This window comes from Artibeus jamaicensis, unplaced genomic scaffold, assembly GCF_021234435.1.
Source record: "Artibeus jamaicensis isolate MK-2021 breed Jamaican fruit bat unplaced genomic scaffold, CSHL_Jam_final scaffold_804, whole genome shotgun sequence".
NCBI lineage: Eukaryota > Metazoa > Chordata > Mammalia > Chiroptera > Phyllostomidae > Artibeus > Artibeus jamaicensis.
Window position 1 is genome coordinate 2505245 of NW_026522055.1, and position 54617 is coordinate 2559861.

A 54617-nucleotide genomic window follows, 5' to 3' on the forward strand; every position below is an offset into this window, starting at 1 on the left:
TGCCAAGAGACCCAGAGGGGAGCAGAGGAGATTTCAGCCTGCACACAGTTCTGGGTCCAGCGCGCGGCTTGGTGCTGCTCCATCTTTAGGGTTTTTTTGGCAGAGGTTGGCCAGGGGACCCAGACAAACACAGGAGCAGAAGGGATACACACCACGCAGCATGCCATGACGTGCACACAGAGTTTCTAGGTCGGCGCCCAGTCCTCAGATCGGCTCCGGCTTCCAGTCCACCCTCCTCAGACTATCTGGAAGCCCCAGCCGCTTAGGGGCCCTGGGAAAGGAGCTGAGACCCTCACCCCCCTCCCTTTCTGGCCAAGCAAGGTAGGATGCCAGGAGAGACTTGTTTGATAGAGTTTGCGGAGAGGGTGTGGAGGACAAAGGGCCCCAACCAAGGACTCTGTGGTTGCCAGCGCAGGAGAACTCAGAGGTACAGCATGGGGCACTGAATCCAATAGACACAACAGCCTGGTCTGCTTCACACCCAGCTTGGAAGCAAACCCGAGATTGGGCAGAGGGTCTAGAGCTTCCCCAAAGAACAGGGGCAGGTCTATGCTCAATCCCGAGTAAACCAGGCAACTAGGCTGGTGCAGGTACCTGCAAACACAGCAAATCAGCCCATGGCGGTAACCCCTGGGAGGGGAGTGCTGTGAGGAAGTCCTAGTTCCCCATTGTAGGGAGCTGGGGAGAGGCGCCAAGTGTCTGGATCCTGAGAGAGGCTGGCTGAAAAAATCACAACAATCGACCCTCAGCCAACTGCAACCAGAAAAACCGGTTCAGCTAGTTTGAAGCCAACAAGTGACATTTCCTTTTCTGATGTTGTTTTGGGGGGATGATTTTTGTTTGTGTGTTTTTTGTTTTTTGTTTCTTGTTTTGTTTACTTTATTTCATTTTTATTCTTTCTTTTTTTTACTTTTCTTCCTTCTCCATTCCTTTTCTTTATCTTTTTGCTTTTTTAAAGTAATCTGTTATTTCTTTTAAATTTTACTACTGTTTCATCTTTCCATACTTTTGTCCTCTTTTCCCGAATTTTCTGTTTTATTTCTTCTTTTTTCTTTCTAAACTTATTGCTCTTTCTTCCATTCCCTACCATTTTTTCTTCCTTTTATTTCTTTCCTTGTCATTTCTTTCTTTTACCCACAAGAGTCACAATCAACTTGAAAATATGAAAAGACCAAAGCTGGACCCATAGAAGAGGCCTCCCAATAGTAGAGTCAGAGAGACAAATCGCACATTGCTGTAGGAGAGAAGCCAAAAGTTGCTGCATATTTGAGTAGTTGGAAGCAGAGAACAACAGGATAACCAAAAGAGACTGCACCACTGAAATGCACAGGCATTCCACCACAGAAGTTCACACCATAAACCCAGGCAGTCAAAACAGATTAACCTAAGAAGCTGAGGCTAACAAGAAGAGTCTCACAAACAATGGGAAGACAAAGAAACAATCCCCAAATGAAAGGAAAGGAGGAACCCTCAGAAAGAATGTTAGATGAAATAGAGGAAAGTCAACTATCAGATACTGAATTCAAAGCACTGGTTATCAGGAATTTCAAAGAGTTCACAATCAGCTACCAGAAACTACAGGGGAGCTATAATGATCTCACCGTGAACTATATCAACATGAAAAAGGAAATGGAAATTATTAGCAAGGGCCAAGAGGAAATGAAGAATACAATTTCTGAATTAAAAAAACACAGTAGAAAGCATTAAAAATAGGGCAGATGAAACAGAAGATCAGATTAGTGAATTGGAGGACAAAGTAGAAAGCATCTCACAGAAAGAACAGGAAAGGGAAAAGAGGCTCAGAAAGAATGAAGAGGGATTAAGAGAAATGCAAGACAATATGAAACGTAATAATATCTGAATAATAGGAATACCAGAAGGAGAAGAAGAAGAACAAGGGATAGAAAACATATTTGAAAGAGTAAGAGAAAATTTTCCTAATTTGATAAAAGAAAAAGTCACACAAATCCAGGAATCACACAGAATCCCATTCAAGAGGAACCCAAGGAGGCCCACTTCAAGACACATTATCATTAAAATGGCAAAATTCCAAAACAAAGACAGAATCTTAAAGACAACAAGGGAGAAAAAAGAAATAACATACAAGGGAACCCCAATAAGGTTAGCCACTGACTTCTCAATGGAAACACTCCAAGCAAGAAGAGAATGGCAAGATATATTCCAAGTAAGGAGAACCAGAGGCCTACAACCAAGGCTACTTTACCCAGCAAGGTTCTCAATCAAGATAGAAGGCCAAATAAAAAGCTTCCAAGACAAAAGAAGTCTAAAAGAATTTGCTGCCACCAAGCCAGCTCTACAAGAAATACTAAAAGGACTGCTTTAAGGAAAGGAAGGAAAAGAGACAGACAGAGAGGAACACAGGTTCAAAAATGGCAATGAATAAGTACCTATCAATAACAACCTTAAATGTAAATGGATTAAATGCTCCAATCAAAAGACACAGAATGTCCCCACACATATGCTGCCTACAAGAGACCCACCTCAGGACAAAAGACCATCACAGACTAAAAGTGAAAGGTGGGAAACAAATTTTCCAAGCAAATGGACAAGAAAAAAAGCTGGGGTAGCAATTCTCATATCAGACAAAATAGACTTCAAAAAAAGAGCCATAAAGAGAGACCCAGAAGGTCACTTCATAATACTCAAGGGAAGAATCCACCAAGAAGACATTAACATCATAAATATATATGCACCCAACATAGGAGCACCAAAATATATAAAGAAAATCTTAGAGGAATTCAAGAAAGATATAAACAGCAACACAATTATAGTGGGGGATTTTAACACCCCACTATCAAAAATGGACAGATCTTCCAAACAAAATATCAACAACGACATTGCAGCATTAAACAACACCCTTGATGAAATGGACATAACTGATATATACAGAGCTCTTCACCACAAAGAAGCTAAATACACATTCTTTTCAAATGCACATGGAACATTCTCAAAGATAGACCACATGATAGGACACAAAACAAGCCTCAACAAATTCAAGAATATTGAAATCATACCAAGCATTTTCTCTGACCACAAGGGACTGAAACTGGAAACCAACCCCAAAGGAAAAAACCCAAAACACCCAAAATCATGGAGATTGAATGGTATGCTATTAAACAATGAATGGGTCAAGAATGAAATTAGGGAAGAAATCAGAAAGTTTCTGGAAACAAATGAAAACGATCTCACAACAACCCAAAACTTATGGGACACAGCAAAGGCAGTCCTGAGAGGGAAGTTTATAGCAATACAGGCCTACCTAAAGAAGATAGAAACATTTCAAACAAACAACCTTGCTCTATGCCTGCAAGAACTCGAGGAACAACAACAAAAACAGCCCAAAGCAAGTAGAAGGAAGAAAATAACCAAGATCAGAGCAGAACTAAACGACATAGAGGGACTAAAAGCACAATTCTAAGGATCAATGAATCCAGGAGTTGGTTCTTGAAAAGATAAACAAAATAGACAAAATTTTAAGTAGGCTCATCAAGAAAAGAAGGGAAGGGACACAAATAAAGACAATCAGAAATGAAAGAGGAGAGATTATAACCGATACCACAGGAATAGAAAGGATTGTAAGAAATTACTATGAAGAACTGTATGCCAAGAAATTTGAGAACCTAGGGGAAATGGACACATTTCTAGAAAAATATAATCTCCCAAAACTCAATGAAAAAGAAATAGAAAACCTGAATAGACCAATAACAGCAAAAGAAATTGAAGCAGTAATCAAAAAACTCCCATCACACAAAAGCCCCGGAACAGATGGGTTCACAGGAGAATTCTACAAAGCATTTAAGGAAGAGCTAACCTCCATTCTTCACAGACTATTCAAAAAAATCCAAAAGGATAGAAAACCCCCAAACTCCTTTTATGAAGCCAGCATCATCCTAATTCCAAAACCAGATAGAGATACAACAAAGAAAGAAAACTTCAGGCCAATATCACTGATGAACATAGATGCTAAAATCCTCAACAAAATATTGGCAAATCGCATCCAACAATATATCCAAAGGATTATACACCATGACCAAGTTGGATTCACCCCAGGGATGCAAGGATGGTTCAACATTCGCAAATCAGTAAATGTAATTCATCACATAAACAAAAGCAAAGACAAAAACCACATGATCATATCAATAGATGTGGAAAAAGCTTTTGATAAGGTACAGCACCCATTTATGATAAAAACACTCAGCAAAGTGGGAATAGAGGGAGCATTCCTCAATATAATAAAGGCCATTTATGAGAAACCTACAGCCAATATCATACTCAATGGGCAAAAACTAAAAGCTTTTCCACTAAGATCAGGAACAAGACAAGGTTGTCCACTTTCTCCACTTCTGTTCAATATAGTTTTGGAAGTTTAGGCCACAGAGATCAGGCAGGAAAAGAAAATAAAAGGCATCCAAATAGGAAAGGAGGAAATAAAACTGTCACTGTTTGCAGATGACATGATAGTGTACATGGAAAATCCTATACACTCTACCCAAAAACTGCTCAAATTAATTAATGAATTTGGCAAAACAGCAGGATACAAAATCAATATCCAGAAATCAAAGGCATTTTTGTATACGAACAATGAATCAGCAGAAGCAAAAATCAAGGGAAAAATCCCATTTGATTTAGCAAAAAGAAAAATAAAATATCTGGGAATAAACCTAACCAAGGAGATAAAAGACCTGTATGCAGAAAACTACACAGCACTGAAGAAAGAAATCAGGGAAGACACAAACAAATGGAAACATATACCTTGTTCATGGATTGGAAGAATGAACATCATCAAAATGTCCATACTACCCAAAGCAATATACAGATTCAATGCAATACCTATTAAAGTACCAATGGCATATTTCACAGACATAGAACAAACACTTCAAAAATTTATATGGAATCATAAACAAGCCTGAACAGCAGCTGCTCTTTTGAGAAAGAAGAACAAAGTAGGAGGGATCACAATACCTGCTATCAAACTGTATTACAAAGCCACTGTAATCAAAACAGCCTGGTACTGGCATAAAAACAGGCATATAGACCAATGGAACAGAACAGAGAGCCCAGAAATCAACCCAACTCTCTACAGTCAATTAATATTTGACAAAGGGGGCAGTAACATAAAATGGAGTAAAGATAGCCTCTTCAACAAACGGTGTTGGGAGAACTGGACAGCTACGTGCAAAACAATGAAACTTGAGCACCAACTTACACTATACACCAAAATAAATTCAAGGTGGATAAAAGACTTAAATATAAGCCATGACACCATTAAAGTCCTAGAGGAGAACATTGGCAAGAAAATCTCAGATATTCCACGCAGCAACATTTTTACCGATATGTCCCCTAGAGCAAGGAATATAAAGGAAAGAGTAAACAAATGGGATCTCATCAAAATAAAAAGCTTCTGCATGGCTAAAGGAAACAGTATTAAATTAAAAAGACAACCAACTGTATGGGAAAACATATTTGCCAATGATACCTCAGACAAAGGTTTAATCTCCAAAATATACAAAGAACTTACACCACTCCACTCTAAGAAGACATTTAACTCAATTAAAAAATGGGAAAAGGACTTGAACAGACACTTCTCCAAAGAGGACATACAGAATATCCAGAGACACATGAAGAGATGCTCAATATCGTTAGCTATCAGAGAGATGCAAATTAAAACCACAATGAGGTACCACTTTACACTGGTCAGGATGGCTATCATAAACAAAGCAACAAACAACAAATGTTGGAGAGGGTGTGGGGAAAAGGGGTCCTTAGTTCACTGTTAGTGGGATTTCAGACTGGTACAACCATTATGGAAAACAGTATGGAATTGTCTCAGAAAAATAAAAATTGACCTGCCTTTTGACCCAGCAATTCCACTGCTAGGATTATACCCCAAGAATCCTAAAACATCAATTTCAAAGAACCTATGCACCACAATGTTCATAGCAGCACAATTTACAATAGCCAAGAGTTGGAAGCAACCTAGGTGTCCATCAGTAAACGAATGGATCAAAAAATTGTGGTACATATACACAATGGAATTCTATGCAGCAGAGAGAAAGAAGGAGCTACTACCTTTTGCAACAACATGGATGGAACTGGAAAGCATTATGCTGAGTGAAATAGGCCAGGCATTGAGGGACAAATACCATATGATCTCACCTTTGACAGGAAGCTAAACAACAAAACAAACAAGCAAACAGAATAAAAACAAAGACGCTGAAATAGAGAACAAGTGGGCAGCGACCAGAGGGGAGAGGGAAGGGAATTTAAGGGGAAAAAAGGGGGAGGGATTTTGAGGAACAAGTATGAAAGACACAGAGATGAGGACTGGGGGGGGGAATGGGAGGGAGGGGGGAGACCGGGCGGGGGGTGGGGTGGGATGGGAGAAATAGATTAAAAAAAATGTACTTGAAAAGTAACTAAATAAAATTTATATTAAAAAAAAACACAATGAGATACCACTTTACCCCAGTCAGGATGGCTATCATAAACGAAGCAACAAACAACAACTGTTGGAGAGGGTGTGGGGAAAAGGGGTCCTTAGTTCACTGTTAGTGGGATTTCAGACTGGTACAACCATTATGGAAAACAGTATGGAATTGTCTCAGAAAAATAAAAATTGACCTGCCTTTTGACCCAGCAATTCCACTGCTAGGATTATACCCCAAGAATCCTAAAACATCAATTTCAAAGAACCTATGCACCACAATGTTCATAGCAGCACAATTTACAATAGCCAAGAGTTGGAAGCAACCTAGGTGCCCATCAGTAAACGAATGGATCAAAAAATTGTGGTACATACACACAATGGAATTCTATGCAGCAGAGAGAAAGAAGGAACTACTACCCTTTGCAACAACATGGATGGAACTGGAAAGCATTATGCTGAGTGAAATAGGCCAGGCATTGAAAGACAAATACCATATGATCTCACCTTTGACAGGAAGCTAAACAACAAAACAAATAAGCAAACAGAATAAAAACAAAGACACTGAAATAGAGAACAAGTGGGCAGTGACCAGAGGGGAGAGGGAAAGGAATTTAAGGGGGGAAAAGGGGAGGGATTTTGAGGAGCAAGTGTGAAAGACACAGGGATGAGGACTAGGGGTGATGAAGTGGGAGGGAGGTGGGGAGATGGGGCAGGGGGGGCTGGGATGGGAGAAATAGACAAAAAATTGTACTTGAAAAATAACTAAATTTTTTTTTAAAAACAATGGATATTCAGAGACTGAGGCATGCAGATGGACATTTCCTTATTGGTGAGACACTGCTGGCAAAATACATAAATAAGAAAATCATTGTATGATCATAATCATAGGTAAACATTGTTTTTCAGTATTAATCCACAGGTACCTCTCGTATTCAGTACACTAACTATATACTGAAATAGCAAGACTTTCTTATCAATTGAATGACAATGTTTACTCTGCTAACTAGTCTTTTTCAGATCATTCAGAGTGATTCCCACTGAATAATCTGCATTTTTTCCTCTGATGTACAGAGGTGATGCTTCAGCTATATGAACTTAACCATATGTATCTGTTTTTCACCAATACCCAAGCCTCTGAGCCCATCCCAGCAAATATATTGCACACAGCTGCCAAACAGAGTTGAGCTGTGTCTGAGGAGATGAGTTCAGTGCTTGAAAATTATTGATTAAAGGCAGAAAATCTTGACCTCAGGTGGCCTAGATAAAGAGAATGCACAAAAAGCCTTGGGACAAGAAGGAAACTACTCTACATAAACTATTGCCCTTGAGAATCATAAAAAGTAACAGAAAGTAGTAGATTAAACCAACTTCACTATCCAGGAACATCAAACAAAAGAAAGAAAGGGTTCTGGTTCTCAATTTAATCACATTAGGAGAAATAGCACAGACTCTGATGCAGGACACATCTTTTACCTGAGAAGCTGCCATGTCTTCCTGGTGCTGATGTTCCTCCTACTCTGGGTTCTTTTCCCAGGAGACCATATGCTGAGGAGTCAAGTTTGCATTTGGAGAATGTGTCTTCAAAGGCACAACCCTTTTATTTATTCCCAACACAATCACTGGCAGAAGGACCTGGAAATGCTGAGAGGCCCACCCTCTTCTCTCCTTTGTCACTGGGAGGCAGAACAATAAGCTGCTACAAGGAGACCACACTGAGGGTTTTTTTTTGTCTACATGTAGTCTCTTCTCCCACAGAGGTCCACAAACTGCTACAGAAATAAGAACGTGTGCTGCTTTCCTAAACCGAACACCCCACAGAGCATTTTGTTATCTCCCCTGAACAAAGCCTGCTCTCCACTCTCACAGATGCATTCCAGATCTCTCCTGCCAATCAATGTGTTCGTTCACCTGAGATTATCCTGGAGAACCTCATTCAAAAATGATCCCTCATGGGAGAAGTTGTTAACTCTGTGAGGGAGAACACAGGTGATGTCACTTCTTAGATCTCCTCAGGTGATCTAATAACAACCTGAAGGGGTACAGTTTAGCTGTAAAACATGTGAAGAACCCTTTGAGATCAAGGTCCCACTTGGTATCCATAATCTGCTTTGCTGCCCTTGCACTCACTTTCACAACTCCTCTCCTACAAATCACTCTCTCTGTTTGAAGTGCATCTTTTTAAACAGGGAGGATATCCAAGGGGGCTTCAGAACATCTCCACCCTCAGAAGCAATTTGGGCTCCATAGGTCATGAACAGTGAGGTGCACAAATTGTTTGCTCTACCTGACTTGTGACTTTAAAAGGTGAGTGGTGGGCGGCTGCACAGGCAACATCTCTCAGCAGCAAACCCACAAAAGAAAGCTGGAGAAACCTTGGCTGGGATGGCGTTATTCTGGGAAAATGGCCCTCTACCAAGCAGGAAACAGGTTATTGTGTGGGAGCATCTCATCTGTATTCTGGACTCGCCATTGTGGGAGGTGTGGCAGTAAGTATTTCATCCACAGGACCCCTGGGCTTCATGTTCACGGAATGTGAACTCACATGATCAGTATAGAACTGGGAACTCCAAACCAATGAAGATTTGTATGACCTTCTGGGTTCTATAACTACTTCCCAAAGTCTCATAAGGGCGCATACGCACTCTCTCAAAACAGAGGGGTGGGCTTCTCTGCAGAGCACTTCTGATGAGGGTCATCTGAATACAGTCCTAGTGATGGCAGAGACATCATTGGCTGAGCCTCGAAGAGGTTCCCAGGTTGAGACCCAGACTCCTGTCCACATATTTCTCCTTGGTTACATTACTTTTAGTTTTGATAGCAACATATATATTTTTATCATTGTTAAAATATATTTTATTAAGCATGCTATTACAATTGTCCCATTCTTCCCAGAGAAGTCCTAGAGAAGAACATTGGCAAGAAAACCTCAGATATTTCATGAAGCAACATTTTTACTGATATGTCCCCTAAAGCAAAAGACATAAGGAAAGAATAAACAAATAGGATCTCATCAAAAGTAAAAGCTTTTGCATGGCTAAAGAAAACAATATTAAAATAAAAAGAGAACCAGCTGTATGGGAAAACATATTTGCCAATGATACCTCAGACAAGAGTTTAATCTCCAAAATATACAAAAAAACTTACATGACTCCACTATAAGAAGACAAGCAACACAATTACAAAGTGGGCAAAGGGCTTGAACAGACATTTCTCCAGGGAGGAAGGACACACAGCGTATCCAGAGACGTATGAAAAGATGCTCAATATCGCTAGCTACCAGAGAGATGCTAACTAAAACCACAATCAGATACCACTTTACACTGGTCAGAATGTCCATCATAAAAAAAGCAACAAACAATAAGTGTTGGAAAGGTTTTGGAGAAAAGGGAACCTTAGTCCATTGTTGGTGGGACTGCAGGCTGGTAAAACCACTGTAAAAAACTGTGTGAAATTTTCTCAGAAAACTAAAAATGGATCTGCCTTTTGACCCAGCAATTTCACTGCTGGGATTATATCCTGAGAATCCTAAAACACCAATCCAATGGGAGTTATGCACCCCAATGTTCATAGCAGCACAATTTACAATAGCCAAGAGTTGGAAGCAACTTAGGTGCCTATCAATAAAGTAATGAATCAAAAAATTATGGTACATATACACAATAAAATTCATTGCAACAGAAAGAAAGAAAAAGCTCCTACCCTTTGCAACAGCATGGATGGAAACAGAACACCTTATGCTGAGTGAAATAAGCCAGGCATTGAAAGACAAATACCATATGATCTCACCTTTAACAGGAAGCTAAATAACAACAAAAAAAACAAACAAGCAAAATATAACCAAAGATACTGAAATAGAGAACAGGGGGACAGTGACCAGAGGGTTGAGGGGAGGGAATTTCAGGTGACAAAGGGGAAAGATTTATAGGAATTTGTATAAAGGACACATGGACAACTTAGTGGGGGTGGAAATGGGAGGGAGGTGGGGAGCAGTGGGGGTGTGGGCTGGGATTGGAGTAAAAGACAGAATACTGTATCTGAAAAATAATTAAATGTAAAAAAGGAAAAAAAAGAAATTATAAATTCAACACCCCCCCCAAAAAAAACAATTAAAAAAGGCAAAGGATCTGAATAGACACTTCTCTGAAGAGGACATATTGATGGTCAACAGGCAAATGAAAAGGTGCTCAACATCTCTAGTTATCAGAGAAATGCAAGTTAAATCCACAATGAGATATCTTCTCACACCTGTCAGAATGGCTATTATTAATCAATCAATAAACAACAAGTGCTGACAAGGATGTGGAGTAAGGGGAACACTTTTGCACTGTTGGTGGGAATACAGATTGGTGCAGCCACTGTGGAAAGCAGCATGAAGATATTTTTAAAAATTAAAAATGGATATACTATTTGCCCCAGCCATCTGACTTCCGGGAATATACCTGAAGAGATGCAAAACACTAATTTGAAAGAACATAAGCACACCTTTGTTCATTGAAGCATTATTTTCACTCACCAAGATATGGAAGAAGTCTGAGTGTGCATCAGTACATAAGTGAATAAAACAACTTTGAGGTATTTATACAATGGAATACTACCCAGCCATTAAAAAAGAAGAAGAAAAATTTACCATTTGTGACAATATGGATGGCCCTGGAGAGCATTATATTTAGTGAAATATATCAGCCACAGAAAAAATACTATATTATTTCACTTATATGTGGAATCTAATGAACAAACTGAACTAACAAGCCAAACAGAGACAGACTCATGGATGCAGAGCAGATGACAGCTGGTGTTGGGGGGAGTTAGAGGGTGCAGGGATTGAGCAAAAAGCAAAAAGGACACATGGACATGGACAACAATGTGGTGATTGTGAATGTAAGGGGAACTACAAGGGGACTAAATAGTAATGAAAAATACAAGAAAACATTTAAAAATGAAAATAAAAAGTCAAACTCATAGATAGCAAGAATAGATGGGTGGTAGCCAGAAGATGTAAATGTGGGTAGGGGAAAATGCATGAGGTGGTCAAAGGTACAAACCTTCAGTCATAATATAACTAAATCATGGGGACATAAGGAAGAGCATGGTGGCCATAGTTAATAGTAGTGGGTATTAGTACTATTAACTATAATGATGCAGTTAATAATGTGTTGTATATCTGAAAATTGTTGAGAAAAAATTGTGAAAAGTTCTCTTTACAAGAGAAAAGATGTGGAATTCTATGTGGTGAGGGATGCTAACATGGGATATTGTGGTGAGCACTTAGAGATACATACATATATTAAATCATTCCGTTTATGGCTGGGTCAAGTCTCTATGCCTTTCCTGCTCTAGGTGCCACACACCCCATCCCCCACATCCTCTTCCAAGCCCACCCCAGTGAGGACTTGTCATATTCAGAGAGTTAGGATGTCCCTCTGTCCACATCAGGGCACCCCTCACACTTGAGAACAATGAATGGTCTTGGGGGCACAGAAGAGAAAGTTTGCTCTGGCCCTCTACTTACAGACTTGACTCTGTTCTGTGTGGTCAGGGGAGCTGCCAGGGAATGATGGCTCTTTCCCTGAAGTAACAGCACAAACAAGAGCTGAGGTCACCTGGGGGTCCTGAGTGGAAATGGTGCAAAGAAGCACAGGACTTTCTGAATTATGACATGTGTGTTGTTGAAGGGTGTTTCAGGATAAATCTTACCAGTGAAAGGTGAATGTCATGCTCCCTTATCAGACCCCTGTACCCAGATCCCAGGGACCCCAGCATGTGGATGTCAAGTATCTGAGTCAGCACTAGGGTGGACACAGAAACACAGCTCAGAAATGTGTGACACCAGGAAGGTCCTTCATGTTAACTCTGCCTTCTGGCTGATGATGCTCTGGCCCTACCTGTCCCAACCATGGATGGCATTTTCTATTTGTGACAGGATCTCCTAAGCAGTCTTCTCCTCCTGAAGGTGCAATGTCCTGCTCTTCCCACCCTGACATCTGTGTTTCCCAGACAACAGTCACAGGTGGGGGTCCCCAAGGAGGTGGAGTCCTCCCAAGGTTCTTGATCATCTCCTTTAGGTACTGATCTGGTCTATTTGTGCACAGGATGATCATGGTACATATGGTTTCTTCCTTCAACCAGAAGGTGTACACTATCTACAGTAAACCCATCGATTTTTGCATGAGAAAAGTGGGGGTCATTTACAGGACCCTTGAGGTCGCAGGGTCAGTCCCTGCTCTCTGGGAAGCAGTAGATTTATATCTATGGCTCCTTCTGGAGGGTCATTTCCAAAACCTGCCTTCTCTTAGAAGCTTTCCTTCTCCCGAGGACTAATAGGGGAGAAAATGTGGAGCTCTTCTCACTGTAGGTCTGTCACACTGTGTCAGGAAGACCCCTTTGCATCCAACTCTCCACTCATGTCACCTGTGCCAAGTGTTTATCCCCACCACCACCCCCTCAGAGAACAAATGGAGGGCCATCTCTTTCTGTTTTTTCAGAATTCTAAGAACATCTCTAGGAGCAGTAAGGTCTGGGAACCTGGACCTACTAGAATCCAAATTCTCTCTCTCTCTCTCTCTCTCTCTCTCTCTCTCTCTCTCTCTCTGTCCTGATCCTAAGACCAGGTCTGGTCACACAAGAAGCCTCAAGGAGGAGTGACTGAACTCATATTCCTGCCCAGGAGCCTCCCATGCTTAGAGGCTCAACATGAGAAGAGTGGCCCTGTCTCTAGCCGCACAGATGAGGTTGCCTCTGGTGGGTCTCTGCTGTCAACTTGAGATTGGAAAGCCACTGGACTAATGTGTAGCTGTGAGCTCATTCTCAGGGTCCTCATGACCTGTACTCTCACCCTCTAATGTCTATGCATTTCCTCCAGACAAAAAAGGCCTGCCATCTTTATGGAAATATTGAATCTCCCTATCCTTACCCCACCTCCACTTCCTCTTACCTTGCCTGGCTTGCTCTGCCCTTCATAATAACATATTCCCTGCTGGGGTCCACTGATGTCACAGAATTCTTTCCCCAATCTCAATGTTTACCCTTCCTGTAGAATGACCTGAAACTTAAAATTTATTTGAGTGCCCTCTCAGCTCCAAAAAGAACATACCTACCAGACTTCTGATTCTTTAACTCTTCATTTAAGCTGAATTGGGACTGGGAATAGTGCCAGGCACAGAAAAGACTCACAGATCATATCTTCTGTTGTGCAGAGCTCTGTGACATTACAAGGAAGGGATTGGCAGCAAGAGAAAATACCAACCCACTCTTGTGAGGAAAAGAAGAAAGCAATGGGGAGAGTCTGACCCAGAAGGTTTTCTGAGTGAGGTGACAGTAGATTCAGCCCTGACAGGCAAGAACCAAGTGACCTCTGAGAAATGCACTGTGTGTCTGAAATTAAGGCTCCTCTTCCCAAGGATGAGGGGGTGCACAAGGGGAGACTTAGAAGGGTTTGTGTGCACCTCTGTTCTGTAGGATAGAATGTCAACTGCCCTTATTCTCCTGCTGTACCTCTGAAAGAGGCAGGTCAAGGCTCGGCCTCCAGGGGTCACATCATCCTCTGTACTAGACCTGAGAGCTCTTCCAGGAAAGGTTGGCGCTGTCCTTGGTGCTGGAGCATATCCGGATTCCCTCTGCCAAGGAATTCAGCCCACAGTCACAAGGGTCTGAGTTTAGGTAAGTAGGGCACCTAGGATACAGGGGCTTTGGCAAGGTGAGGTTCTTCTTGGAAAGGAGAAGTTATAAGAAGGCGTGGTAGAGGGCTGGGCTTATGTCTGCTTTTCCTCTCATCCCTCTGATTTGTCATCATGCTGTTTAATGTTATTCTTCCTTGAAATTTTTCCACAACAGTCAATTATTGGAACAAAAATATTTCAAGTCTGAAATATTTTTGAATGTATTGGTTGTAAAAACATATACATAGTTTATGTTGCATAAACATTATATATTTATTAAAGTTTATATTATAGAAATGTGTTATAAATATTATAATGAATATATAGCTAATCATTACACTGATTAATACACTGTAATTTTTCATATTGTATTTTGTATACTATAGTACAATATTATACATTAATAAATATGAGAAATATATAATATGGTGCCTTATTAAAATAGTTTACATTATATAAACATACAAGTTACACTATGGGATTGTATCTCAAATCGAGAATAAAACAGGAAGGCTCCCAGGAGTCTCATAATTTCTTTCTTTCCCTTTCTCTTCAAGCCCCTTTCATTTCTGTGTCACAAAGGCCACAGAACCAAAGCTACATGATCAGTGTGCGTAGATGTCATTGGGAACTTTGGTATCTTGGTTTAAATATTCTGTCTCATTTTCTGAATTCAAGTATTCTCCAAATACTAGCCTAGTGAGTGCCCATTTTTATTTATTTTCAATTATTCTATACTTATAAAAATGAGGAATTTTATTTTTTTCTATTTACTTTTTTCCGAAAGAATTTTGTTATTTTCAGCACAAGTCCTGAGCAGAATGATTTAACCAGTTATTAGCAAGACAAGAGTCACAATTCAACTTCTTGCCATACCGAAATTGGAGTTCATGTAGTGGATGTGGGGAACCAAAGTCCTAGTTACAAACTATAATTGTCCTCTTCTTTCCTCAGGGCCATCTTCTCAATTTCTAGAATGAAGGAAATGAATCACCTACATGCAGGTGGTTGTTTGGTATCACCGGGGTACTCACCTGGGCCCATTCTACCTGTGGACACCCTACAGTCATTTCCTCCTTGAAGCCAATGTTGTGGCTGGACCAGCCCTTGTGGTTCTTGTTATGATTATAAGACACACTTCAGCAACAACCATTAGGGAAAATTTTTTGAAGCTTTACTACAGTCATCTCCTATTATCCACAGGTGTGCTTTCCATGGTTTCTCTTATTTGTGTTCAAACATAGTCCAAAAATAATAAATGAAAGATTCCAAAAATAAACCATTTATGTTAGAAATTTCACAATTTTCTGAGTAATATGTTGAATCTTGTACTCCCTCTGTGTCCTGCCTGGGTGTGAACCATGTCTTTGTCCAGGATCTCTGCACTGTATATACTGCCCACTTGTGAGTCACTTAGTACCCAATTAGGTCTTCAGATCTACTGTCCCAGCATCTGGGTGACTTGTGTTCAAGTCCCCCTTGTAGTAGCCTCATGCAAAGTCACAATGCCTGTGGCATTCACCTCCCTACACATCATCACATAGGCCTTGTGACACCTCCAACAGCACAGTTAGTGATGCAGACCCGGGTCGGCAGGATCTGTGTGTAGTGGCTGTGATAAACAAGTTCACACAGATTAAAGAAGTCCTGTGGAGCAAAGGGGACAGCATGGCCACTCTCTGAGTGAGAGAGGGCCTCAACCCTTGCCTGGACTAACTGTTATTGCTTTTCTGGGCACATTACACAGAGGATCATCCTCATTTACTGTGCGCAGGTTCAATTTAGGTGGTTACCTATTACAGAAAATAAAGGAGAGAATGGTTCTAATTATATCAAAGAAAAAGGATATTTGCAAATGCAAAGGGAAAAGTGGTTGAACTGGTTACACTCCATACTTGGGAAATTTAGCACAGATTTTAGGAGTTTACTTTAAAGATACACAGTAAACCTTTTTTTGGCTCAATGCAGGGTGAAGGAGTTTTAGCAAAAGCAAGCCTCAAAGCAGCCTAGGTACAGTGCAGACCTGACTCCCCAAGGGAGAACCTATCCCATGGGCATGGGTCCTGTGTGCCAGACCTTGCTCCCCACTGGCCTTTCTGACTGGGGACTGGGCTACATTCCTCACACCACATGGGATGGTCTCTAGGAAGAAGGGTTAGTACATTAACAGAAGATATTTTTATATATTTATTTTTAGAGGGGAAAAGGAGAGAGTAAAAGGGAGGGAAGCATGATTGTGTGCTTGCCTCTCACACATTCCCCATGGGAGACCTGGACCACAACCCAAGAATGTGCCCTGACAGGAAATTGAACCAGAAACTCTTTGGTTCACAGGCTGGATTTCAATCTACTGAGCCACAACAGCCAGGGCAATAGAAGATATTTCAAGAGAGGGAGAGACAACATTCACATAACCTTTACCACAGTATATTGTTATAATTATGCTTTACTATTAGTTATTGTTAATATCTTTTTGTGCCTAGTTTACCTATTAAACTTCATCATAGGTGTGTCATAGGAAAACTCATAATATATATAGGACTCGGTACTGTCTGAGGTTTCAAACATCCACTGGAGATCTTGAAACATCTCGCCCACAGTTAAGGGACACTACAGACTTCACAATCAAAGAGCTTATTGTTAGGCACCTGCACTATGGTGCTACTCATGACTCTGGTTATTTTCGTCTTAGAACTGTGTTTTAAAAAAATTAAATCAAATAAACTATATAGAGGAGGGAGACTATGAGTTCTTTCTTCATTTCATACTTTTAACCTAAGTCTGTCCAAGAATTGGGTTTGAAGGACAGGATGGGCTGAGCCAGATGAAAGCAAGGGGGCATGGTTTCCAGGAGGGAATCTCAAATTGCTTAAACTTTTGTAAGAAATGCCATAGAAGATTTCAGAGGTAAAGGCCATGGGGAGAAGGTGGGTGAAGAGGTAAAGGGGAAGAGGCCTGGGATGTAATGACTAAGATCAGGAAGTAGGTAGGGGTTTGCGTGGGACAGAGGTAGGGTCAGCTCTCTGTCATGGCCAGTTTTACTATGGAGGACAAACCCAGACAGGAACCAGGAGTCCTGTGAGGGGGCACTGTCACACCCTACATGGTGCTGGCAGCCCTTCTGGAAACACTCTGTTCACAACAGAGCTCTATGGTGGTAACAGCCCCTTTCCCCTGAAATTCCTCTTTCCCTCTGTGAAAAGGGCTCCCTGGCAGCTGCTTCCTTCAGCAAATTGTGCCTGTGGCTCACTGTGGCTGCACCAGCTGCATCCCAATCCTTTGTTTGTCTCTGGAAAAAAATCCTTTTTGGTGACACAATGCCTGGTCAGCTTCTCCTTACAGCCAACAGGCAGGTGGAAGGATCCCTGTGGGGCTGTACATGGGATGGGGAAGGGACTGGTGCTCACAAAGTGCTGGAGAATGGACAGGAACAAGTGAGGCAAGATGAACCCAGAGAAACTATGATACCTCATCATGAACCATTATGAACTGAACGAACACAAAGTGGACAGGGATATCTTTCCCTGTACAGGCTTAGATGAGTTCTGGGATGGAAAATGAGAGCAACAAGTTTCCACCCTGTTTTCTATAGCTGGTCACCCTTGGCTTCAGAAGAACTTGCCACCAGGACCTTTCTGTTCAAACAAGACAGACAGGCAATACCTGGACCTCTGTTGCTCATAATTTCTTTAATGCTCACAGCCACCTTTGACTGGGATGGGTGATCTCTAATGTACTGAAGGGAAACTGGCGACAGAGTAATAAAGTGACTCACTTGAAGACAATGCCTTAGGAAGTACTGAAGTCTGCACTTGAGTCCAAGTTTCTCCAATCCCATCACCTTCTTTCTGCTCTGTCTGCAGGTGCTCTTACAGTGGTTAATGTTAATGTTGCACGAGGTTTCCTCACGTTTCATCAATTAGTCCCTGTCTTCTTTCCCTCATAGAGGCTGTGATGCCTCTAGCTAGGACGGAGCTCTCAGCGAGTCCTCATTGGCGTGTCTCCTTGATCTTTGAGTACACACAGGTGGTGATGGCCTCCTTGTCCTGAGGCTCCCAGGGCTTTCTCCCATGAAAGGTGAGTTTGGCATACTGGGTATCCTGCTCCTCTCTCAATGGAGAGACATCCCCAGTGGGTGACACTAGGTCTGGAGGCCCATCTGGCCTAGGGTTTAGCTGGAAACCCTTAGTAAAGGGGACAGAAGACAGTCAGAGAAGAATCAATTAGACATGGTTTCAAGGGGAAGTTGTGCAGATGGAAGTTTTTCATTCATCCTCTTACTCCACACACACTGCTCATGAACTCAGCTATTTGTTTATTCATTTAAAAGTTTGTAATACTACAATTGATTAGACCATATCAAGGTCTTACTGATCATATTTAATCCCCACAGATAAAAAATATAAATGCTAGTCTTATCAACCCTGGCAGGTGTGGCTCAGTGGATTGAGTGCCAGCCTGCAAACCAAAGTGTCACCAGTTCGATTCCCAACCAGGGCTCGTGCCTCGATTGCAGGCCAGGTCCCCAGTAGGGGACATGCCAGAGGCAACTACACACTGATGTTTCTCTCTCTCCTTCTTCCTTCCTGTCTAAAAGTAAATAAATAAAATATCTTCTAAAAAATGATACTCTTAGCATTTCTATTTATCAATAGGGAAACTGTAAGTAGAGGTGAAGTGATGTGCCCAGAATTGGTAGAAAGTAACAGTTTTGGAGAGCAGGTTCTGTCAGGCTGTATCCAGCAAAGAGGTGAGGTGGGCTGAGTGGTCAGCAGATCTAGGACAGGAGGCTGACCCTGGGCTCTGGATAAGTAAGGGGAAGTTCACTCCCAACTGTCTGTCCAGCTGAGAACAGAGGAGTGAGTTTATGGTAATGCTGGGAAGCTCAGCCCACACTCACTGAACAGACATGCCCAGCCCCTCCCCCTACACTGCATGAGAAGATACTCACATCACTCACCCAGGTGACTGTGCCCATGACAGGGTCTTCATCATTTGTGGCCTTTCGTCTCCTGTCTGTTTGCTTCCTGTGCAATTTCACTCTAAGGGAAGAAGTCAGGACCCACAATGGCTCAGGCACAGGTTGGCAGGCTGCCCCACACTCCCCAACAAGACAACTGACCCATCAAGATCCTGGAACCAGACTCAGAGACCCTCCTGACAACTAAGTGAGTGCTCCGTGCCCTGGATGACCAGGTGTCTGGCTGACACTAAACTTATATCACAATAGGCCCCTACAGAGGGAGAAACTTATGCCCAGTCAATCATAACAGTGTTATCTCCAAGAGCCCCAAAGTAGAAACAACCCAACAGTGAATGAACAGACAAATAAAATTTGCCCCGTCCCTAACATGGAATATTATTTGGAACACAAAGGAATAAAAAATGACACATAAATCTTGAAATTATTGTGGTACATGAAAAAAAAAAAAGAAAAGTCAGTCACCATGCACCATATATTGTAGGATCCTATTTATATGAAATGCCCAGAAAGGGCAAATCTAAAGAAACAAGACATAGATTAGTGGTTGCCTGGGGGCTGGACTGAGGGGTGATGACAAAATGGGGAATAAGGGATGTCTGTTTTGTTTTGTTTTTGTTTTGTGCTAATGAAAAGTTATAAAATTCATTGTGATGATGGGTGCACACCTCTGTGACTGAAATAAAACCCATTGAATTGTACCTTTAAATATATGGAAATTTTATCTCAATAAAGCTGCTATCCTATCCACTCCCCCCCAAAACGACCCCTCTTTATGTACTCAGCTCTGCCTTTCTGGGATTCAGGGGCCCCTCTTTCTATTCCCCACGACACAGCTCCCTGTACCTCCCCAGGACATGGGCTTACATGTAAAAGAAGATGAGACACAAGCATAAGGAGAGTAGGGCCATGGCACCAGCACCTCCAAGAGCTGCGGGAACCACTCTGGAAACAGATATCGACTTCCCTGCAGAGAATAGAGGCGTCAGCCCACCCACTCACAGAACTCAGTGTGTGGACTTCCCAAAACTTGCACAACTGGCAGTAGGTTCCGTTCAGACACCAGATGGAGGGTCCCATCCTAACAAATAATGCCCTTCCCAGCCACAACCCCTCTCCCTAATACCCTCCTCCCTTTGATCCCTTCCTTTCTCCCTCAGCCTCCGACTCCAGCAGGCGCCTGACCTGGAAGCAGCAGGACACTGGCGCTCTGGACCCCGTGGACATTTTTCGCCTCGCAGGTGATCCTGAGGCCGGCGTTGAGCCCCACGCGGAGTCTCAGGGAGCTGTTGGCCCAGGACCTCACGGAGCGGGAGGTGATGGTGTAGGAGTCGTTGTTGGGGTTCTCCTCCAGCAGCCCCTCCCCCAGCTGCCAGCGCACCGAGGGGGCCGGCTCTGCTCGGGAGGAGCAGCTGCAGCGCAGACCCTCGTCCTCCCAGGAGCAGGAGGGTCCCACCAGCCGTGGGGCATCTGTGGGGAGCAAGGAGAAGGGTTAGTGGTGCCTCTTCCCTCCTAGGACCCAGGTGCCCTGCCGCCAGGGGTCCCCACACTCACAGACCACAGAGAGGCTGAGAGAGATACTTTGGGAGCCCAGTGGGTGCTGAGCTTGGCATGTGAACTGTCCTTCTTCTCCAGTCCCCACTCGAGGCAGCTCCAGGATCGTGGTTCTGGAGATGGGGGTGGCATTCGGTACTGGGGATCCCTGGAACCAGCTCAGCTGTGCAGGGGGGTTGCTGTCAGCCACACACAGCAACCGCAGAGCCTCACCCTCCAGGATGGGAAGGGATGAAGTATTTTGCAGAATCTCGAGTGCTTTGGGGAGAGAAGTGGAGAGAGAGAGAGGGGAAGGGAGGGGAGGAGAGAGAGAACACAGGGAAAGGCGCACACCAACAAAAGGTGAGGAAGAATGATGATTTTCCTCCTTGCTTTTCTCATCTCTGGTCTCATTGACACTGTGATTCCCTCTCAGTTCCATGGTGTCCCTGGCACAGGTCTCAGTCCCAGAGACGGACGTTCTTTCCTACCTGTGACATTTCTGTAGGACACGCCTATCACGAGGTTCCGTGGAGCATCTGGGAAAGAAAGATATGGCCCCACTTCAGAGGGAAGGAGCAGAGAGAAGTCACCTTGAACCCAAGGAGGTGGGGTGGCAATGAGAAAGATGGGATCGATGTCCTTCTTGATCACTTCCCTCCTGCACTCAGAAACATGTACAAGTGTTTTCAGGTAAGCTCAGCCTCCTCTACACACACACACACACACACACACACACACACACACACACACACTCACAAAGGCTCGAGTGTGCCAGTCTCTCTGCCCCCAGGACACTAGCTGTTCTCCAACACTCACAGGAGACATTGAGCTGAATGGTTTCACGTGTGGTCACCCCCGGTCCTGCAAGTGTCACCAGACAGGTGACTGTGGTGCCATGGTCCCTGGGCTTCGGGGTGAAGGTGAGCATGGAGGAACGAAGGGTCTTGAGATTCAGAGAATCAAGAGCATTTCCCACCCATGAGAAGATGAGAGGACTTCCCTCTTCACAGGACCCTGGCAGGCTGCAGCTCAGCTGTGTGGGGCGGCCAGACTCCAGGGGCCCCCAAATGTGGATGTCAGGTTTCTGTGTCAGGTCTGAGGAGGAGAGAGGGAGGCGCCTGAGACCTGGGGCTTCAGTTGGGACCCAGAATGTGAACCCACCTGGGACCCAGGGCTGAGGGCCTGAGTTCACCCCCAGTGCTGTGTCTCTTGGATTTAGTAGTGTCCCAAGGTCCAGTTCCAGTTCTAACCTGGGTCCCATGTCTCAGCATCCCCTCCTGGGCCCCTGCCATACCTGTCACCTTCAAAGTCAGCTTCTTATCTTGGTAGGTATATCTGTCAAAATATCCAGTCAGCACTTGGAAGACATAGGTTCCTGTGTCACTCTTCCTGGAGTCTCTGATGCTCAGGGAACAACTGTTGGTCCTAGGGTCTGCGAGGAGGAATCGGCCCTGAGTCTGTTGCTTCACTTGTGCATATCGGTCATTTGTGGCCACAGGAGATGCATAATTTGTGCCATCTTCACTCAGGTACCAGAAGGTGTAGAGTTCTCTAGAGGAAAACCACGAGCCCCGCTGGTAGAAAAAGGAGCAGGGCACATGGATGCACAGACCCTCCTGCACCGTCACCAATTCCTGCACTTGGAGCTCATAGCCTTCCTTCTCCTGCAGGGACCCTGGGGAAACACAGAAGCTCAGCTGCAGCCCCAGCCACTCCCCCACACCCATCCCCCTTCCCAGGCCCACTCACCCCGCCACAGCAGGGGCAGCAATAACAGGGGCACCATGTCTGCTTCACACAGGGCAGAACTGTCCCAGTCCCTGTGCCAGGGAGGGAAATGCAGAGCTGTGGGGTGGGGCTGAGTAGCCCCAACAGGAAGCCATGGGTGACAGAGCTGTGACAACACCTGGAGGGGAACTTGGACTCCATGGGCTGTGGGGGTGTGGTGAGGGCTTATAAATCATCCTGTCTTACATCCACCAATCCTTCCCTGCAGGTGGATCTACTGAGGAGTCCAATGGTTGAGAGGCACACCCAGATGTAAATCTGAAAGTAATCACCTTGCACATGATATTTAAGTCAAGAGGGAGGTCACTCAGGGATCATAGAGGTCAGATCTGTTCGTATTGACTCAGGGGACCCATGATCCAGCTGAAACCATTGCACATTCTGAAAAAGATCATTTAAAAAAATTTTAGAGTATTCAAGTGCTAGCAAGAGAGGAAAGAGTTTAGACCCAACAATGGAGGGCAGAACCCAGGAAAAACCTGAGCATTAAAGCCCTTCATTCTGAAAGTTTTCAGGACATGGGATGCACAGATGTTCCTCCTCAAGGGTCCAAGGGTCTGTGGATGGCAATGGCACACAGGGCCCCCTAAAATGGGACATGTGCAGGGAGATCTTGCCCCATTCAGTGGGGACCCCAGAGGCTGGCCCTCAGCACAGCAGCAAATTTGCCACAGTAAAGCTCATGAAACTCCTCCTCAGGGGCTCTTGCACGCTCAAACACTTGTCAAAGCCCCAGCAAAGGCTGGAGTGATATGCAGAAGTAATCTGCAATCCTACTGCTCTTTTATGAAAGAAAAAACTTAAACATTTTCCCAAAAATGACAATGAGGTGAAATAGGTCAGACATTCCAGGAACAAATTGTGTGATTGAAGCAGTTTCTTAAACTGTACAGGATAAAAAGAAATCTCAATTACCTGTGCTGGAGGAAATACTGAATTCTCTTTTGTTCTTCATGTTATATAAATATAATATTAATATTTATTACTATATGACAGAATTACTCTCCAATAAAGAGGCAACATCCTGGCTGGTGTAGCTTAGTGAATTGAACACAGGACTGAGAACCAAAGGGTTGCCAGTTCATTTCCTAGTCAAGGCACATGCCTGTGTTGTGGGCCAGGTCTCCAGTAAGGGATTCCTGGGAGGCAACCACACATTGATGTTTCTCTCCCTCTCTTTCTCCTTCCTTTTCTCTCTCTTTAAAAAAAATCTTAAAAAAAAGAAGAGGCAGCAAAAATGTAGTCAAAAAAGGTAGAGAACATGTTATGCAGGTGTGCCAGACAAGAATCCATACTACTAATAAAAATAGTCTGTTATTTTTGGAATTCTCTTATATTTGGTTTTCAGCATTTAGCTTTTCTTATTTGATGTGATGTGTTTTCTTGCTTCAGAAAAGTTGATAGGCGCCACTCATTGCTTCTTTTTCAAAGCAGTGATCTCAACATTAGTATAAATATCAGGTTTCATATAACCTGGGGCTGCCCCTGCCACAGGGAACATGTTACCCAGAAGTAACCAGCTCTACCCACACCCACCCCAGACTCCTCATGTACTGCAAACCAGACTATCTTGCTCAAGCAAAGGACTAAAGGAAGCAGAATTTCCTTGGTTGTGCCCCTATAATTCACATCACCAGAGAGGTCTAGCAAATTGCAAACTAGATTATAAAAATGACAAGAAATAAACATTGGCAAGAATATTCAGAGAGGGGAACCCTCCTACACTGTTCCTAGAAATGTAAACTGGGGACCACAGTATAAATCAGTAAGGCAGGTCCTCGATAATTAATAATAGAGCTGCCATAAGATCCAGCAATTCCGCTTCTGGGTATTTATTTGGATGAAATGAAAATACTAACTTAAAAAGACACATACACTTCTATGTTCATTGTGGCATCATTTACATAGCCAAGATGTGGAAGAAACATCTTGTCCATCAATAAGCGATGAAGAAAAAGCGGTACATATACAATGAGATGTTATTGTGCCATAAAAAAGGAAGAACTCCTGCCATTTGCAACTATTGTACATGAATGGAACATGAGTGCATTTTGTTAAGTGTAGTAAATGGAAAAAGACAAATACTGTATGACTTCATGATTATATGGAAACTTAAAAAAAAACCCCATCTCATAGACAGAATAGATGGGTGGTTGCCAGAGGCAGAAGGAGGGGGTTGTGCAAAAGTGAGTGAGGGTGGACAAAGGTACAAATTTTTACTTATAAAACAATTACATCATAAAAACGTAATGTTCAACATGGTGACTGTAGTTAATAATAGTGGGTATTAGTATTATACTGTTAATTGTAATAAGGTACTTAATAATACTGTACTGGATGTTTTAAAATTACTGAGAGTGTACATTGCTAAGAGATAAAATTATTGAAATTTCTCATTACAAGATAAAAGTGTAGAAACTCTATGTGGTGGTGGATGTTAACAAGACACGTGGTGAGCACTTTACAATATACACATATATCAAATCATGAAGTTACATGTCAATTATATCTCAAAAATTACATACATGCACTAAAAAACCTCAGGGTCGGTACTTGGGTTGAATTAGAAGGTCTAAGCCTTCCAGGCAGAGTTCCACTTCTGCTCCACATGTGCTCCAACATCAGCATAACAGATTCTTCACATTGAATTCTTGCTGCTGAAATCCATAGTGGTGCTTCTGTGATCCTGATCTGCCCTTGACTGATTAAATCCCAAGAGATAAAACAGGAGAATTGGGTGATCTCAAATGCCTTCATGATAAAACTCATGACCAGCCAGGAATAAAGGAGAATTTCCCTGACAAGATAAGGGTGTCTTCAGCAACAGCACACATAATGCAGTATCATCAGGTTCTAGTCTAGAAAGGGTATATGAAAAGTTAAAAAAAGACAAAACTATCTTTCTTCAAAGATGATTTTATGTATAGGAAAATCAACAAATATATACAGACACATTGGGGGGCTTAATAGGAGAGTTAGCAAGGTCTCTAGAGACAAAATCAAATTATAAAAATCAAAAGCATTCCTCTCTCAGAGTAATAAAAGGTAGGATGTTATAAAGATGCCACTGACAATAGCATCAAAAATTATGATACACCTGGACCTGGCTGGTGTGGCTCAATTAAGTGAGTGCTGGCCTGAGAACCAAGGGATCACTGGTTTGATTCCCAGTCAGGGCACATGCCTAGGTTGTGGGCCAGGTCCCTAATCAGGAGCATGTGACAGGCAACCACACATTGGTGTTTCTCTCCCTCTCTTTCTCTCTCATTTCCCCTCTCTCTGAAAATAAATAAATAAAATGTTTTTTAAAAATTAAGATACACCTGAAATATATCTATTCAGATATGTACATAATAAAAATATAAGCTGCACTTTTTCAGTGGACAAGATCATAAATCTGTTTGGAAGGACGTTAGATGTTAATAAATAAAGAAATATAGTAACTAAATAAAATTTAATATAAAAAAAAGAAATAGCATGTTGATGGATATTAAAACAGTATTGCGTGAAAGCCCACTCTATCCAAATTAATCTGCAGAATTAAAGCAATGTGTCACCCAATCTCCCAGTAGACTTCTCTAAAACTTGGTACCTCTATTGTAAAATTTATATTAAAGTAAATTTTCCCAAAAGCAGTCAAGACAAACACGGAGAAGAACAATGTATGAGAACTGGCTCTGTAGGGCTTCAAGACTAGTAAAAATGTCATAGAAAATACGATGGTGCTGCATTTACTGACATGCATTGTACCACCAGACCACTGAAACAGAACAGGGCATCTAGAAATAGCAAAGACCTAAACCACAGGAAATGTCATGTTATGTTAGAGGAGGTGATGCAGAAAAGTGACAAAGAGAGAAACTTCTCCTTAGAATTTTTTTATTTATGGTATGATTTTTTTGTCTGCTCTTTTTTTTTAATGAGGACCTTGTTTTTTAATGTTTTTTTCTAATATATAGTTTCTCCCTTCATGTATTAGTTGATTTCTGCTTTTAGACAAATCATTTAATGGCTTTTCAATGTAAACTGTAGAAGTATTCTTAAATTTGGCCTCTGTTCATTTGGCCTGTGGTTTTTTTTTAATTTTATTTAGTTATTTTTCAAGTACAGTTTTTTTTGTCTATTTCTCCCATCCAAGCCCCCCACCCCGTGCTCTTTATTGTATTTTTCCATTATAATTTAGTCTCCTTTTACCCCTCTCCTCCAAGCAATTACCACACTGTTGTCCATGCCCATGAGTCGTCTTTCTGTTTCATTCAATTCCCCAACCCCCCTCACCCCTGCCCATTAGTGTCATCCTGCTTAGAGAGAGATGAAGGGAAACAGAGAGAGAGAGAGAAGTATCAATTTTGTAGTTTCACTTACTGATGCATTAATTGGTTGATTCAAGCATGTGTCCTGCCTGAGGATCAAACCCTGAACCTTGGCTTATGAGGACAACATTCTGACCAACAGTGTTACTATCCAGGGGCAATGAACATCTCAATAATACATGTGGGCAACTAGTGATCCAAATGCACTAGGATGAGATTGTATGCTTAGCTCTTATGATGCACTAACATCAAGGGCAGATGAGTTGAGGATCTGCTGTTTTAGGAGAAACAAGACAATATAGAGGATGGAAGATAATATATCAGAATGTCTCCGTAAACTTAAGAGAAGGAAGGCTTCATAACAAGACATAAATAGCAGTATTTATAAAAAGAAACATTGAAAAGTTGGACTAGGCTAAAATTAAGGACTCTTTGTAGAGACATTAAATCATCAGCCATCAAGTGAGAAATGAATTTTACAACCCATGTAAACATCAAAGCGTCAGTTTCCAGAATGAGGAAGTATGTCTGCAAGTACATAAGAAAAAGAAAACACAGGAAAATGGGCTCACTTGAGCTGCCCCTCATAAAAGATAGCAAACAACCAGCCAGTAAACAAATGAAAGGCAGCTCCAGGTTATTAGAAGCCAGGAAAGTGTACCTTCAAACCACAATAAGACACTGTTATACTGGCTCCAGGTGAACAAATACTAAAGGGTGTAAAAACCCCCGTTTTTGTGACAGTGTGGGGCAACAGTTGCTGACATGTAAACTGGTACCAGTGCGACAGAAAACACAAGCACTGTCTACTGAACTGAGGACAGCTTACACCACACCAACAGCTCCCTTCTCCACTTCCAACTCAGAGCAGCGTCAACCCACATGGCAGCCCATGGCCACCATGTCAGGTGACCACATACAGGGTGTCTGTAAGGATGTGAGCTGTAAGGGCCAGATGATGGGTAATAAAAGTAAAATACGCACTTGAATCGGAAGTCTTACTACAAGGAAAAGGACATAAATTATCCATTTTTATATTCTGAGATCAATTTCAATGGAGGTGAAGATGGGGAGTTTCTCCCACACCACCAAGTAATTCAACTCAATTCTCACACTGCCTACCTGGAGATGACATCAGAATCCACAATTAAAGATTCAATTTGTAACCTGTCCCCCCATATCCCATGAAAGATGCCAGTTTCAAGTCCAGGTTGTCACCTGTGCTTCTGATCAAACCGCTATAATTCAGAGGTTCCCAAGACCTCTTCCTCTTTGTAATTATTAACGTAACACAAAGCAGCTCACAGAACTCAGAGCACATATTACTCACTAGATCACAGGATTATAGTAAAAGAATATGACTCTGGAACAGCCAGATGGAAGAAGTGCAGAGGGCTGGGTGTGCAGTAAGGGGCATGGAGCTAGCATGCTCTCTCTGAAGTGCCCTCTCTCCCAGCACCTACATCGGTTCACCAACCTGAAGCTCCCAAACTGTGTCCTTTGAGGTTTGTATGAAGGCCTCATTACATAGTCATGATTAATAAAATCAGTCTATTAGTGACTGATTCCACAGGTCCCCTCCCCATCCTGTTTCCCTCTGGCCTTCACACTACCCAGCACAGGAGAAACCTCTCACACTGGAGACTACAGACCTGGCCCCAACACAGCCTCATCCCCTAGGCCTATCCTCTGTCCTGTGGGTCAGGTGTGAGGGACAGATGAGGTGGTAAGAAGAGAGGAAGTTGACTGCAGCCACAGGTATGGATGAGGGCAAAAGAGGAAATTTCCCATAACCTGCACCAGGCAAGGTGAGCCTCAGGGCAGACAGAAGGCCAGGCTAACCCACCTCAGAGCACAAGGACTATCTTAATACAATGCACAGTAATGAATTACGGAAAAGGCATAATCACTATCTCATTCAAGAAATGCCACAAAATTCATCTCAGAGAAAGGAGGGTCGAGGTTGTGTTTCAGTATCTGTGTGTGTGCAAGTATCTGTTTTATTCCAAATACACTAATGAACAAATTTGTATGGGGGTAATATTCACATGACATAAAATTACTAATGATAATTTTGGATGTGCAAACATTGAAGTTGTTTAACACTATACATCCCCATTATTTCCTTTTTCACAGGCCTACTGTGCTCCCTTGCCTTGCCTTGTAGGAATCTGATGTGGAGGATTTGGAATGATTGATGCACTGAAGCAAAAATCCTACAGGCCAAAGGGTGTCTCTTTGGTATTTAAATTTTATTTCACAATTACAGTTTACATTCCATATTATTTTGTATTAGTTTTGGGTGTACAATGTGGTGGTCAGACAATCAAACACATTGTGAAGTGATTCTCTTGATATTTCCAGTGTTTACCAGAACCATATACAGTTATTACATTATTATTGTCTATATTCTCTATGCTGCACTTTACATCCCAGGGTGTCTGTTTGACTCAATTTCTCAGCAAGGGTCTGGCTCTTTCAAATCCTAAATGAAAAACCAAGGCCAATAAAACCCTTGGCTGGACTCCGTGTAATTTGCATTTTTATGTTCCAGGAAATCTGACATCCAAGAGAGGCTAGTCCTCAGGGAGCAGGGGAGGATTGGATGGTCCTTCAGGAGCTAAAATCCACTCAGATCCTGTTCTGTACATTTTGGATCTAGACTCTGTGAAACCCACTAGAGGAGAGGACTAGATTCATTGCAAACATTCGTAATAGGTTTTTTTCCAGAACCATTAGCTTATTTATACTCATTCTCAGGATCACATAATTTGGCTTGAGTAACTTTATGTTGTATAACTTAATAAAATTTTATTTCTAATTAAATAACAATCATTACAAGGTAGGCATCTTTGAGTTGAAAGGAAGAGCTGTGCTCCTGACTCTACTGCGAATGGATGTCTACATGGGTGGGGCCCTTTGGGAGACAAGAAACTCAGGTGTCAACCAGGTAACTTCTGGGCAATGGGGGGATAAGACCCCAAGTTCATTCCCTTCCTGGGGCTGGGGATGGAGACACAGGAGCGGGGGATGGGGAGAGAGAGAGGACCAGTCAAATGGTAGAAACACAGGCAGCCATAAAGGGACAGCAGTCAGTTGGTGCGCCTCACTTCTTGTTTATATTCTGCATCTTACATGTTTTGATATCTTAAAATCCTTGCTAAACAAGAAGAGACAGCCACTCCTGGAACAGCCAGTTCTCACAGACAGGAAACATCTCTGACACGAACAGCCTATCAGGTGCACACCAATCAATCCTGAGCCCATATTTCCAATCACCCCAACCTGCCCTCAATCACCCAGGAGCTGGGACCAGAGAAATAGAGACCAGCCCACAGGAAGAAAAAACCCCTCATTTATTCATAACAGCTGATCCTCAACTGTTCACCCTGCCCGGCCTTGCATTTCCCATGGAAACCCCAATAAAGATTCTGGCTAGTCTGCTCCCCACTTCCATCTGCTCCCTGAGGGAATCTGGTGCTTCTCCTGGGGCCCTGCCTGGCCTGGTGGGACCTCCTCTCAGAAAGTGAAAGGAATAAAAACCTTATTTCATTGGTGTTGACTCTCCTCATTGTCACTCAATCACACAAATTAAAATCCCAAGGGTATCACCTCAGTGCTATCTTCACAAGAAGGGAGAGTCAGTCAGGACCTCGGCTTTGTTCTCTGGGGTCCTCCACACCTGAAGGCCCAACACAGGTCTCAGCTTAGGGACTTGGTCCCTTGAACTTTAACTCCAGGCAGATGGGTCTGCTCAGTCCCACCTGGAACTTGGGGCCAATCACTGACATTCCCTGTGGAGAGACAGCTGCTCACCTGGAATAGTAGAGCTAGGTGAGGCCATAGGTGAGGAGGAAATTAGGTTCCATGAGGCTCCCTCTGATCAGAGTGAGTATGAGAGGCCAGGAGCCCTGCTGCTCCTGAGTCACACACCAGCAGGAAAGGGGGACATCCTGGAGAAAAGGAGAGGATGTGAAGTAGTGACCCCAGATCTAAGTCTGCCCACAGCCCCAACACCTGACTTAGCCCCCTACCCCTAGTACTTATCCTGCAACTCACTCTGCACAAAGAGGCTGAAGGAAACATGTTTGGAACCTGGTGGGTGCTGATCCTGGCAGGTGTACTGTCCCTCTTCTGCAGTCTCCACACAAGGCAGCTCCAGGATTGTGGTGCTGGAGATTGGGGGTGGGCAGGGGGAGACATTCTGGACTGGCGAACTCCAGAATCAGCTCAGCACTGTGGGGGTGTTGCTTTCAGCCATGCAGAGCAGGCACAGAGCCTTGACCTCCAGGGTGGGAAGGGATGTGATTTGCACAATCTTGAGTACTTTGGGGACAGAAGTGGAGAGAGAGAGAGAGAGAGAGGGAGGGAGAGAGAGAGAAACAAGAACACAAGGCAGACATTCACCCACAAGAAGTGAGGGAGGGAAGGTGATGATTTTCATCCTTGCCTCTCCCGTATCTCATACCATTCACACTCTGATCCCCCCTCCACTCCATGGTGACCCCAGGGTCAGGTTCAAGCTCCAGCTACAGGGGCATGATGTCTGCATCTAACAGGGCAGAGAGGATTTATGCTCCTGTGTCAGGCAGAGAAATGCAGAGCTGTGGGGTGAAGCTGAGGACATCCTGAGAGGAAGCCATGGGTGAAAGAGCTGCCACCTGGCCTGAAAGGGGAACTTTGGCTCCACAGGCCATGGGGGTGGGGTAGAAGCTGAGAAATCATCCTGTGAACTTCAGCCCTTTACCATATCCTCCAAGTGGATATACCCAGGCCCCCAGAGGTTGAGAGGCTTGCCCAAATGTGAATGTGGAAGGGATCATCTTGCAGATGATGTTTAAGTCAAGAGGAGGGTCACTCAGGGGGTCACCATGGGCAGAGCTGGTCATGGTGGCTCAGGGGACCCACCTCCAGCTAAAACCACTGAACCTTCTAAAAGAGGATACTTTTAAATTTCCTTTGCACCACCAAGTGCTGATAGGAGAGGAAGGAATTTAGACCCAACTCCAGTGGAGAGTGGAACTCAGGGGAAAGCTGGGCATTAAGCTCTTTGCTCTGTGGGGACATGGGATGCACAAGTCATGGTCTTCTAGGGTCTGAGGGTCTGTGGGACAATGACAGTGCACAGGTCTCCTCAAAGTGGGGTGTGTGATGGGAGATCTCGCTCCATTCAGTGGAGACCCCAAAGGCTGGCCCACAGCACAGCAGCAAATTTGCTACCTTAAAGCTGAGGAAGCCCCATCCTCAGAGCCCCTCATGTTCTCAGTCTCTCTTCAAAGCCCCACAAGGGCTCCAGTGATGTGTGGAAATAACCTGTAATCCTATTGCTCTTAAATAAAAGAAAAAACTTGGTAAACTTTTTCCCAAACCCGGTAATGATCTGTAACAGTTCACACATCCCAGTAACAAATTGTGTGATTTAAAAACTTTCTTAAACTACATAGAAGAAAAAGAAATGCCAATCATTGGTGCCAAGGGAAATACTGAATTCCCTTTCTGTTTACTATGTTACATAAATATAATATTATTATAACAACTAATAATGTGTATTAATCTAATATTAATATTGATTACTGTATGACAGAATTATTTTCCTATAAATAGGCAATCAAAGAGTTTGAACAAAAAATGTTTCAGGCAGGTATGCCAGAGAGGAATACCACACTACTAATGGTAATACTCTATAATTTTTCAATTGGCTTATGTTTTGGCTTTTTAGCATTTCTCAACTGATATTATGTGTTTTCTCATTTCAGAAAAATTCATAGGTGCCACATGTTGCTTTTTGTCTTGAAGCAGTGATCTCATCATTAGTATAAACATCAGGCTCCACATAACTGGATCTGCCCCTGCCATTGGGAACATGTGAAGCAGAGGTAACCAGTTCTACTTCCCCACCCACCCCAGACTCCTCACATATCGCAAAGACTGTCTTGTACAAGCAAAGGACTAAAGGAAGCAAGATTTCTGTGGTTGTTCTTCCCACAATTCACATCCCCAAGCAGTCTAGAAAATCTCAAGAAATAGTAAGTGTTGGCAAGAATGTTCTAAAGGGGAACCCTCTTGCACTGTAGCTGAAAATGTGAATTGGGGCAGCTGCTATGTAAATCATTATGTCAGTTTCTCAAAAATTAAAAACAGAGCTTCCATAACATCCAGCAATTCCACTTGTGTGCATTTATCTGAAAGAAATGAAAACATTAACATATGCACCCCTATGTTCACTACAGAATCATTTACAATAGCCAAGATGTAGAAGCAATCTAAGTGTCCATTATAAATGAATGGATAAAGAAAATGAGGTCTATATAAGTGGAATACTAGTCTGCCAAAAAAAAGTAGGAGATCCTGCCTTTCTGACAACATGGATGGATCATGAAGGCATTATGCTAAGTGAAGTATCAGACAGAGAAAGACAAATACCATGTAACTTCAATTATACATAAAAACATTTTTTAAATTCAAACTCATAGATACAACAGATTGGTAGAGGCCAGAGGCTGAGGCGGGGCAGGGCAAAAGGGATGAGGATGGTCAAAGGTACAAACTTATAGTTATAAGATAATTAAATAATGAGGGTGTAATGTACAGCATGGTGACTATAGTTAATAATAGCGGGAATTAACTGTAATAATATAGTTAATAATACCATGTTATATATTTTAAAAATTGCTAAGAAAGCACATTGCTAAGAGAAAAAAATGTTAAAATTCTCATTACAAAAAAATGTGTAACTATGTGGCGATGGATATTTAACAAGACATACTGTGGTGAGCACTTCACTGTGTGTGTATGTCATAGTTATATGTCAATTATATCATAGATATGGGTATATATATGAATGAAGAACATTTAGGCTGGGTACCTAGATTAGATTAGAAGGTCCAAGCCTTCCAGGTACAGTTCCACTTCCGCTCCATGTGTGCTTCAACATCGGCATAGCAAATTCCTCACATTGAATTCCTGCTGCTGAAATCCATAGTGGGGCTTCTGTGTTCCTCACCTGTTTTTGACTGATTAACTCTCAAAAGATAAAACAATGAGCAGTGGGTGATTTGAAGTGCTTTCGTGGTAAAACTCACAGCCAGCTAGGAATGAAGGACAATTTCCCTAACAAGATAGAGGGTGTCTTCAGCAAACATCACACCCAATGCAGTAGCATCAGGTCATAGTCTAGAAAGGCAATAGCCACAGGTATAGGCTATGAAAAGTGTAAAGAAAACAAAGCTATTTGGATACATCTAGGTATTAAGTAATACCTGATACATTGAGGTATCAGATCGACTGTCATGGTATCACATGCTTGTGTTCATGTCACCGTTATAGTAGTCTCATGCTTTGTCTCACCTATGTCATACACCTCCTGTATCTTGTCACAAGGGCATCGTGTCTTCTCACATTAACACAGGAAGAAGGGTGAGTACACAAAAAGAAGATATTTCAAGAGATGGAGAGAATACATTTACATAAATTTCATCAGAGTATATTGTTATAATTCTTCTGTTTTATTAGTTACTCTTGTTGATCTCTTCTTGTGCCTAATTTACCAATTAAACTTTATCATAAGTGTGTATAGAAAAATCATAATATATATAAGATTCGGTACTAACTGTAATTTCAGGCATGAACTGGGGGTCTTGAAACATCTCCCCCACACATAAGGGAGACTACTGTCCTCACAACCAAAGAGATTCTTGTTAGGCACGTGCACTCTGGTGCTGCCCATAAAATTCTGGCTGTTTTTGTTTTAAATTTTTCCTCTGAAAAAATTAAATGAGATCAACTATATAGAGAAGAAAGACTATGAGCTCTTTCTTCACTTCACTCTCTCCATGCAAATCTGTGCAAGAACTCAGGTTTGAAGGACAGGTGGAGTGCGCCAGAGTGAAGCAAGGGGGCATGGCCTCCAGGAGGGGGATCTCAATTAGCTAAGACTTTTGTAGGAAACACCATAGAATGTCTAAGGAACAAAGGGCATGGGGAAATGTTGGGTGAGGTAGTGAATGCTAGGGGGAAAGTTTTGGGATGTATTGTCCAAGGCAAGGGAATCAGAAATGGGTGTGTAAAGGACAGAGGTGGGGTCAGCTCTCTACCACACCTGGTTTTACCTTGGAGAACTAACCTAGCCAGGAATGAGGAAGCCTGTGGGTGGCGCTGTCACACCCTACGTGGCACTGGCCGCCCTACAGAAGCACTCTAGTGTCAAAGCAGAGCTCTATGGTCATAAAAGTCACTCCCCCAAACTTCTGCTTCTGCTCTGTGACAAGGGCTTCATGCCCGCTCCTTCCCTGCCCAGGGTGTGCACATGGCTCGCTGTGGCTGTACCAGCTGCATTGCAGCCATTTCTTTGTCTCTGAAAAAAATCATTTTTGGGACTTCCGCCAAGATGAAGGTGTAGGTGGAACCACCTTGCTTCCGTGCACAACCAAATCTAAGAACGACTATTTTTAACAACAATAAACAACCAAGCCACACAGAAAATTGACAATACGGAGTCCAAAGACAACAAAATGCTCAGCTAAACTGGTAAGAGGAGCGAAGCCAGCAGCGGAGCAGGTTGGCAAAAAAAATCCCTGAACGGGTGGTGCGCAAGCAGGCAAAGGCGCCGATCACGGGCTAGCTTGGGAGCACACAGGGAAGAGGCGCGGCTGGCTGTCTGCGGTCGGTCGTGCATCTGCGTGCAGATAAACCAGTGAAGAGGCGAGCAGGCACGGGGCAGCAGGCTCACACAATTCCGATCGGATAAACAGGCCCCGGGCGAGTGGTGGGACTGGACAGACTGGGCTAGTGGAGAGGACCACCATTGCTCCCTCTCTGACCATGCCCCCACACATAGCGTCACAAACCAGCGACCTGGGTGGCCCCGTCCTGGTAAACAACTAAAGCTTCGCTCCGCTTACTTGACGACGCGAACAGACCAAAAATGGCTCAAGAACAACTCAGAGCCCCAGAGACGATCAATCTAAACGATGAAGAAATAGCCAAACTTTCAGATGCACAGTTCAAAACACTGGTTATCAGGATCCTCACAGAACTGGTTGATTTTAGTCACAAATTAGAGGAACATATGGAAGCTAAACTAATTGAAATGAATGGTAATACAAAGGAAACCAGTAGTAATGAAAAGGAGATTGGGACTCAAATCAATGGAGTGGACCAGAAGGAAGAAAAAAATTATCAAACAGAAAAGAATGAAGAAACAAGAATTCAAAAAAATGAGGAGAAGCTTAGGAACCTCCAGGACATCTTTAAATGCTCCAACATCCGAATTATAGGGGTACCAGAAGGGGAAGAGTCACGAGTGGAAACCTTATTTGAACAAATAATAAAAGAGAAGTTCCGCCCTGGCTGGCGTAGCTCGGTGGATTGAGCGCGGTCCTGCAAACCAGAGTATCGAGGTTCGATTCCCAGTCAGGGCGCGTGCCTGGGTTGCAGGCCAGTTCCCAGCAGGGGACTCAGGAGAGGCAACCACACATTGATGTTTCTCTCCCACTCTTCTCCTTCCCTTCCCCTCTCTCTAAAAATAAATAATAAATAAATAAATAAAAATATTTTAAAAAAAAGAGAGAAGTTCCCCATTCTGGCAGAGGAAATAGACTTCCAGGAAATCCAGGAAGCTCAGAGAGTCCCAAAGAAGTTGGACCCAAGAAGAAACATACCAAGGCACATCATCATTACATTAACCAAGATTAAAATGAAGGAGAGGATCCTAGAAGCAGCAAGAGCTAAGGGGACAGTCACCTACAAAGGAGTTCCCATCAGACTGTCAGCTGATTTCTCAAAAGAGACCTTACAGGCAAGAAGGGGCTGGAAAGAGGTATTCCAAGTCATAAAAACCAAAGACCTACAACCAAGATTGCTCTATCCAGCAAAGTTTTCATTTAGAAAGGAAGGACAGATAAAGTGCTTCTCAGATAAGACCAAATTCAAGGAGTTCATCATCATCAAGCCCTTATTATATGAAATGTTAAAGGGACTTACCTAAGAAAAAGAAGATAAAAAAGATGAACAGTGAAAGGACAGCAAACTCACAGTTAGTAACAACCACACCTAAAAGAAAAGCAAACTAAGAGGACAGCTAGATCAGGAGCAGAACCATAGAAATGAAGATCACATGGAGGGTTAGGAACAGGGGAGTGGGAGGAGGAGAAGGGGGGAGAAGGTACAGAAAATAAGTAGCATAGACAGTAGATAAAAAATAGATAGGGGGGAGGGTAAGAATAGTAGGGGAAATACAGAATCTAAAGAATTTGAGACACGTGTTCCTGAACTAAAGGGGGAAATGGTGGGGGAGGGGTATGCAGGGTGGAGGGGAACGGAGCGGGGAATAGAATAAATGTAATGGCATAATCAATTAAAAAGTTTTAAAAAAATAAAAATAAAAATAAGTAAAATCTTTTTTTTATAATAAAAAAAATCATTTTTGGTGATGAAATACCTGGTCAGTTCTGGTTTACAGTCCACAGGCTGTTGGAAAAATCCCAGTGGGGCCGTACATGGGATGGGGAAGGGACTGGCACACAGGAGGAGCTGGAAGAATGTACAGGCAAAAGTGGGGTGAGATGACCCCACAGAAACTACAAGATACCACATCACAACGGAACACCAGCTGAGTCCAGTGTGCTTCTCTGAGGGGACTTTGAAGAGTTCTGCATAGAAAATGACAGCAACAAGTTTCCACCCTGTTTTCTATGGCAGGTCACCCATGGCTTCAGGAGAACTTGCCACAAAGACCTTTCTGTTCAAAAAAGAGAGACGGTGAAGCTCTGGACCTCTGTTGGTTGTAATTTATTTAATCTTCACAGCCGCCTTTGAGTAGCATGTATGATCTCTGCTGTACAGAAAGGAAACTGATGACAGAGAAAGGAAGTGACTCACTTGAAGACAATGCCTTAGCAAATGCTGAAGTCTGCACTTGAGTCCAAGTCTCTCCAATCCCGTCACCTTTCTTCTTTCTGCTCTGCCTGTGGATGCCTTACAGTGGTTAATGTTAATGTTGCACGAGATCTCCTCATGTTTCATCAATTAGTCCCTGACTTCTTTCCCTCAGAGGCTGTGATACCTCTGGCCAGGACTAAGCTCTGAGCAAGACGTCATTGGCTTGTCTTCTTGATCTCTGAGTACACACAGGTGCTGGTGGCCCCCTTGTCCTGAGGCTCCCATAGCTTCCTCCCGTGAAACCTGAGGTTGATGTACTGGGTATCCTGCTCCTCTCTCCATGCAGAGATGTCTCCTGGGGGTGACTGCTGGTCTGAGGGCCCATTCATCCTGGGGTTTTGCTGGGAACCCTGAGTAAAGGGGAGGGGACAGAAGAGAGAGAAGAAAACAGACGTGGTCTCAAGGAGAAGTTGGGCTGATTGAACAGTTTTTCATTCATCCTGTTATTCCACACACAGTCCTCATGAACTCAACTATTTGCTGTTTATTTAAAATCAGAGCCCTGGCAGGTGTGGCTCAGTGGATTGAGCACTAGCATGGAAACCAAAGGGTCACCAGTTCAATTCCCAGTCAGGGAACATGCCTGGGTTGCAGGCCAGGTCAGTTCCCTCATAGTGGGCATGCTAGAGGAAACCACACACTGATGTTTCTCTGCCTTTCTTTCTCCCTCCCTTCCCCTCTGTCTAAATAAGTATATAAAATCTTTTTAAAAGATCATAATTATGATTGATTAGATCTTATTGATGGATAATAACACATTTCATCCTCAAAGACACCAAATGTGAATGATACTTTTATTATTTCCATTCCCAGGAAGGGAAACTGAAGGGAGGAGAGGTGAAGTAACAGGCCAAGAATGGGTAGAAACTAACCATTTGGGGAGAGATTCTTCTGTCAGGCTGTACCTGACCAAGAGGTGACGTGGGTTCAGTAGTCACCAGGGCTAGGGTGAAAGGCCAACCATGGGCTCCGGGAGATGAAGGGAAAGTCAGCTCCCAGCTTTCTGTCCAACTGACCACAGAGGAACTCAGTCTGAACTCGTTGAATGGACATAACCAGGACCTACACCACATCCCACTACACCTCATGACAAGACACCCACATCACTCACCCAGGCGGCTGTATCCATGACAGGGTCTTCATCATTTGCCACCTTTCGCCTCCCAGCTGCTCGCCTCCTGTGGTTTTTCACTCTAAGGGAAGAATTCGGCAGCCAAGTAAATCAGGCACTGGCTGTCAGGCTGCCCCCACTCCCTGATAAAACAACAGAGGCATCCAGACCCAGAACCAGAGTTGGAGACCCTTCATACATACAAGTGAGCGCTCTGCTCCCTATGACCAGGTGTTTGACCTGGACTAAATTTTCAAAACTAAAGGCCCTCTTACACATAGAAACTTGTACAAAAATAATTATAACAGTGTTATTCATGATAACCCCAAAGTAACAACAACCCACATACTCTTTAATGAATAAATGGAAATATAAAAAGTACCCTATCCATGCAATGGAATGTAATTTAGAGATAAAAGAATAAAGTAATGACACATGAACTTTGAAAATGTTATGTTATGCGAAGTAAGTCTGTCACAAAGAACCACGTATTGTATGATTCCATTTAAGCAAAACGTTGAGAATGGGTAAATCTAGAGAAACAAAAATAGATGACTGGATACCTGAGGATGGGGTAGGATGTTGACAAAATCATGAATAAGGAATGTGGGTTATTTTTTTCATTTGAATCTAATGAAAAGTTTTTTTTAAATTATTTGTTGTTCAGTTAAAGTTGTCTCCCTTTTACCCTACTGACCCCCACTCCCACAGTCAATCCCCCCATTGGTCATGCCCATGAGTCCTATATTCATGTTCCTTTCCTTGCCCCTTCCCCTTCTTTCCCCCATTATCCCATTCCCCGTACCCCATCTCTGGTCACTGTCAGTTTGTTCTTTATTTCCAAGTCTCTGGTTCTATTTTGCTCATTTGTTTACTGTATTAATTAGTTTCCACTTACAGATGAGATCATATGGTATTTGTATTTCACCACCCAGCTTATTTCACTTAGCATAATGCATTAAGCATAATGAAAAAGTTTAAAATTGGTTGTGGTGATGGGTGCACAACTCTGTGACTAAAATAAAAGCCTCTGAATTGTACACGTGAAATATATAAGAATTTTCTTTCAATAAAGCTCTTACCCTGCCTCCCTTGCCAGAGGACCACTCTGTATGGACTCAGATCTGTATTTCTGGGACTCTGGGGCCTCTCTATGTACTCCCCACTACTCTGCTCCCTGTACCTCCCCAGGACATGGGCTTACATGCAAAAGAAGATGAGACACAAGCATAGGAAGAGTAGGGCCATGACACCAGCACCTCCAAAAGCTGCAGGAACCACTCTTGAAACAGATACCAACTTCCCTGCAGAGAAGAGGGGTGTGAATACATCCACTCGCACATTCAGAGTCTTGTATTCCCACCCCCTTGCAGAACCTGCTGTATGTTATGAACAAGACTGACGGTTCTGTCCTAGCAATCATTCAGTTCCTGGCCCCTCTCCCCAGTTCCATCATCCCTTTCATCCCTTCCTTTCTCCCTCAGCCACTGCCCCCAGGCCTCTGACCTGGCAGCAGCAGGACACTGGCCCTCTGGGCCCCGTGGACATTCTCCGCCTCACAGCTGAGTCTGAGGCCAGCGCTGAGCCCCGCAGGGAGGCTCAGGGAGCTGTTGGCCCAGGGCCCCTCTGAGCTGGAGGTGACTGTGTAGGAGGTGTTGCTGGGGTTCTCCAGCAGCCCTGCCCCCAGCCACCAGCGCAGTGAGGGTGCAGGCTGGGCTTGGGAGGAGCAGCTGCAGTGCAGATCCCCATCCTCCCAGGAGCAAGAGGGTCCCAGCAGCCGTGGGGGGTCTGTGGGGAGTGAGGAGTAGGGTCAGCAGTGTTTCTGCCCTCCCAGGTAACAGATATCCTGCGCCCAGACTTTCCCACACTCACAGACCACTGAGAGGCTGAGAGAGATACTTTGGGAGCCCAGCGGGTGCCAAGCTTGGCAGGTGAACTTTCCTTCTCCAGTCCCCACACGAGGCAGCTCCAGGATCGAGGTACTGGAGATCAGGGTGGTGTTCAGGGCTGGAGGCCCCCGGAACCAGCTCAGCTGTGCAGGGGGGTTGCTGTCAGCCACACAGAGCAGCTGCAGAGTCTCGCCCTCCAGAATGGGAATGGATGTGTCTTGTACTATCTTGAGAGCTTTGGGGGGAAAAATACAAAAATAGAAAGAGAGAGAGACAGACACAGAGAGAAAGATGTGGAACACAGCTGTTGTCATCCACCCAAAAAAGTGAGGGAGGAAGGGTTACAATTTTCCTCCTTGCCTCTCCCATATCTGATCCCATTCACATTCTGATTCCCCCCTCAGCTCCATGGAGGAGGCCGCACCATCAACTCTTAGTCCCAGAGAGGGAGGTTCTTTACTACCTGTCACATTTCTGAAGAACACGCCTATGGTGAGGTTCCATGGGGCATCTGGGACAGAAAGATAAGGCCATCCTTCAGAGGAGAAGAGCAGATGGAAGTCATCCCAAACCAAGGATGGGAGGTGGGGACCAGGAAGGTGGAACTGCTCTCCTTCTGGCCCACTCCCCACCTGCACTCAGATTCATTCATAGATGTTCTCAGGTAAGCTCAGCCACCTGCACACACACACATGCACACACACAGACATGCACACATGTGCACACACCAGTTTCACTGCACCCAGGGAACCAGGTATCCCTCCAACACTCACAGAAGACGTTAAGCCAGATGGTTCTCTGTGTAGTCACCCTTGATCTTTGCAATTTCACCTGACAGGTGAGGTTGGTCCCATGGTCCTGGGGCCTTGGGGTGAAGGTGAGCACTGAGGAGTGGAGGTTCTGGTGGTTCAGAGAGTCAACAGCAGCTCCTGCCCAGGAGAAGGTGAGAGGTCTTCCCCCTCCACAGGCCCCTGGCAGGCTGCAGGTCAGCTGTGTGGGGCGGCCAGACTGCAGATGCTCCTGAATGAGGATGTCTGGCTTCTGTGTCAGGTCTGAGGAGAAGAGAGAGGGGTGCTTGGGTCCCAGAGGTTGGGGATCTAGAATATAAATCTGAGAGGGATGCCTGACTCAGGGCCTGAGCTCATCCTGGGTCCTGTGTCTCCTCTGACCACCCTGGGCCCAAGGCCTAGATCAGGAAGTATCTCAGTGACCTGTTCCTTCTGTCAGACCAGGTCCCATGTCTCAGCATTCTCTACTGGGCCCCTGCCATACCTGTCACCTGCAAGTTCAACCTCTTATCTTTGTAAGTAGGTACATTTCCTCTCTCCACTTGGAAGACATAAGTTCCTGCATCACTCTTCCTGGCGTCTCTGACGCTCAGGGAACAGTTGTTGGTCCTGGGGTCCCCGAGGAGGAATCGGTCCTTGGTCTCCCTCTTCACTGCTTTATTTGGGTTGTTTGTAGCCACAAGATTAAAGTTGCGTGTCTTCTCCCCACGCCAGTACAAGTAGGTGTAGAGTTCGCCAGAGGAATACCATGACCTCCATGGGTAGGAAAAGGAGCAGGGCACGTGGACACACAGACCCTCCTGCACCTTCACCAAATGCTGCACTCCAAGCTCATAGCCTTCCTCCTCCTGCAAGGACCCTGGGGGAACACAGAGGCTCAGCTGCAGCCTCTGCCCCCACCTACCCATCTCCCCTCCCTCTGCCCACTCACCTCCCCACAGCAGAGACAGCAGGAGCAGGGGTACCATGTCTGCATCTCACAGGGCAGAGTAGGTCTAGGTTTCTGTGTCAGGGAGGAGAAAGCCAAGTTGTGGGGTAGGGCTTAGGACGCCCCAACAGGAAGCCATGGGTGACAGAACTGTGGCCAGGCCTGCAAGGGGAAGTTGGGTTCCAAAAACTGTGGCAGTTGGGTAAAGGCTGAGAAATCATCTCGTCTCAACTTCAGCCTTCTGCCATATCCTTCAAGTGATGTACTCAGGCCCCTAAAGGTTGAACGTCTCATCCAGATGTGAATGTGAAAGGGATCACCTTACAGTTGATGTTTAAGTCAAGAAGAAGGTCACCCAGGGGTCATGGCAGTCTGAGCTGCTCCTGGTGACCTGGGGTGCCCACCCTCCAGCTGAAACCACTGAACCTTCTGGAAGAGGATACTTTTAAATTTCCTTTAGACCACCGAGTGCTGGTAAAAGAGGAAGGAATTTATACCCAAGTCCAGTGGAGGGTAGAACCCTGAGGGAAGCTGAGCATTGAAGCACTTTGCTCTGAGGGTTTGGGGGATATGAGATGCACGAGTGATGGACTTCTAGGGTCTGGGGGCCTGTGGGACAACAACAATGCACAGGTACCCTCAGGATGGGGTGTGTGATGGGAGACCTCACTCTTTTTGTCTGGAAGCCCAATTGCTGGTCCTCAGCACAGTACCAAATTTGCCACCTTAATCCTCAGGAAGCTCAATCATCAGGGCCCCTCAAGAGCTCAGTCCCTTCTCAAAGTCCCACAAAGGTTTCAGGGATGTATGGAAATAAACTGCAGGCCCATTGCTCTCTTAGGAAAGAAAGAAACTTGATAAACACTTTCCAAACTATGACAACAATGTGAAGAGTTCTGACATTCCAGTGACAACTTGTGTGATGAAAAACAAGTTTCTTAAACTCTTATAGGAGGAAAAGAAATGCCAATCAATGGTGCTGAGGGAAATACTGAATTCTCTTCCTATTCTCTGTGTGATATAATATTATTTAATCAGTAATAGTGATTACTAATACAATATTAACATTTATTACTATATGACAGAATTATTCTCTTATGAAGAAGCAATGAAGCAGTGCCTGTCAAAAACGTGAGGAGCATGTGTCATGCAGATGTACCACACAGGAACACCACACTACTGATAAAAATATCTGTAATATTTTGAATTGTCTTATAATTTAGTTTTCAGCATTTCAGCTTTCCTTACTTGATATAATGTGTTTTCTCATATCAGAAAAATTCCTGAGTGCCACATGTTGCTTTCTTTGAAGCAGTGATCTCAACATTAGTATAAATATCAGGCTTTTCAAAATCTGGGGCTGCCCCTGCCTCAGAGAGCAGGTGAACCAGAGGTAACCAGCCCCCACCTACCCCAGATTCCTCACATATTGCAAAGAACACTGACTTGTGCAAGCAAAGAACTAGAGTAGGTAGGATTTCCATGGTAGTTCCCCCTACAACTGACAGCACTGAGCAGCCTAGCAAATCTGAAGGAATGAGTATTGACAAGAATGCACAGAAAGGGACATCCTCTTGCACTGTGCCTGGGAATGTAAGGTTGGGGCAGCTGCTGTGGAAATCACTATGTCAGTTCCCCCCAAATGAAACACAGAGCTGCCATAAGATCCAGCAAATCCACATCTGGGTATTCACTTGGAGAAAGTGAAAACACTAAATTGAGATAACCTATGCACCCCTGCATTCCTTGAAGCATTATTTACAATAGCCAAGATGTGGGAGCAACCTCATTGTCCATTGAGAAATGAAGGGATGAAGAAAATGTGCTATATACACAGTGGAAGGTGTCTGTGTCATAAAACAGATGGAAACTCTGCCATTTGCAACAACATGAATGGACTTGTGAGAGCTTTATACTAACTGAAGTAAATCAAAGAGAGAAATAAAAATACCATATACTTTCACCTAAAGGAGAAATCTTTTTAAAAAGTCAAACTCACAGATAGAAAAGACAGATTGGTCATGGCCAGAGGCAGAGGGCGGGGTGGGCCAAAAGGAAGAGGGTAGTGAAGGGTGCAAACGTTTAGTTATTTGATAATTAAATCATGAGGAAGTAGCCTGGCTGGTATAGCTCAGTGGACTGAGTGTGGGCCTGCGAACCAGAGTACTGCGGTTCGATTCCCAGTCAGGGCACATGCCTGGGTTGCAGGCCAGTTCCTAGCAGGGGACACACGAGAGGCAACCATACATTGATGTTTCTCTCCCTATCTCCTTCCCTTCTCCTCTAAAGATAAATAAATAAAATCTTTTAAAAAATGTTTTTAAATCATGAGGAAATAATGTACAGCATAATGATGGTGGTTAATATTAGAGAGTATTAATATCATTAACTATAATAATATCATTAATAAAACCATGTTGTATATTTAAGAATGGCTAAGAGAAAAAAATTTGAAACCTCATCACAAGCAAAAAGTGTGTAAGTCTATGTGGTGGTGGATATTTAAGAAGACATACTGTGCTGAGCAGTAATCATATCTATCAGATCATTAAGTACGACTTCAGACTGCAGTAATGTCTTATGTCAATTATATCTCAATAACACACACATATATATATGCTAAATAACTGAGATTGGCTACTTGGGTTAGATTAGAAGGCCCAAGTCTTCCAGGCAGAGTTCTACTTCTGCTCCATGTGTGCTCCAACATCAGCATAACAAATTCCTCACATTGAATTTCCACTGCTGAAATCCATAGTGGGGCTTCTGTGTTCCTGATCTGCCCTTGACTGATTAAATCCCAAGAAATAAAACAATGAGCAGTGGGTCATTTCAAATGACTTCATGGTAAAACTCATGGACAACTGGGAATAAAGATGAATTTCCCTAACGAGATACAGGTTGTCTTCAGTAAACATCACACCCAAGGCCGTAGCATCAGGTCCTGGTCTAGAAAGACTGTAACAATAAGTAAAAGCTCACCATGTACCTGCACTCATTTACGTATATGATGAATGCTAGTGGTGTCCGAGATAACAAGTTCTGTTCTGTGAAGACCTGTTGAAGTATCTTTGTTAAATAATGATCACTTCAGGGATAAGTCTGATGGCTAAAGAGGTATTAAAATCGCTGTTCCATGTGCAAATCAGTCAAAGGATTCATACGACTATGGCAGTTTTGAAGTAGAATAAGCTTCTGGCCCACAATTTATATAATGTATTCTCCCAAGCAGAGAAGTGTGCCCCACCTAGGACATGTATGTACATCTACTACCTGACTGGGACCATACATGTTTGTGCATATCAATGTGAGAATGAAGATAACAATCTACTTGTTGTTCTCCCAGTGCATTTCACCCTGATAAAGCTATAGTGAAATGTTTGAACACCACAAAAGCACTTAGGAATAAGAATACTTAGTACCCAGCAAGTTTTTGTGCAAACACATTTGCAGTGTGTATACACCATGTACATGCACTCAGTTCTGTATGTGATAAATGGTAGTGGTATATGAGATGATAAGTACTCTTCTGTGAAGATCTGTTGAAGTATCTTTGTAAAACATGAACACTTCAGTGGTAACTGTGATTGCTAAAGGGATATTAAAATCAGTATTTCACAAAGCAAAAATATAAAAAACAATAAGCATAAGCTATGAAAAGTGAAAACAAAGAGCTGCCTTTTTCCATAAGTGACTGCATAGACAGAAAAATCTACAAATGTATATAGATATATTTGGGGCTTAATAAGAAAGTTAGCAAGCTTGCTCAAAACATCAAATTACAATAATAAAAAGCATTCCTGTACAACAGTAATAAAGAAAATAGGGTGTTATACAAGATGCCATTGACAACAGCATCAAAAATGGTATACCTAGAATATATCTATTTAGAGATGTACATGATAAAAATATAATTGTATTTTCTCAGTGCAGGAAATTACAAACCTGTATGAAAGGACGTTAAAGATGTAAATAAATAGGAAAATATGCATGTTGCTGGATATGAAAACCATATTGCATAAATGCCTACTCTACCCTAATTAATCTGCAGACTTAAAGCAATATGTCACTCAATCTCCCAGTTAATTTTGGTGGAAATTGGTGCCTCCTCTGGGAGGCACCACTCACACTGGGGATGGCAGATGTGGCCCCAACACAGCCTCACCTCCCAGGCCCATCCTCTGTCCTATAGGTCAGCTATGAGGGACAGATGGGATGGGAGGGGAGAGGAAGTTGTGATCATAGCCAATGGTAGGGACCGAAGGGCAGAAGAGGAAATTTTCCCCCTAACCTCCACCAGGCAAGGTGAGCCTTAGGGCATAGAGGAGGATGAGCTGACCCAACTCAGCATGAGGCACGACTCACAGCAGTGAACTGGAGGAAAGGAACCACCACCTTCTCAGTCAACAAGTGCCACAGAATGTATCTCAGAGAGAGGATTGTGTATGTGTGTGTGAATTCTTTGTAATATAAACTAATGACAAAAATTATTTGCACATCAATCACCTGCCTTCCACACACACCCTTATCAAGGATCAAACCCACAACCTTCCGATGTACGGGATGATGCTCCAACCAACTGAGCCACACCAACCAAAGGGAGAATCATATACTTTAAACAAGCGATTCCCCTCCATATTTCCAGGACCCACCTTCTACCATACATAATTATTACATTATTATTGTGTATGTTCCCTATGCAGTACTTTGCATTCCAGTGACTATTCCATAGAGTGTCTCTTTCATTCAACTTATCAGCAGGGGTCCACCTCATTCAAATCTGGGATGGAAAATCAAGACCAAGACCACCCTCTGCTGGACACAGTGCAGTCTGTATTTTTATACTTCAGAATAATCTCATGGGAAACCTCACAAGAGACCTTCTCCATGGGAAACAAGTACTTCCTGGTTCCTGGTTCTCTGCTCTGACATTGGTGAGATGCTCCTTCTTCGGGGAGTCAGCGCGAACTCGGTGGTCCTTTAGGAGCTAAAACTGACCTGCATTTGGCTTAGTATAATTGAGATCTAGAGTCAGGGAGACCTGCTAGAGGAGAGGAACAGAATTCACTGCAAACCACCATTACAGGTTTGCCCCAGAGCCATGAGCTCAACCACAGTCATTCTCAGAATTCCTCCACTGGGCTCAAGAAATGCCCACAGACTCTAAAAAGAGTAGTAAAGTCAATTTTTATCTTGTGTTACTTAAAACATATTTCATTTATAATTAACCAGTAATCATTACAAGGTAGGCATCTTTGAATTGAAATGAAAAGCTGTGCTCCTGACTCTAGCTCGCACAGATGTCTACATGAGCAAGGTTGTTTGGGAGATGAGAAACTCAGGTGTTAACCATGTAACTTCTGGGCAATAGAAGGATAAGGCCCCAAGTTCATTCCCTTCCTGGGCCTGGGGATGGAGAGAGAGAGGACCAGTCGAATGGGGGAGGCACAGGCAGCAACAAGGGTGGATAATGAGTGTGTATCACTTGCTTATTTTCTGTAATCTTAAAAATCTTGCTAACCAAAAAGAGATAACCCCTCCCAGGATTGGCCAATTCTCAGAGACAAAAAAAAAAAAATCTCTGCCAGAAACAGCTTATCAGGTGCAAACCACCCAATCCTGTGCCCATATTTCCAATCATCCCAACCTGCCCTCAGTCACCCAGTACCTGGGAGCAGGGAAATGAAGACCAATCCCCCCAGGAAAAAAAAAAAACCTTGACTTATTTATACTAGCTGGTCCTAACTTACTCACCCTGCCCTACCTTGCATTTCCCATGGAATCCCCAACAAAGTCTCTAGCTAGTCTGCCTCCCACTTCTGTCTTCTCCCTGAGGCAAACTGGTGCTTCCCCTGGGGCCCTGCTTGGCCTAGCAGGACCTCCTCTCAGGAAATGAAAGGAATAAAAATCTTTCACAGGTGTTGACACTCCTTGTCGTCACTCAGTCACTTACACAGATTAAAACCCCAGGGATACAATTGAGACAGGTGAGTTAGGAGTTCTCAGAGAGAATGGCAACACTGATGTCCCACAACCACCCTCTCTGGATGCCATGTCACACCTCAGTTCCATCTTCATAAAAAGGGAGGGTCGGTCAGGATGTCAGCCTCATTGTCTGGGGCCTCCACACGTACAGAGCCAACACAAGTCTCAATTCAGGGACTAGGCCACTTTAGCTCTAACTCCAGGCAGGTGGGTCCACCCAGCCCTGCCTGGAGTTTGGGACCAATCACTGACTTCCCTGCACAGACAGAGCTGCTCACCTGATGTAGTAGAGCCAGACGAGACCATAGGTGAGGAGGAAGCCAGTCCCCATGAGGGCCCCTCTGATCAGAGTGAGGACCAGTTGCCAGGAGCCCTGTTGCTCCTCAGCCACATACCTGCAGGAAGGAGGGCTTCCTGGGGAAGAGGAGAGAGAGTGAAATTCTGACCCCAGGTTTTAGTCCTGCCCCCAGCTCCAACACCTGACCTAACTGCCCACCCAAGCACCTGTCTTACAAATCACTTAGCACAGAGAGGCTGATGGAAATATTACTGGGAACTAAGCCTAGCAGGTGCCCTGCCACTCCAGTCTTTGTGTGAGGCAGCTCCAGGACCACAGATGCTGAGGGCTGGAAGGGACTCAGGGTCTGGCCCCTCCAAGCCCAGCTCAGCACTGCAGGGAGGTTGCTGTTAGTCACACTAAGCAGCCACGGAGCCTCGCCCTCTGGATCCAAAGGGATGAGATGTTTTGAAGAACTTTGAAGGGTTTGTGAACAGAAGTGTAGAGAGAAAGAGAGAGAGACAGAAAAGAAAGAACAAAATAGAGAACGAACAACGCAGGGACACCCACCCATGCACAAGAGGTGAGGGAGGGAGGAAGGGAGGGAGGGTGGTGATTTTCCTATTTGCCTCTCCCATATCTGATCCCACTCACACTCTGATTCCCCCTCGGCTCCATGATGACCCCAGGGGCAGCTCACAGACCCAGAGGGGGAGGTTATTTTCTACCTGTGACAGTGCTGAAGGACACACCTATGGTGAGGTTCCGTGGGGCATCTGGGACAGAAAGATATGTTCCTGCTTCAGAAGGCAGGAGCAGATGGGAGTCACATCACCCCAACAAGGGGCAGTGGAGAACGGGAAGGTGGGATTCCTGGCCTCCTGGCTCATTCCCCATCTATACTCCTATCCATGCACAAGTGTTCTCAGGTTAGCTCAGCCTCCTGAGCACAAACATGTGCACATACATACCAGTCCCACTGCCCACAGGAAACCAGCCATCCCTCCCACACTCACAGAAGACATCAAGCTACATTATTCTCTCCTTAGTCACCCTTGATTCCTGTTGTTTCACCTGACAGCTGAGGCTGCTACCATGGTCCTGGGGCCTTGGGATGAAGGTGAGCACAGAGGAGCAGAGGTTCTTGGGGTTCAATGAGTCAACAGCAGCTCCCATCCAGGAGAAGGTGAGAGGCCTTCCTCCTTCACAGGACCCTGGCAGGCTGCAGGTCAGCTGTGTGGGGCAGCCAAACTCCAGGGGCTCCTGAATTAGGATGTCTGGACCCTGTGTCAGTTCTGAGGAGGAGGGAGGGAGGTGCTTTGTGCCTGGGAGTTTAAAACCTACAGTGTCGCTCTGAGAGAAACTCATGCTTTAAGGCCCCAACTCACCCTGGGTCCTATGTTTCTTCCAAAGACCCTGGGCTTAAGCATGAATCAGGGATTGCCCCAGTGTCCTTACCTTCAAGGTCAGCTTCTTATCTTGGTAATTATACTTCATGGGATTTGCTGTCTCCATTCAGAAAATGTAGATTCCTGTGTCACTCTTCCTGATGTCTCTGATGCTCAGAGAACAGTTGCTGTTTCTGGGGTCTCTGAGGAATAATTGGCTCTGAAGCTTTAGTTTTACTGGCCTATTTTAGTTGTTAGTGGCCACTAGTTTACTGTAGCACATGTGGTACCAGTGAATGTAGACTTTGCTAGAGGAAGACCATGGATTCCATGGTAGCAGGGGCAGGGCACATGGACGCACAGACCCTCCTGCACCATCACCAATTCCTGCACTTGGCGCTCATAGCATTGCTACTCCCGCAGAGATCCTGGAGGGACACAAACAGTCAGCTGCAGTCCCAGGCTCTCCCACACCTTCTTCCCCCTCTTTCTGAGCCCACTTACCACCACACAGCAGAGGCGGCGGCAGCAGCAGAGACGGTGGCAACAGCAGCAGGAGCACCATGTCTGCATCTGACAGAGGAGAGCAGGTCAAGGTGGCTGTGTCAAGGGTGAATTTCTGAGCTGACAGTTGGGGTCTGGGATGTCCCAACAGGAAGCCATGGACAAGTGCAGTGGCCAGACCTGGAAATGAAACTTGGGCTCCACAAGCCTTCAGTGGGGACTGGAAGGAGCTAAGAAATATTGTGTCTTCCTGGTCACAATTTGCACAGGGGGATGCTGAGTTAGTGACTTGGTGACATTCTCGTGTTGAATCAAAAGGTCCAACAGCTGAAGCACTTTTCATCTGGCATCATGGCTACCTACACAAGGGAAAGAACAGCACTTGCCCAGCTCCCAGTGGGTCAGAGTCTCAGGGGGCCTCAGGAAGACCATACACAAAATCTGTCATCACATCACTGGAGCAGTGCTGAGAGGCACCCAGGCTGAGGTCCAGGTAGCCAAGGTCTCCTCCCTCTGGAGAGAAGGTGAGCTCACACAGATAAATACATCAGATGGACATGACCTGTGGTCCTGACCAGTGACCTTGCCCCCCAGCCCCTTTCAGCTGGGTCCCCATTCCCATCACTGTCTTCATTCCAGGTGGCCTCAGAGTCTGGTCCTGACATTGAAGTCCAGAACAGGCCTGAGAGGCAGGCATTTGGAGTATGGAAGTTGGGGGCATGCAGTGCCTGAGTAGGAACCCAGACACATAACTGCCACCTCACTAATCATCTGTTCCACTTTATCAAAGTTACTTTGCTTCAGTTTCCTCACCTATAAAATACACACTTCACCATTTCTACTGTGTGAAGATTAAAGAATTCTAACCTGCCAACAGCACAGGAGACAGCTATCTCTGTGAGGCATTGCCTGCACCACTCCATCCTCTCTGTGGCTCTTTCCCTGAGCTATTTCTCCTAAGGCTCACTTCTTCTGCCTCTGTAACTTTCTGAATTAAAAAAAAAAAGCTTGTGAGATTGTGACAGGATGTCTGTGACACTGACCCAACTCTGCAACTCTGATACTGAGTATTTGCTCATTCAACTAATGTTTTGTGGACACCAGCTGTGTGCCCATCCCTGATTTAGTGGCTGAGATACAGCAAAGAGCAAGCTCCTACAAGAAAGAAAAGGTGATTCAAAAACTCATCTTTCAGCCCTGACTGGTGTAGCTCAGTGGATTGAGCATGGGCCTGTGAAGCAAAGGGTTGCTGGTTCCATTCCCAGTCAGGGCACATACCTGGGTTGCAGGCCAGATCCCCAAAAAAGGACAAATGACAGGCAACCACACATTGATGTTTCTCTTCCAATCTTTCTCCTTCCCATCTCCTCTCTCTAAAAATAAATAAATGAAACAATTTTTAAAAAACTCATTTTTCAGTAGGACACATATATAAAAGGAAATTTTTAAAAATCATCTCTCAGAGAATGATACATTTTAAGCAAAAGAAAAACAAGAACTGGAATGCAGAAGAGAAACTGTTGAGGACTACTGAAATTTTCAAAAACATGGTGGGGTCAGGCCTCATGGATATATGAGTAAAGACATGAGGAAAGTGAGAGAGTGGGACTGCGGATATTCAGGCCAGAGTGCATGTTCAACAGTCCCAGGAGTGAATGCCTGTGAGGTGTACAGCAGATAGGTGACAGAATAGCAGGCTTGGGGAACCTGGGAAGACAGATCTGGAAGGGATCTTGGGTCAAGCCATGAAGACACATTGGGGCTATTGTGAGAACTTGACTTTCACTCAGAATGTTTTACTCATCGTTCTCCAGGGAAGCAGAACGAATAGGGTGTGTGTACATCTATAAAGAAACTTATTTTCAGACATCATTTTATGCAGTTATGGAGGTTGACCAAATCCAAATCTGCAGTCAGCACGCTGGAGACCCAGGGGAGCTGCTGGTGTCATTCCAGCCTGTAGCCCAGCAGCTTTGAGACCTAGGAAAAGGTAACATTTTAGTCCAAGTGAAGACTGAACTGAGAAAGTTTGGTGTCTCTACTAACAGATCTGTTCATTGAAAAATTATCTTCCTGCACACCCCCAGGCTCTGACCTGCTCACCAGCAGAAAGGACAGAAGAATCGAGGTTGGAGGGTCAAGACCCTGCCCTGGAATTACCTCATCCTCCCCTACCAGCTCTGATTCACCTATTACAAGTTGGAACAAATGAGATCAGTGAGAGGAAAGGAAGTTGCAACCAGAAGCCACAACATGTAGACACAAAGACCCTGACTGAGCAGACCTGGAAGATTCCCTGTAACATCTCTAAGGAAAGAAGTGGCCATGAACAGACAACCTCAGAGCACAATATACAGTGAGAGCCAATCTGACGCCCAAACCCACACAGGGCAGCAGAGCTACAGGGTTAACAAATACAGAAAAAAGATTTCTGTGACATTGACCCAGCTCTGCAACCCTCTGTGCCTGAAGCCAGTGCACTTCAGGACTTTGCAAAGTGACTGAGTCCACACTCGGCTTTTGTTGGGTTTTGTTTTCTCCAATTCAAGCTGCAAAGATCTGGGGGTGTCTAACTTAACCTCTCCCCTAATCTACCATTCCTTCACCCCTGCCCTGCTTCATCCCATGAAGTTGTCCACACACTTCCTGTGAGAAACTTGATTTCAGTCCCCAATTCACCTGTGCACTCCTGTCCCTTTTGTTCTCAGGCTCCCCAATGCCCACTCTGCTCTCCCTACACTCATGCCAACTTCCAGCACCATTTGTCAGGACACGTGCCAGTTGCTTTCCTTACTCTCATCTACTTCACTCATTTCTTCTAAATGCCTTATTTACAGAAGGACTTGATTGGTGGGTCATGAACCCACCCAACACAACCACACCAGCTGTATATTATCCTTCTCTAAGTGTTCTTTGAAACTAAATACACCTGACAAAGAAAAGGAAAAATCCAAAGAGCAACAGCATCCCCTGCAGGATTTTTGCAAGGAGGTTTTTTTTTTTATTTTATGTATTTCTTTATTTTTTTTACTTATTCCCCACATTAAGCTACACATGTTCCCAAAATGTAGATTTGCAACTCCCAGGCTCCAACTAAAATGTACAAAAGAAAAAAATAATAACAGTGACATTGCAGGACACGTCTGATTTCAGGTCTGACATGGAAATTGCTTGGGCATTGGGCTCCCCAATGCCCACTCTGCTCTCCCTACCCTCATGCCAACTTCCAGCACCATTTGTCAGGACACGTGCCCAGTTGCTTTTCTTACTCTCATCTACTTCACTCATTTCTTCTAAATGCCTTATTTACAGAAGGACTTGATTGGTGGGTCATGAACCTACCCAATACAACCACACCAGCTGTATATTATCCTTCTCGAAGTGTTCTTTGAAACTAAATACACCTGACAAAGAAAAGGAAAAATCCAAAGAGCAACACCGTCCCCTGCAGGATTTTTGCAAGGAGGTTTTTTTTTATTTTATATATTTCTTTATTTTTTTACTTATTCTCCAAATTAAACTACACATGTTCCCAAAATGTAGATTTGCAACTCCCAGGCTCCAACTAAAATGTACAAAAGAAAAAAAATAATAACAGTGACATTGCAGGACACGTCTGATTTCAGGTCTGACATGGAAATTGCTTGGGCTTTGGGCTCCCCAATGACCACTCTGCTCTCCCTACACTCATGCCAACTTCCAGCACCATTTGTCAGGACACGTGCCAGTTGCTTTCCTTACTCTCATCTACTTCACTCATTTCTTCTAAATGCCTTATTTACAGAAGGACTTGATTGGTGGGTCATGAACCCACCCAACACAACCACACCAGCTGTATATTATCCTTCTCTAAGTGTTCTTTGAAACTAAATACACCTGACAAAGAAAAGGAAAAATCCAAAGAGCAACAGCATCCCCTGCAGGATTTTTGCAAGGAGGTTTTTTTTTTTATTTTATGTATTTCTTTATTTTTTTTACTTATTCCCCACATTAAGCTACACATGTTCCCAAAATGTAGATTTGCAACTCCCAGGCTCCAACTAAAATGTACAAAAGAAAAAAAATAATAACAGTGACATTGCAGGACA

General features: G+C 43.9%; 2 protein-coding genes and 1 pseudogene across 10 annotated transcripts; all 3 read right to left on the reverse strand.

The window, feature by feature from the left end:
* Positions 1–14450: 14450 nt before the first annotated feature.
* LOC119038454 (sialic acid-binding Ig-like lectin 5) lies at positions 14451–22507 on the reverse strand. 5 transcript variants are annotated; one of them, XR_008390567.1, is made up of 10 exons: positions 22370–22473; positions 21915–22295; positions 21437–21715; positions 21109–21156; positions 20639–20896; positions 20270–20554; positions 19952–20051; positions 19055–19145; positions 17879–18287; positions 14451–15074 (listed from the first exon to the last, which is right to left on the reverse strand). XR_008390567.1 is itself a non-coding variant. In XM_037130947.2 (9 exons), exons 1-9 carry the CDS (start codon positions 22404–22406, stop codon positions 18093–18095), a joined length of 1674 nt encoding a protein of 557 aa, XP_036986842.2. In that variant the 5' UTR covers positions 22407–22507; the 3' UTR covers positions 17776–18092. The 5 variants fall into 5 exon arrangements, 3 of the variants coding, with proteins under 3 accessions (XP_036986842.2, XP_036986843.2, XP_053515718.1); XR_008390568.1 differs by lacking the exon at positions 14451–15074 and adding an exon at positions 15844–15896; XM_037130947.2 differs by lacking the exon at positions 14451–15074 and having other exon boundaries at positions 17776–18287; positions 22370–22507.
* Positions 22508–30060: 7553 nt separating this feature from the next.
* Positions 30061–42486, reverse strand: LOC119038452 (sialic acid-binding Ig-like lectin 5). Of its 5 annotated transcripts, XR_008390565.1 has the most exons (12): positions 42379–42486; positions 41932–42306; positions 41433–41756; positions 41123–41170; positions 40643–40894; positions 40277–40558; positions 39975–40074; positions 38771–38852; positions 37600–38009; positions 31190–37251; positions 30781–31047; positions 30061–30674 (listed from the first exon to the last, which is right to left on the reverse strand). XR_008390565.1 is itself a non-coding variant. In XM_037130946.2 (9 exons), exons 1-9 carry the CDS (start codon positions 42413–42415, stop codon positions 37815–37817), a joined length of 1650 nt encoding a protein of 549 aa, XP_036986841.2. In that variant the 5' UTR covers positions 42416–42486; the 3' UTR covers positions 37494–37814. The 5 variants fall into 5 exon arrangements, 2 of the variants coding, with proteins under 2 accessions (XP_036986841.2, XP_036986840.2); XR_008390566.1 differs by lacking the exon at positions 31190–37251; XR_005080426.2 differs by lacking the exons at positions 30061–30674; positions 30781–31047; positions 31190–37251 and adding an exon at positions 38532–38670 and having other exon boundaries at positions 37923–38009.
* Positions 42487–48634: 6148 nt separating this feature from the next.
* On the reverse strand, positions 48635–50590 carry LOC128626595 (sialic acid-binding Ig-like lectin 14; annotated as a pseudogene).
* Between the last annotated feature and the right edge of the window lie 4027 nt (positions 50591–54617).

Bases quoted from the DNA above. Each gene is read 5' to 3' on its own strand.
- LOC119038454 (XM_037130947.2), bottom strand. From the start codon at position 22,406: ATGGTGCCCCTGTTATTGCTGCCCCTGCTGTGGCGGG. The intron at 20,897-21,108 runs GTAGGAAAGAAC...CTCTCCCCAAAG, and splicing joins GTCCTACAGAAATGTCACAG to CACTCGAGATTCTGCAAAAT. The intron at 20,555-20,638 runs GTGAGTGTGGGG...TGCTCCCCACAG, and splicing joins TCTCAGCCTCTCTGTGGTCT to ATGCCCCACGGCTGGTGGGA.
- LOC119038452 (XM_037130945.2), bottom strand. From the start codon at position 42,415: ATGGTACCCCTGCTCCTGCTGTCTCTGCTGTGGGGAG. The intron at 40,559-40,642 runs GTGAGTGTGGGA...CACTCCCCACAG, and splicing joins TCTCAGCCTCTCAGTGGTCT to ACCCCCCACGGCTGCTGGGA. The intron at 38,853-39,974 runs GTAAGCCCATGT...TTCTTCCCTTAG, and splicing joins TGTCTCATCTTCTTTTGCAT to AGTGAAAAACCACAGGAGGC.